This window comes from Felis catus, chromosome A2 (assembly GCF_018350175.1).
Source record: "Felis catus isolate Fca126 chromosome A2, F.catus_Fca126_mat1.0, whole genome shotgun sequence".
In the NCBI taxonomy this organism is placed as follows: domain Eukaryota; kingdom Metazoa; phylum Chordata; class Mammalia; order Carnivora; family Felidae; genus Felis; species Felis catus.
Window position 1 is genome coordinate 110,386,959 of NC_058369.1, and position 72,089 is coordinate 110,459,047.

Sequence of the window (72,089 nt, forward strand, 5' to 3'; positions counted from 1 at the left end):
TAGTTTTCAATATTTGTCTACAATTTTGTCAAACTATTCAAAAATGAAGTACCCAGAGTCTTAATCTGTCCACTCTGCTCTTAAATTGTTTTAAATGTTTATTTATTTTTGAGAGAAAGACAGAGTGCAAGTGGAGAAGGAGCAGAGAGGGAGAGAGACATAGAATGTGAAACAGGCTCCAGGCTCTGAGTTGTCAGGACAGACCCCTACATGGTGCTCAAACTCTCAAAGCGCAAGATCATGACCTGAGCTGAAGTCAGACACTTAACCAACAAAGCTACCCAGGCATCCCTGTCCACTCTGCTCTTAAACCATAAAATACTACAATAAGACTGTAGCATATAATAACTGTTTACCTATTTACCAATATACAAAATATTTACATATTTTACAGAACATAATAGTGTCCTGAAAAATACACAAATATACCATTCTTAAATAGATGCTTATAAAAATCATTACAATCATGTGGATTTTCATGGTGCTCAGAATGGTCAAAGAACTACTTAAAAACTAAAGAGATCGGGGTGCCTGGGTGGCTCAGTGGGTTAAGTGTCTGATTCTTTGTTTCAGCCCAGGTCATAATCTCATGGTTTGTGGGTTCAAGATCCACATCAGGCTCCATGCTGACAGTGTAGAGCCTCCTTTAGATTCTCTCTCCCTCTCTCTCTGCCCCTCCCCCTCTAACTTTCTCTGTCTCTCTCTCAAAAATAAACTTTAAAAAATTTATTTAAAAAAAGCTAAAGAGATACCTTATAAAACAATTGTCTAATAATCCCTGTATTGAGAAAGGTAAGTGTATATTACCTATTTTCTAGGAGTGTAGAAATATTTCTGAACCTAATTTACTACTAAATAGCATAAAAAGAAAAAAAAAGAAGGTAGATTTTTAATTGAAATTTTCTTTTTTTTTTCCCACATTAACCTTCTTTAGAAGGCTAGTGGTACTGAAATGTCATATATTTTCATTTAACTTCCCTATGCAGAGAAGTAGGAAAATGATAGGAGATGAGGAAGCATGAAACCAATTAAAAGATTTCAAATAAAATTTTTAAAAATTGCTGAAAACTAAAAAGCGGAAAGCCACAAACCCAATAACCCCAGTGGCCAAAGACTGACAAAAAAACCAAACCAAAACAAAATGAAACAAAACACCAACAACCTACCTCATATCAAATCCTCATCAAATTGATAAAAAAAAATAGTACTTTTTTAACAGTACTTTAAAATAACCAGAAACATTATATCTTAAGGACCAAAGATAAGAATGATGTGAAATTTTGGCTAGAAATAATATAAGCCAGAAGACAATGCAAAGAATAAAAATAAATATAACCTAGAATTCTACACACAGCAAAATATCTTTTAAAAAAGGAAGGTGAAATAAAGGCTTTTGCAGATATACAAATCAGAGATAACTCATTGATAGCAGGCATGCAGTGCAAAAAATCTCTTAAAAATAATCTTTGGGGAAAAAGGAAAATGATTCCAGAGGGACTTTTCAATACACACATAAAAGTGAGGAACAGTGCCCATTTCTTAACTGGATTATTTGCTTTTTAGGTGTTGAATTTGATAAGTTCTTTATGGATTTTTGATACTAACCCTTTATCACTATGTCACTTGCAAATATCTTATCCCATTTCTAGGCAGCATTTTAGTTTTGTTGATTGTTCTTTTGCTGTGCAGAAGCTCTCTATCTTGATGAAGTCTCAATAGGTCATGTTTGCTTTTGTTTCCCTGACTCTGGCAACACGTCTAGTAAGAAGTTGTTGGGCCCAGGGTCAAAGAGGTTGCTGCTTATATTCTCCTCTAGGATTTTGATGGTTTCCTGTCTCATATTTAGGTCTTTTATCCGATTTGAATTTATTTTTGTGTATGGCATAAGAAAATGGTCCATTTTCATTCTTCTGCATGTCGCTGTTCAGTTTTCCCAACACCATTGATTGAAGAGACTGTCTTTTTTCCACTGGATAGTCTTTCCTACTTTGTCGAAGATTAGTTGACCATACAGTTGTGGGAATACAAGTTTTTCCAATGACATCCAAATGGCTAACAGATGCATGAAAAACTGCTCAACATCACTCATTATCAGAGAAATGTAAATCAAAACCATAATGAGATACCACCTCACACCTATCAGAATGGCTAAAATTAATGACAGGAAACAAGAGATGTTGGCAAGGATGCAGAGAAAGGAGAACACTCCTATTTAAAGTGTTGCTGAGAATGCAAACTGGAGTAGACACTCTGGAAAACAGTAAAGCTTCCTCAAAAAGTTAAAAATAGAACTACCCTATGACCTAGCAATTGCACTACTAGGTATTTACCCAAATAATACTGATTCAAAAGGGTACACGTACCCTGATGTTTACAGAAGTATTGTCAACAATAGCCAAATTATGCAAAGAGCACAAATGTCCATCAAGTGATGAATGGCTATAGAAAATGTGGTGCGTGTGTGTGCGTGCGTGTGTGTGTGTGTGTGTGTGTGTGTGTGTGTGTGTGTGTGATGGAATATATATAATGGAATATTACTCAACCATCAAAAACAATAAAATCTTGCCATTTGCAACAACGTGAAGGAGCTAGAGCATAATATGCTCAGAAAAATAAGTTGGAGAAAGACAAATATATTTTTTTCACTCACATGTGGAATTTAATAAACAAAATGGATGAACACAGGGGAAGGAGGAAAAAAGAGAGGGAAGCAAACCAAAAGACACTCTTAACTATAGAGAACAGAGGGTTGATAGAGAAGACCTTCTCTTCTCTAATGCCCATCAATGGGTGATGGGCATTAAGGAGGGCACTTGTGTTAAGCACCAGGTGTTGTATATAAGTGATGAATCTCTAAATTCTACTCCTGAAACCAATATTGCGCTATATGTTAACTAACTAGAATCTAAGTAAAATTTTGAAAAAAAAAAAGAATGAGAAGCACTGGAAATAATATAGAGACACAGAGGAAAGGAGGAAGGGAGGAGGAAGAAAGAGAGACAGAAAGAAATACAAACTACCAAATCCAAATGAGTGGGGATATAACCTAGAGACATTAAAAGATAATAAGGAAAGATTATAAACAACTCTATGTCAATAATTTTGACAACTTTGGTGAAAGGGTTAAGTTATTTGAAAAACATGATCTACCAAAGCTCACTAAAAAGAAAAGATAACCTAAATAGCCCTATATTACAGAAAACAAATTTATAGTTTAAAAACTTCCTGCAAAAGTCCAGACCCAGACAGATTTACTTATTAATTCTACCAAATATTTAAGAAATAAATGTCATGTATACACAAATTATTCCAGAAAATAAAGTGGGGAGAGGTGGGGGAGATGTAGGCACATCCTCAGTCATTTTATGAGGGCATCCATTACCTTAATACCAAAACCAGATAAAGACATCCCATTAAAAGAAGTAAAGACTAATATATCTCATGAACATAGACACAGAATTCTTTAATAAAATTTTAGCAAATTTAATCCAAATATATATTTAAAAAACATTATGTATTTTGGTTTTGTTCTAGAAACACAAGTTTGCTTTAACATTCAAAAACCATTCAATACAATTTATTAATTCTAGAGCCTACAGAAGGAAGGACCATATAATTATCAATAGGTACAGAAAATGGCCTTGACCAAATTTAACATCCATTCATGATAAAAACTCTCAGAAAGCTAAAAAGAGAGGAAAACTTCTTGAAACTAAGAAAGAACATCTATGAAAAACTTACTGCTAATCACACTAAATACTTAAAGACTGAGTGCATTCCTGCTAAGTTCAAGAACAAGACAAGGATGTCCACTCTCACTATTTCCATTCAACACTGTTGTAGAGATCCTATACAGTACCATAAGGCAAGAGAAATAAATCAGATGTTCATGGATTGGGGGTTTATGCTTCTTTTTATTCCCCCAAAATATAATAGTCTATGTAGACAAACCTGTGGAATCTACTCATGAAGAAATGCTATTAAAATTAGTGACTTTACAAAGATTGCAAGATACAGGGTCAATCTATAAAAATCCATTGTTTTTCCTTACGCTAGCAATAAACAACTGGGAATCAAAATTTAAAACAAAGCATCACCACTTACCATAGCACCATAAAATATTAAATATTTAGGGGTAATCGTAAATATTTTACAAGATCTAAAAATGGCAAAAGAAACATTTCTGAAATTACAGACCTAAAGAAATTAAGAAATATATTGTGTTAATAAAGCAAAAGATTCAGCATTGTATGTCATTTCTTCTCAAGTAGATCTAAAGATTCAACATAATCCCAATAAAACCCCAGAAATATTTCCTTTTTGTGGAAACTATCAAGCTAATTCTCAAGTTTCTACAGAAATGCAAATGATCTAAAATATATAAATATTTTTCGAAGATCAAGTTGTAGAATTCCTACAACTTGATTTCAAGACTTCATTATAAAACTATAATAATCAAGATAGTATGACTTAAATAATACATACAGATGGATGGAAAAGAACAGAAAATATATAAATATGGTTAGGTCATATTTAGCCAATTCATTTATTATAAAGATATCAGGGAAATTCAATAGAGGGGATAATCTTTTCAACAAACAGTATGGAACAATTGATTACCCCTATGTAAAAATAGTAATAAACCTCAGAGTATACATAAAAAAATCAACTTAAAATAACTCATAGCCCTAGATAAAGCCTAAAGTTATAAAACTTTTCGATGAAAACAGAGAAAGAAGTATTATTCCTACAAGTCACAAGGAGTAAGAACTATAATATGAAAAAAAATGAATTAGACTTCATCAAAATTTAAATATTTAAAAGCCACTGTTAAGATATAAATGCGAGCCATAGACAGAGACAAAAAATGTTTGGAAAACATGTATCTATCAAGAGCTCTGAAGGATCTGGGATGGCTGGGTGGCTCAGTCTGTTAAGGGTATGAGTCTTGGTTTTGGTTTAAGTCATGATCTTGTAGTTTCGTGGATTTCAGCCCCATGTTGAACACTGTGCTGGCAGCTCGGAGCCTGGAGCCTGCTTCGGATTCTGTGTCTCCCTCTCTCTTTGCCCCTCCCCGCTAATACTCTGTCTCTCTCTCTGTCAAAAATAAACATTTAAAAAAAAATTTTTTTTAACAAAAAAATTACAAAATTACAATGTGGTGACATTTTTAAGGCAGAATGTTTTTTTGGTTTTTTTTTTTTTTTGTAAATATAGGTAATCTGCTACAACTCCCTGCCCCATGCATAAATAATTTTCTAATTTCTAAGGAAAATGAAAGAAAAACTATGTAAAAACCATATTCTACCTGATATTATTAAAATATATAGGGGCGCCTGGGTGGCGCAGTCGGTTAAGCGTCGGACTTCAGACAGGTCACGATCTCACGGTCCGGGAGTTCGAGCCCCGCGTCGGGCTCTGAGCTGATGGCTCAGAGCCTGGAGCCTGTTTCTGATTCTGTGTCTCCCTCTCTCTCTGCCCCTCCCCCGTTCATGCTCTGTCTTTCTCTGTCCCCAAAAAAATAAATAAATGTTGAAAAAATATATATATATATATAATATATATATACTACATGGGTACTATACTTTGCTAGGCCTATTACAGTGTAGTTCAAAGTAGTTGAACTATTTGCAAAAAATATTTACCACGGTACCTACAATCAAATAATTTTGAAGTATTAGATGTACCAAAGTTATAAAGCAGAAACACCACCATCAATAGAAAAGAAGCCTCTTAGTTACCAAGAAAAAAGTCACTGTTACTTAGCGTTTAAGGTAAAAAGTAAGTTCAAAAAACACAAACTGGTCTTCCTAAATTCTTTCATTTAAAGACCGTGTGTTATGATGCAGTGAACTGTAGCATGCAGCTCCACAGTTTCCACCAGAGAGGTCAATACATGTCATGGAAGGAGCACAGAAAGGGTAACTGTTGTTTCCAACTCAAGCAATCAAGGAGGCTGTGGCAAAGCATGTGAGTTTGTCAGTGAAAGACAGTCTTCTCTCTTCAGTGCTGTGGAGACAAAGGGCATTCCAGGCAGTAAGAGCAGTGAGAACAAAGACATGAGGCCAGATGTCATGAATTTATGGTTAGATTGTGGAGGAAACACTGGGGACTTCTCATGAGCATCCAGTTCTGTAATTTCACGGTGTGTCCAGTATAATAAACTGTTTCTGACTCAAGAACTGATCTTCCTGAAGGGCAAGAAAATCGTTGCTGTTTATCATAATAATTTTTAAATAAATCAAAGTTCTGGTATATGATCATTTATCCCATTGGTGAGGTTTATTGCCCTATTTAGTTTCAAAGCTATTTTTGAGTGTTAATTGTTGTCTTAGTCGGTCTCAACTGCCATGACAAAGTACCATGGACTGGAAGGCTTATAAACAATAAAAATTTATTTCTCTCAGTTCTGGAGGCTGGAAGTTTGAGATTGGGGGCCAGGATCCTCTCTCTGGTGATGTCCTCTTCAGGCTGCAGACTGTGCCCTCCCACAGCAGAAAGAGGACCAAAGAGATCTCTGGGGTCTCTTTACCAGGGCCCTAACTCTGTTCATGAGGTTCCACCTTCACAACCTAATTACCACCAGAAGGCCCCATGTCCTAATATCATCCTTGGGGGGTTAGAATTTCATCATACAAATTTTCAGGGACACAAACATTGAGTCCATTGCAATCACATTAAAAAAAAAAACAAAAAACCTGGGCAAGTGAAAAGCACCAAACCTGGTAGGATCATTGGATTGTGCTGGAAGGAAGCAACTCAGAGACATCTAGCTCTCCATTTGAGAGATTTGGAAAGTGAAATTTCCAATGAGTCGGTCAAATTTAATTATTATTTTTTATTTAATAACTGCTTACATAGGACATTTTATAATATTATTTCATTTAATCCTCATCACGATCTTGATGTACATGCCACTGTGATCCCCATTTTATAGATGAGGAGATTGAGGCACGGAGAAGTTCAGAGACTTCTCTTTTCTCGGTGGCAAAGCCAAAATCAGTTTCCAGACTGGCTCATGTAGACTCCACATGTGAAGTTACTAACCACTGCCTCTCCAAGACAGCGGCAGGGTCAAGCAAGGCCAGACCACAAGATTCCTAACTCTGAACCCCATTTTCTTTCCACTTTAAAATTTCTGTTTCTACACAGCCAAGGCAGGTTTTCCTTGCCCCAGTCACTGAGGCTTTTTGCTATCTCCATATCAAAATGCTTCCTTTTCCCCAGAAACTTTAGAGTTGATTGTGTTTCTCGCTTTCACAGACGGAATTTTTCACTCCTCAGCTATACTCACTCTGCCTCTCACAACAAGCAAACCATGACTAGTTAAGTCACAGCAAAAAAAGCCTCAGCATTGTGCATTCCTTAAACAAACAGAAAAGGAGGGAGAGCAAAATCTAAAAATAAAAAATAACCACAGGCCATGCCTGCTTTTTTTTGTCCTGGAAATGAAGGAATAGAAAGTAAGCTGCCTGCACCCATCCATATAACTCCTTCACAACACAAATACTTGGCACCATTTAATTTTATGGTCACCTCCCTTTTAGGGGCCACAGCTGAGGAAAGCAGCAAGACCCTTTCCCACTTCACTTTCTATGTCATTTCATAGATGCCATTTCATCCTGCACAACAAGATGTTGAGGGGAATTTTTTCCAGAATACTTTGTTAGGTTCCACAACCTAACAAAAGTAGCCACGTTTTAAAAAGAATGTCAACACCTACAGACAGCTGGGACACCTGCAACTCTTGCCAAGTCTTCCTAACTTGTGGCGAAACCAGTTAGGACCCCGCTTCTAATCTATGCACAGCAGTTCTCACCGTTGGCTACACGTTAGACTCACCTGCCAGCTTGCAAATCCAATGCCTCCCAAAGAGATGATTATTTAATGGGGCTGTGGTACCACCCAAGGCAATTGGCCTTTTTTAAAGTTCTCCATGTGGTTCTAATTGCAGGTTGGAATGACTGTTACACCAGAAAAGGAGGTGGGGAAGACATTGGCCTTGAATGCAAAGTGAGAGAGAATCTCTCTCCAAGTGGGAAGTGCTTTTCTTCTCTGAAGAAGAAAAGGTTAGGAAAAACTCCAAGAGGGCTTTCCTACAAGAAGGGATGCTACTTGCAGGTAAGCTTAGCCTCTGCCTATTTGAGCAAGGAAAAAAATGAGAATGGTATTGTGGTAGAAAGTGGACATGGTTGAAGGAAAAAAAGACACTTGATTTTCTAAGGGCCAAATGTACCATGCAGATATTAGCTGTGCTCTAGCTGTCTTTCATGGTAGCTTCCAAGAAAGCTGTTTACCAAGTGCTGGCTGAAGGCAGATTGCGACAGCAGGACACTGTGGCTGTATTGCTCATGGTGGGGACCACGCGGCCTGGAGAATAAGGGATTCCAACATCAGAGAATGAGGTAGTATGGAGACCACACACTTGTGCCCCAGAAGGAGGCCTACACATGGATGCTGTTCCACAGAGGCACCAAAGCCAGTACAGACCCATCAATAAACAACTGGGAGACATCTATAATAGTGCCTCTTCCCCTCTCCCTCCTCCTGTTACAGGACACCAGAAGTCCTCCAGCCTGAGAGACTGAGCAAAATACGTAGAGTGTGGATTCAATGTGAGCCCAAAAGTGGAAAAGTGGGCTGAGCTCCAGTAATCAAAATTGACCAGAAATGTACAGAAGCCACCCAAGATGTTGCCTAAAGTCAGAAGTCTTCCACTGAACACAGGTGAAGGCCAAATTGGAGGGAAAATGTCACAATAACTTCTTAACTGAATTTCAACTCCTAAATAAACCTGTTAGATTTTCAAGAGCATGCCTATTTTTCCAGGGGCAGTTTGTTTCTGTGGAAGTCAGTGTGTACATTCACCACATGACACATCAGATGGTGTTATTAACTAGAGCAGCAGTGGCATTAGTGTGCCATTGTAGCACCCTTCACATAGGATGAAGGAAGTATGGATAGATGCTCTGAATCTGGCTCCTTTACAATGTCTATGTTTTAAGTCACAGTGCGATGGAGTAGTGAGCCAAATGGATGCTGACTTAGATGAGTGAGAGATGAAATGCTCACCAAGCAGTTATGATGATCTCGAGCAAAGTATGAAGTCCCTAATCCTCCATTTTCTCATGTAAAATATCTGAATGACATCCATCCACAATGGCTGGCACGTTACCTACTCAATAAATGTTCACAGAATGTCGATCTTAATAAAACACTCTCCTAGAATAATATTCTGCTCAATAGCTCCCATTTAAGTTGATATAAGTACCAAAAGGACTGGGGTAAAAGACTGTTTTCAAAGAGAAGCATCCATATGGCACAGATGTGGTGAATACTCAGTGCCTACCTCCCTCCAGACTAATGCTTGTGGTTTCCTGAGAAATTGTTAAGCACGGTTCATACTAATAACAGCCATATATCAACTAAATAATCTTGTTTAAAAACAGCTTTGATGATTCTTAAGCATTCAGATTTTAAAATGTGTAGCCTGTTTAAAGAAGACAGTAAAATAAACGGAATGGGGCCCTGAATGAGGGAATTAGTCACATGGATAGGTCCAAAGCTTTCACTTTTCTTTTTAGAAGGCAATTCTGAATCAGAGCGGGGCAGAGAGAGAATGAATCCAAGGGCTCAGTAACCATGCAGCAGGCCATAGGTGAACAGAGCAAGAATAGTGAAGGGTAAATAAGTATTGCAGAGCAACTGGGAGCTTTCCAGAAAAAAATCACACCTTCCCTTTGAATAGAAGTTAGGAATAGCTGGAAAGGCGCCTTGAAGCCATAAAAATCTTCCATACCTGAAAACAAATACTAAAGACCTTCATTTAAGATAAAAGACAAACTCTTAAATACTCACAAATTTTATCAGGTATTACTTGCAAAGTACATCCCATGTTCTATACTTGGGAATGTGCATTTCTCTGACTCTAACTTTGGTATTATAAGGAGACAAAAGAAGTTCATCAGCATGCCTGTAATTTCTTCATAAATAATTATACAGAAATAGCAAAGTCAAGGCTTGTTGCTTTCTATCTTTGGTTCTAGTTATCCTTACCTGAAGAAAACCTAGTCTTGCACCCCAAGACTGCAAATCAATGGCTTCTAACTGAAGACGTACATCAGAATCAGCTGGGAACTTTTCCACAAAAACTCATGTTTGGTTCCCAATTCAAACCATATGAATTAGAAACTTCAAGGGTGGGTAGGACCTAGGAATGTATATTATAATGTTAGAACCCCAGGGGTAATGTCATGCAGCTGCCATTATAGCTACCAGCCATCACCATTCAGCTGGTGGCAGCTACCCAAATTGCAGGCACCATCCACCAAGGAAGAATTAATCCACTAGTTCAACTCCTCTTTGTTGATAAAACCTGAGAGCCTCCCATTGCTTCACTTATTGATTTCTGGCAAATTAGCCCAAACAATTTTAACTCACATCTGTTTAAATTAAGCAATCCAAGTGAATCCTGAATCTTCACAAAAATGAGAAATAGAATTTGCTTAATAATGATTTATCAAAAATTTTTCAAGGAGAGATTCTGGTCTTCAGGTCATTAGCGCTTCTTTACCAACAGTTTACAGCACCTGTACTTTCCGGGAGATCCAGGCACAGCAGACAACAAAATTGGTCTCTTCCTTTTAGGACATTTCTCCTACTGTGGGAATTGTAATGCCCCCGGTTTCGAATCTGAGAGACCACCAAGGAGCGGATACCGATGCAAATGCACGAGGGTTTATTTGCAAGCTCGAGCTTGGGCCCAAGTATACCCGGCACAGAGGAGCAGGGACTTGGACCCCTAGGTTAAGAGGCATAGCAGTTTTATAGGGGGCAGGGGCCAATGAGATTGTAACACACACAGAAAGTTGCATAGTCATGTCAGTCCACACGCAGGTGGCCAATTGAATTACAATTTACCCTATAGTAACTGTTGAACTAGCCTATCACTCTGGTCAGAACTGGCGCGCAAGTTTGGCGGGCAAAAGGCGGGGTTTACATTCTTTGGCGGTTAGGGGTTCCGCATTCCTATATGAGCCAGTTTCCAGTAAGGGTGTGCTCAGCGGCTTGACTAGGGTGGGGGAGTGTCTTAAACAATAAGTAGGTCATGTGGGGGTTACACATGACATGGTGGGTGTAGCACAAAATGGAGTTAGTCTTGCCTGCTTGTCCAGGGGTAGGGGATTTTTGTTAAATTCCTTGGGTCCCACAGGAATGAGTCAGTCAATAACTAGCAATTGAGCACCAGTTCTAACAGGGTAGTTCCCATATGCTTTGCATTCAACCTAGTCTGGGTTTTTAAGGAATTTAGGATTCAATTTGAGGAGCGAACATATTAGAAAATAGGCAAGAGAAACAAAATGCAGGAGATGAGAGTTTGAAGTCAAACTTCAACTTCCAGGAGGGAAGCTATTGGCTGCGTTTATTGAAGAATTTGTGGAGGAGGACTTAGCTGAATCCTAGGAAATAGCAATAACGATGTGTGTAAAGAAAAGTTGAAGACAGCATTCAAACTCAATTCGCAGTTCAAGAAATATTCCTTGTAGGCCTACTACAAGATCAATGCTCAGGTTATGAATAACAAAGATGAAGGGCCCCAGGCCTATCTCTGAAATGCTCACACTAAATCACCCCGACATAGGTCTTCACCATTTACACTAAAAGCTGTCAGGAGAACATGGCAGACTTCATGGAGGCAGTCGTTTTTTGAGATAAGACTTACATAATATACAGGAATTCAGTAGGAAGAACTCGAGTAAAATCTCTTTCCAAAGAAAGGAAGCAGACCCTATATGGGGAAGGGCAAATAATCTAATTTGACAGAGCAAAAAAAAAAAACAAAAACTGAAGCATCTTATCAAATGTCTACAAAAGTTTAAATCCTATTTTAAAGAATTCAGAATGTCAGTTTGATTCATTTCTCTTTAATTCAATAGTCAGTGTGGAATCGTCAAAATTTATGCTCTGTAGAATTACATAATCAAAGTTGTAATTTGGAAGGAAAAGTCTGGCAGCAGCATGTATGCTTATCGGGAACCAGGAAAGGAGGGACAGGAAAATCAGAGGTTCATATAGGTGCCTACGTGAAAAAGAGTGAGACATAACCCAGGCAAAGCCTCCCCTAGCTGTACACACCTTCTCTCTCCACTCTGAAAATTGCCCTGGGTGAAAACACATCATGAGACTCTTCCTAGTTTAATAAGAAAAAAGATGCTCTCTTTTCAACAGAGTAATAAGGATAAAACTAAAGTAGGGTGAATGATTACTATCTTAACAATATCCAGTAAAAATTACATCATCAATGCATTTGTTAGATTGCATTAAATATATTCTATTGAATATATGACACTGAAAAGACAAATATTCCCACTTTTCTGATTCAGACAAATAACGAACAATGCCTCCTAAGCCAACTCCCCACATGCTCCTATCACCCCCTCTCTGCCCCCATGTTCCTCCAAAGAGGGATACGAGCATCAAATGAACAGGATAACTGACTTGCCTGCCTCCATGCCAGGTCTCAAACATAAGCAATTTGAACTCAAAATCTTGTGCTTTTCAAACTGAACCATAAAACTTGGATTAATGGCAACATAGATGAAGGCTCTGGGAAGTGAGAAACATGACCTATGTTAATTTATAACAGTCCTCATCTCCATGTCGGGGAAGGCTGTCAGCCCCATTGAAGGAGAAAGGTTTGATGGACTATAAAAATCATAGTGTTTACTGTCAGTGAACTGTGTCCCATCTTTCAAAAGCTTTTTATAACTTTATATCCTTTTATACTCAGAACAACTCCCTGCTATTCCCATTACACAGAAGGGAAAATCAAGGCAAGGAAAGCTCATCCTCTCACAGCTAGCTGAATTGGAGCCCAGGCTTTAATTTCTCCTTAACTACTTCTTCAGGTAAACTTCACTGGCTCTTGGCTCAATACTTTATGTGATCTCCCACTCCCCTCTTGGAGCCAAATCCACATCTTCACCTTTGCATCTCTGTTTTTGATACTGTGCCTAATGTCTTCTAAGGTCAGAAAGGATCTTTGAGCATATAAAAAAATACTTAGAGGGTTTGAGGGATATGAAATTGCTCTTATAAAATAACATCTTGATATGAGTTCATTGGAAATTAGTGAAAAACACTTGAATTTGAATATATTCAGATAAAACTCATTGGTTCAAGGGGGGAGAAAAAGGAAAATCTGCTCAGCAAAAAGCACTCCGCCAACTCCCAGATTCTTCAGCAATAAAGCATGAGAGTCCAACACATGCTGGACTGGTCTATCCCTGTTCTTTAAAGAAGTCATGTCCATGATGCTAACCAACTAAGTCCCTGAAAACTAGCTAAAGGCTTGGAAACTGTATTCTAGTACTCCATTATTACTCTAAAGAAGTCAGGGAACAACAAAGCTCTCCAAAACAGTTACCTGAGTCACCTGGGAAATGTACTTGTAAAAACAGCAAACTCTGCCATTTATCAGATTAGTCCATTTTCTGGCCTGCAGCAGCTTGAAATAGAAAAACTTTCAGTTTTTCTAAAAGCCCCCATCCTCCCCAAGGGAATTCCTGCAGGCTGAGTTCATAGGAGTCCAAAATTTAAACTTAGATTCAGCTCAGATGTTATCAATAATGGTAATCACCTCGTACTAGACAACATTAAGAATTCTGTCATTCTCAGAGACGAACTCATTACAACCTTGAAAACAGATTAGGGCATTCAATATTTAGCTATTCCTAGGCTATGCCCTAGATCACTCAGTGTTTTGAAAGTCTGGAAGTTCCCAGTAATATCCTTTTTTACTTTAAAATTAAGCCAAAGAAATATAGACTCATTACAGGAGGGGAGAGTGCCATAGAAATTTTTGTGAAAAGAAGTGATATTCAGAAAGTAGCATTTAAAAAGTATTCGTCAGTACCAGTTTGCCAGCTGAAATGACAGGTGAGAGGTAGGAGTTAGGAAGGACACCGGGGTTAGGACCTGTTTTCATTTCAGTGACAAAGACCCAACTCAAACACAAAACTTAAGCAAAAAAGGAAGTTGTTGATGTTTTCCGGGGTGAGCTCGAGACCGAAACAAAACAACACACCAAGGACTCTGTCTCCTGGATTCTCCCTCCATTCATCTCTCCTATCTGCGCATCACTACTTTTCCTGCTATGCTGACTTCACTCTCCCTTTCTGGAAGTGGACCTTTTCCACTGGTAGAAGGTGTGGCTGGTAGCAGCCCTAGCTTCACACGCCCATGGACCACAGGACAGGCTGCTCATTGCCTTCCTCATATCACACGTTCCACTCACCCTGGTGGATGAGGTAGTAGAAGTGACCAAGCTGGCTTACACGCTCTGGTAGCTAAAGACAGCAGGAGAGCGTGCTAGGCAAATACCAACAAGGACAGTAACAATAAAAAAAAAAAAAACACAATGACAGCAACAATGAAAATAATAATAATGACCTCACCAATCTTACAATCTTACGGAGGCCAGATAGACAGTGGAGGCTTTTCGGTACATGCCTAGTCTGGGGGATAGTTGTAGAAATGTTCTTCCTTCCTCATCACCGATCCCAAAAATACCCTTCCTCTAAAGCCAGGTTGATATCTCCCTTTCCCCCACAACAGTCACCCTACCTTTCCTCTTCTCTAACCTTCTCAAAAATTCCTAGTCTGTGTCCAGTAAGTTAGCATTAAGTTGGTTTTCTATCTTAGATTTTGTCTTATTTCTGAAAAAATATAAAACACATAAAACAGATACAAAATTAAAAATCTGGAATTTTGCTTATTCTTATTATGATGGGTGTTATTTTACGTTTTAAATCTACAGTAAATCATTTAACTCTCTTACATTTCTTCCACAATAGAAGCAGCTCATTCAGTGACCGTATTCTGTATTTAAATATGTATTATCAGGGAAATTTCTCCTATTAAGTAATTTCACAATTCCCTTTTATAAAAGTAAATGTGATCCTAAAAAAAATCTGTAGCCCTTAATGTATCTAAATATTTGTGTAGTGAAGAGTACACTAGATAGAGACTTAGGATGACTTAATAGTACCCTAAATTGATTTTTCTCCACAATAATGTTCAATTAATTTGGATTGAACTGATCTTTTTGTTCACAATATTGTTCGAATGATTTGGCTTCTTTGCCTATTTCCTACTGAGTTCCGCCTATCGATCACCCATGCAGTCAACATGTTTTGGTCGTGAAAGTGGCTAAAATTATTGGATTGCCTCTTCTTGGATTTAATTATTGCTTTTATATTAACCCAGCCTATATTAATATAGGGAGCCAGTTTTATTTCCCAGGGTCCCCAGATCCAATATGTAACATAGAAATGATAATATTCTGTGAGTACTTCAAAGTGACTTTGTAACATTAGTGAGCTGATAGCAGCATTTGGTTTATTTATAGTACTCAGAAAAAAAACAAGTTTTATATGACACTATTTCGCGAACAGTTACAGAGTTAATGAATTATGACTACTGTTACTGTCATTGTCATGAAACTCATGTAATGAATCCTCTCTTCATAGCCGTTTATCAAAAGGAAAATAAATATGAGACTGATTCTACTTAGATTGAAATCAGAGTCAATGTACATTAAAACAACTGTTGTTAAAACATAAAAGGGTTGTCAAAGATAAGATGCTTACTATTACAGAAAACTTCTGGTTATTGTATGCTGGATTTCCCAAGCTAAGATGGAAATTTTAAATATTTACCTTGACTCACACTTATCTAAAACATCTGTGCTATTGAAATATTACAACAGGCCCGTTTGCCTCAGTGCAACACACACACATGCACACACACACACACACACACACACACAGACTGCCCACATTATGCTTTAGCCTTCATTTTTAGCTATAATTAAGGAGACTGGATTTCCTTTTCTAATGAAATTCGATGGAGTGAAAAAAGTATTATGTACTAAACCTGAAAGAAAATGAAGCTCCCAAATACACAGCCACAAGATTTTCCCCCCAAATATATAACAAAAGTTAATCCTCTTTCTTAATTAAAACAACTTCAGTTTTTAGTTTGTTACTTGGACCAAATCTTAATTTTAAAAGTTTAGTTATATGCCTTCCTGGAAAGAACGGGAAGTCTTTTTTTTTTATTTTTTATTTTATTTTTGGGACAGAGAGAGACAGAGCATGAATGGGGGAGGGTCAGAGAGAGAGGGAGACACAGAATCGGAAACAGGCTCCAGGCTCCGAGCCATCAGCCCAGAGCCCGACGCGGGGCTCGAACTCACGGACCGCGAGATCGTGACCTGGCTGAAGTCGGACGCTTAACCGACTGCGCCACCCAGGCGCCCCTAATACATTTCTAGAAAATCTGAGTCAATTAAAACCATTCTTTAAAATAAAATATTGCAGCAACTCTCATCTTTTTACCCTCATTTCTAAAGATAAAATATTTACTGCAAAGTTTGCATTTCATTCAGAAATGACTAAAGCGATTGGTTTCAAATTGTGGTCCCCAGACCAGGAGCATCGACATCACCTGGGAACATAGGAGAAAAGCAAATTCAGGATTCCACCCACATGTACTGAATCAGAATCCCATGGGGATGGAAGCATGTGTTCTGTGTTTTAACAAAAGCCCTCTAGGTGATTTGAGGACTCCTGCATGAAGAATCTTAAGAGTGGGGCTGATCCCTGAGAGATGGACATATTCTACTGCCCCCACCCCATCCAGGGCACCCTCTCCAAGCACCCCATCTTTCCTCTAGGAGCCTGGACACTGGAGGCCTGAAGATAGCAGCCTTCCCAGGAAGTGCCTCAGGTCCCAAATCCACCCTCTCTCCCTCCAAATCACCCAAACCTCCCTTTCTCCATAAGATGCTCTGATCCTATCACATTCGGTGGGAAACAAGAATTCCCGAGATGTAAATGATTGTTAACAGCCTACCACATCATGCTCTCAGAAAGATATGCAGTATACACTTAGATCTAATCACTACACGTGTCTGGGTTGTGGGATAACATCCCTGCAGTGATGTCTGAGGCAGGATGTCACTGCCTAAGTTCCCCTTGGCCAATGACAAAGACACTGAGTAGCCATATCATCACCCTACTCTCCATTCCCACAGAGCTTCACATCTACCTCTTTTTGTTCATTTTTTCACTTATGCAGCAAATACTTATTAAACATCTATGCACCTGGCCCTGGGCTAATCTTATGTGCACTTTTTCATCTCTGCAATAAATGTCCATTGCAAGAAAGAACTAGAAAAGGAAGAAGACAGGTAATGAAGATCTCTTTAACTTTCCCCAAACTCCATCTCTTCGCTGTTATACTGAAGCCCTGATATTGCCCCTCCCTCTGTTTTTTACAGCTAGCCCAAATCAGCTGATTTTTGCATTCCCAATGTAAAAAGTTTTATTTTTTGATTACCCCAATCTGAAGAGACCAAGGATTAGAAATAACTAAATGCTACAGTGGAGCCCATAGTTAATTGGCCTACAATTAACGCACATCTAGATATGAGGCCATTGGTTGTACACTCTTATCCTACCATTTGGCTCTCCACAGCTTTTTCATTTGCACAGAAATAGTAAAATTCTTCATGTTATGCACATAATTTTTTTGGAATCTCTGATAGCATTATGATGGGGTTTTACTTACAACTCAAATGAAAGGAGCAGACTGACCTCATTGCTAATAAACAATGAAAGCACATACCTCCTCCCTGGATTGATAGAACACGGCTGCATGGTTTTTGATAGCAGAGGCGACTTCCAGACTTAGAACAATATATGTACTGAGTAAATCTTTTCCCTCTTTTTGCCTTAGGCAAATCACTTCTCTTATCTACAATTCTCTTTCAAGAGAATTGTGTTTTCTCAAAATTGCCAATTGTGCTTTGACAAAAAGTTAGAAATTCTTTAATGAAGCAGTCAGTTCTCAAAGAGTAGGTGATCACTACCGACATCACTCAGAAATGCTGATTGTTGGGCCCCACTCAAGACCTGTTAAAATGTGTTTTAATAAGCAATTCAGGTGATAATAAGCACACTAAAATTTCAAAACCACTCTTACTGTATTTATCACTGAAATCAGCACAATCAAATGAATGCAGAAAATATAAGAAAACTTTCTCTTTCCAAAAAAAGGAGGAAAGACCTGGTTGAGGAACATAAAAGTATCATATTAGTCAAAGAATTCCCAAAATTACCACCTGAACATGAGAATATTTTGTCGATGGGACCCAAGTGTGGGGATGAGGTAAGGAAAGGTCATAAAATAAGGGCCATGCTTAGGTGAATTACGATATTTTCTTACGAATTTAGGAGTATGGCTCATTAACTCCAATTGTGTGCTCCAGAAAGGAGAGAGAAAGAAAAAGAAAGGATGAGGAGAAAAGTAAGGAGAAGAAGGAAGAGCAGGATCGATAAAGTTTGACTATGACTGGGCTGTGGTTGTTTTTGTCTAGTGTATTGCAAAGTAATTCAGAAGTTAGGCAGTAGTAATTATGATACTAGCTAGTATATTTAAGAAGGTAAAGGGGGCACCTGGGTGGCTCAGTTAGTTAAGCGTCTGACTTCAGCTCAGGTCATGATCTCACTGTTCATGAGTTTGAGGCCTGCATCAGACTTGTGCTGACAGTGTAGAGCCTGCTTGGGATTTTCTCTCTCTCCCTCTCTCTCTGCTCCTCTCCAACTTGGACTTACTCTCTCTCTCAAAATAATAAATAAACTTAAAAAAAAAATCAAGGTGAAGATACGATTAATGAGGGCAGAAGCAAGTTAAACTATGACAAAACAAAGAAAATTTAATGGTATAAGGGTCAAGAAAAGATAGAGGGGCACTTGGGTGGCTCAGTCATCTAACTGTCTGACTTTGGCTCAGGTCATGATCTCACAGTTCATGAGTTTGAGCCCCACCTCGGGTTCTGCACTAACAGCTCAGAGCCTGGAGCCTCCTTCAAGTTCTGTGTCTCCCTCTCTTTCTGCCCCTCCCCTGCTCATACTCTGTCTCTCTCTATCAAAAATAAACATTAAAAAAAGGGCAGAATATAAAATTGAATATATCTTCCAATCATTAATATTTTTAAAATAGTAGTATATGAACAAGAATTGGAGGATATTATTATTATTTTTTTAGTTAATTTGAGAGAGACACGGACAGAGTAAATGGTGGAGGGGAAGAGACAGAGGGAGAGATATAGAGAATTTCAAGCAGGGTCCACACTGTCAGTGCAGAACCCAATGTAGGACTCAACTCATGAACCATAAGATCAAGACCTGAGCCAACATCAAGAATTAGAGTCTTAACTGATTGAGCCACCCAGGCACACCAAGAATTGGTGCTATTATAGTAAAATAGCAGTGTGGAGTATAAACTGGTAGGGTTTTTTTTTTCTTTTTAAAAATTGATTCTAATGCTAAAGGATTTCATTTTTAAGTTATGCAGACTGAAGGTTGTATTGCCAGGGGCTGCTGCCTTTCACAGAGTTCCTCCGGATTCATTCCTATAATCACGTCCTATAGGACCTAGCAGTGCCAGAAGGCTGCTCACCTTCTTGCTGCCTGTGTTATATAAATTCACTCACAGATATGTTCTCACCCAGCTGGTTAGGTGGCATATTAGATCAGTGAATCTGACTTATAGGCACACATTCTAAAACCCTCATAGAATTTCTGAGAAAGAGAGGAATTACACATCTATGTTTTTGACAAGTTTTATTCTGCAGGAGATTCAAGACCTCAAATCATTTGAAACTTCAAAGTCACATTTAAATAGTCGGTGGTGTGGTCAGCTTAGATAAGAAATTGGTATTAGGGAAAACATGTAGCAGAGACATGTGGAAAGGACAAATGAGAAGGCTCAAATAGGAAATCCCTTTGCCTTTTCATCATTAGAGTTTCACCGTAAGATTTACTGGGAATGGAACAGCATTAGGAAAAACAAGGAAATATGCAGAATGTGAACAATTAAGAAAATGTCAAGTACAAAGGGCCAATCCTTATAAAGAATAAATAATTGGTGAAGCATTTATTCCTTCAGCACCCAAGGGGAAAATAAATCGAAATGGAAGAAATAGAAAGGAACATGCTCAAAAGCTTCTTGGCAATCTAAAGAACAGCTGGCTTTAATTCAGCTTTCCCAGAAAAAGAGAGGAAAGATTTGGAGCTTACCCAGCTTGTCTGCCCAGATTAATTTAGGCTTCATACATTCATTCACTCATCAAACCTCTACCAAGAGGCCACCCTACATCAGGTAGGCAACGTGCCAGACCCTGGGAAGCAAGTTCCCTCTCCAATAGTGGGCCTCTTCTCTGCCTCTTGCATCCTCTCCTCCTCTTCCTCATTTTGACACAGTAACCCTGAACTGGGAGAAAAGTGTGCAGTCCAATTCCACACCTTTCACTTGTTACAGCACCTAGAATAATCTGTAGAAATAGAATGTCGAAGTCCAATTTTTAATACATCAATTATGTTAATATCACTTTTGGGGCCCAAAATGAGCCACTCCTGCCTGGAAGGCCATATCAGCCAGCCAAAACTTAGATAACTTTTGTGTCCCTGTAAATGTTCTGCTTGGCCAGAAAAAGAAATGCAGAATATCTAGTCAACCAATCCCCAAATGCCAAGCCAACTATGGGCTCTAGAGATACTTACTATTTTGTTCCTTCTCAACCCAAACAAGGTTGACTTGTATGAGCTCAAACAATCAGGTGTTTTCTATTTTTCTCTTCTTTGTCCCTTATTCTTTATTCTACAAAATCCTCTTGCCTTCCATCCTGTTTTGTAGTTCTCCTGATGGAGACTGTTCACTTCATGATGTGTTCGATAGTTTATTCATGTCACCTAAATTGTTGCCCTTAACCATTTTTTAACAAGTGGAACAAAATCCTATTTCTTAGTCAATCAAAGAATGACTTTCAAGAGGTTAGTTACTTTATTTTGGACCTAGTGTTGAAGAGAGTACTAAGATACCAAAGGAATTAAGGAAGCCTCGTCCCTGCCATTGAAATGCTTCCAGTCTACAGTTTAAACAACTAGGGAACAATACAAGATTATTTATAATTATGGGGGAAAAAACACTGATGGCCTAGTAAAAGAATATTAGAAGCAGCCCCATATTCATACATTTTTGCCCATCTTTCCTAGTAAGTTTGACATCATTGGGGCGCCTAGGTAGCTCAGTTGGTTAGGTATCTGACTCTTGGTTTCAACTCAGGTCATGATGTTCTGCCTGGTTCATGAGATTGAACCATATGTTAGCTTCTTTGCTGACAGCATGGAGCCTGCTTGGTATTCTCTTGCTCTCTCTGCCCCTCCCCGACTCTTGCTCGCTCACTCACTCTCTCCCTCTCTCTCTCCCTCTCTCTCTCTCTCTCTCTCTCACAATAAATAAATAAACTTAAAAAAAAGTCTGACACTGTCAAAGACTAAAAGAGAAAGCCCCTGACACATTTTGGTTATCAATGCTGAACACCAAAGCAATTCTTGGCAACGATTACTATTCTAGTATTCATGTTGTATCTACCAGGATATTGGGCACACCTATGCCTGGTATCTTCTTTCTGTGCAATGAGATCAGGATGTGTCTGACTATTTCAAATACAGGATCAGAATGTCTTGTAACACAACACATTGATTAGTGGAGTGTTGGCAACTTTGCAATATTGTGACCCTTCCCAAAGAGTGAGTTTCATTCTGGCAGATTCAGGATATAAAGAGCTGGCCCTAACACCCATGCCTTAGGCTCTAGATAACTTCCTTCCCCCACTCACTCATCCTTTGACTTTGAACATACACCCACATAATCATAAAAGTACAAACAAAGCCTCAAATCTGGTAAGGGGACCCCAGTCTGATTCAAAGCCTTGGCAGCCAGTCAATTCCTGATACTCGAGATTTTTAAAAAAATCCCTTTGGTATATCTCTCTTTTGTGCCAAACTAGATACAAGATGGGAAAAAAAAGCCTCTGATTTCATGCAAAAGTACACCTAACCTAGTTACATATAGATGAAAAAAAATCATACTATGATTTGAAAGAATACATAGTTAGAGCCAAATTTTAAAGCAACAGCTAGAGTTGGCCTCAGAAGGATTAATTTAGAATACAGAGGGAAATGTCTGATTGCCCATATTTCAGGCTAGCCATGACACCTATCCCCATGGTAAAGTCAAAATGATCCACCTACTCTCAAATGAGGCCATCACACTGTAAGTAGAGAAATTCCAAATGCAGCGTTCTGAAGATCATAAAAGCATGAATACTAAAAGTTGGAAGGACATTTGAGTTTCTCTCTTCCAAACCTCTACTTAATGTATCAATTCTCTCCAAGACATTCTAGAAAAAATGGTCATCAGCATTGTTTGAACATGTAAATGATTATCCCACAATGCAATGTTTTAAGTAACAATGATATTACTGGGTTCCTCAAATGATATATATCCCATTGAATTTTTTTCTCATGCAAGTGGTAAATAATAATCTTTGTTTATATTTGTAGACTCTATATCCCTAAATGCCAAGAATTTAGAAGCTTTCTTACCCTGCCTTTTATGACATGATATGAGCCAGTAAACCCTTTGTTTGCTCAGCCCATCCATTCATACCAAGTAGGGAGAACATTGATAGGAAAAAGAATATCACAAGTATTAAGTTAATATCCACTTTCCACTTCAAAAATAAATAAAGAGTCCATCTATGTTAAGTTGGAACCATTCATATTGATTGTATGCTGCCTTGAATATAGATTATTCTCCTTTATCACTATCTCCATTGAGAAGAATCATAAACTGCATGATTGAAAAACTAGATGATTCCTTGGAAACCATCTACTCTAGCTTCTCCAGAAGTGGATATGGAGACCTAAAGACAAAAATGGAAAATGTATCAGAAGAAAGAAATGTAGGGACGCCTGGGTGGCTCAGTTGGTTAAGTGTCCGACTTCGGCTCAGGTCATGATCTCACCATCCGTGAGTTTGAGCCCCACATCGGTCTCTGTGCTGACAGCTCAGAGCCTGGAGCCTGTTTCAGATTCTGTGTCTCCCTCTCTCTCTGACCCTTCTCTGTTCATGCTCTGTTGCTCTCTGTCTCAAAAATAAATAAACATTAAAAAAAATTTAAAAGAAGAAAGAAATGTAAAGAAAATATGGCAGTGTCAGACAAATGTTGGCTTACTCTAGAAATGTGAGCCCAGAAAACTGGTAAGTTCTATATTTGCAAATCAGCCACCATAAACTGAAGAATACAAATAACACCAAAAGAGCTAACAATAATTTGCCAAGCAGCAGTCTCAGTATTTCACAGGTATTGATTCATTTAATCCTCAAAAAATCCTACAAGTTAGGCTCAAAATCTACCTTATTTTATTTTATTTTATTTTATTATTTTATTTTTGAGAGAGCGTGTGCATGAGTGAGGGAGAGGGGCAGAGGGAGGGAGAGAGAGGCTCAGTCCCACAACACTGCGATCATGACCTGAGCTGAAATCAAGAGTTGGATGCCCAAATGACTGAGCCTCCTACACACCCCACTACCTAATTTTAGGGATGAGAAAACTAGGGCTTAGAGAAATATAATTTCAGAATTTATGCTTTTAAACTCTATCCCATGACCATCTATACATACTGTGGTGTAGTACTGAATTTAGTTCTGAGATCCTGATATCCAGTGCAAAAAAAAACAGTGTTTGCTTTAGCATTTTAATTATCCAACAAATTAAATAAGCTATCTCTTTAAAAGTGAAAAACTTCCAACATCAAAATTCAGAACAAGTAAATCTTTCAGGCTTTAGGGAAGAAATAATGGACATGATAATGGTCAGTAAATGGTGTACATTTTTTCATAATGCATTTCTTGTATAAGCCTTCAATCAAAGCTGAGGACAGTGTTGATCTGGAAGCCAGTAAGATATTCCACAGTGAAAAAGGCACAAATAATGAAGAAACAGCACAGGGGTCCCTCTGCTTCTTAAAGGGATTTTTCCTGTCTTGTCCAGCTTGGTTTAACTTAAAAAGGAAGCCAAATAGAACAGAGATCATACAACTGAATTAAACATTCCTTGTGCTGTTTCCTATTCAGTAAAATGAGAATACATGGTGCAATACAACATGTGGAGGTAGCAACACACGAATTAAACCAAACATCCTTCCTTGAATAGGGTTCAGTTTCATCTGTGATTATTCCCCTCAACCTTGCTTCCTTACCCTGTTGCAGGATCCACAGTTATCCCACTGTGCCCACACACTTCTTTTCTGAGTTCTATATGTGTTGCTGGGTCTCCAGTACATGGGATCTCCAACACTAATGGAAAAGTCAGCCTTTGACAGCTAGTTGTATCCAGTGAGATTTTCTCCTCTTTTCTTTTTGTTACAATGGACAAAGTTCTCCGGCCAAAGCCCAATTTCCCAAATTGTGTTCTGATTCCTTCCCCTCTCATCTTTCAGAAATCTGTTTCATGCACCAGCCCATCTCTATCATGATCTTCCAGGTTTTCTCTATAGGATCCGTCCCTGAAACATGCAAAGATCACTTTAAAGTCCTCTCTTCTCCCCATCTTCTTGTAGTTACCCATGCAAGTCTCATCTCCCTGTCATATCCAAGTTTCTTAAAGAGGTATCTACATACTTTCCTTTCTTACTTACCCAATTTTGAACTCCAATCTAAATTACTCTTGCTATCATCATTAATCATGGTTGTTATTTTCCAAGGATAGCTCCCAAACAACTCTGCCAGATCTTATGCAAGTATGCTGCTCCTCCAGTCTACCTCCAGTAGAAAGGTAGAGTTTAGTACCCCTTCTTTTGACTCTGATCTTGGCCTTTAACTGCTTTGATTAATATAATACAGTGGAAGGGATGCCTGACACGTTGACTGTGCAGCTTCTGCTTCTGCTTCTGCTTCTGCTTTTTAATCTTGAGCTCTCTCTCAGAACATTATCTCAGAAGCGAGCCACCATGCTATGAGAACCCCAAGCCACATAGAGAAGACACCTGTAGGTACTCACCTGCCTCAGGGCCTACACTTCATCTGTTCACTCTTCTTAGAGGGCTTATCTACCTCCCTGGTCCATCTCTGGCCTACTCCACTTATCCTTGAAATATAAAACTAAAAATTATTTCCTCAGAGATGCCTTCATTTGAAGTATGCCAACTCAAATCAGGTACCAATATTATAACTTGTCATCAAACATTGTATTTCTAATTCATAGTTTTCAATTTATTTAATAGCTATTTTATTCAACAATTTTTAATTGTTATTTTATTCTAGAATTATTTTTAGTGCTTGTCTTCCCCAATAAACATGTAATCCTCAAATTTGTATTATTCACCATAATGGTAAGCAGCTTCTAATATGGCCTCCAATGATGACTAACCCCCAGTAGTCACACTTTTGTCTAATAGCTTCCCCTTGAGTGTGAGCTGGGCATAGTAACTCATTTCTAATCAATATATATGGCAAAAGAGATGGAATAATTAGGTTGTAAAAGACTATGACTTGTGTCTTCTTTGCCAATTCTAATATATTGGCTTCTCAAGTTACACACATTGATGAAGCAAGTTGCCATGTTGGTAAGACCCAAATGGCAAGGAACTGAGGACAGCCACTGGTCAACAACTGTTGAGGAACAAAATCCTGCCAAGAATTCTTTGTGTGAGCTTGGAAGCAAATCTTTCCGCAGTTGAGCCTTCAGATGACTACAGCCCAGGGAATACCTTGATAGAAACCTATGAAATAGAATACCCATCTAAGACTTGCTCAGATTCCTGACCCACAGAAACTATGAGATAATAAACATGTGTTGTTTTAAGTCACTAAATTTTAGGGTATTTTGGTATGCAGCAATATAATCACTGTGTCTCCTACACTAAAATAATAAATATTAGTATTTATAATGTTTGAGGCAATGTACTAAGCATGCCTTATGTATTCACTCATTTAATAATCACAATAACTAAGGAAGTATTATTATTTTCTCAATTTTTCACATGATAAAACTGAGGCAGAAAGACTGAGTAACTACCAAAGATCACTCAGTTAAGAAAGGATTAGAGGTAGTGCTTGCTACCTCTAATATCTGTTAAATAAATGAGTAAATAAATTGGTGTCTCTTTTATTCTACAAACTACAAAAATTAATATTTTGGGGGATACTAAAATGTTTTCAGCACTTTATAAAACTCTATGAAACTGATGAATGAGTATGTAATGGTTTCTCACTGTGTACTAGCACTTTTAGGTGCTGTGGTTGACAGACAATAGGTACCACTTAATCCAATATACATGGTAGATATTATAAGTACTTGATACTATTTACAGTCTAGTTAAGGAAATCAGGCAGAAGAGGCTGGTCAATGTCCATGATTTATGGCATGAGATTTATGGCCAAGATATGTGAATCTGACAATTTTATTGATCTAAATTACCAACTTCAGCTACAAGCAAGCCACTTTTCCACCTTAAATAGCTAATGGGCATTTTATAGGGTACCTCCTGGTTCCCCTTATATGTTGTACTGTGTAATGCCAGCTCCTTCCAGTTCCACACCTGCAAGCTGGGTCTTGTGCTTCATGTCAAATGATTTCCTTGCTATGACTTAGGTGTGGTTTCCAAAGAAAACAGTTCCAAAATAGGGCTTGACTCCAAAGACTAAGACATGCCTGTTTACACATCTTTACTCCTATGTGAAGCAAAATTGAATTCCCAACAGTGATCATTTCAAAAGTTATATTTGAATAAAATAGAAATGGGTGGGACTAAATTCTTAAATATTAATCTTATCTTACCTCCTGAAGTTCTGTGGGTGTTCAGGCAGTAATGTAATAACAAATATGCTGATATGCGTCTAAAAGGAATGTTACATGACCATGAGTCATTATGCCCATCACTTTAAGGTGGTTTGAGTAGCTTACAGGAAGTAATGTGTGTCTCCAGAGCATAAAATTGGTCTCAGAGTAGGTGGGGCCTATGAAAATACTGATGTAATATAAATATTATATTTCTAAACTATTTACAAGTTTGCCCCCCACCCTACATTAGAGGTCAAATCTACCTCTGAGAGGTTCAACATGGATTTCTAGAATATTCTTTGACTTTTAGCACTTTTGCCATTCAATTAATATCTGAAATGTGTGGGAACAGCAGCATAAGGTCATCAAAAGAGTACTTAGCTTGGAGTTCATCTGTGGGATTTTCATTCAAGTCAGTTCACTGGGCTTTAGTTTGTTCTGAAATGGGAATAATCTTAGATCTGTTTTCTTTTAGGCTTAGCCTCCTTGCTATAGTTTGAATGAATTCCCAGTGGTAAAGAAACTAGTTCTTTCCAGTATGTCTTTGGGGCAATATCACTCTAAGAGACAACATCAGAACTATCACCCCCACGCACACTCCAGCTTGCTCAGAGATTTTTCATTATCCACACCTCCCTTTACAGTTACATACTGGTAACTTCTAACTTTCTGGGAAATAAAATATAACTTCTCTGTTCCAAAAGTTGAAGGACCACTTCCCTTAACAACAAAGCCTACAAGGAAGGAATGTCGATACCTAAGTATAAATCAGCCCTATCCCTCATTTCTCATGCTACTTCTAAAAAAAAACAGGTTTATTCTAACTTTTAGTGAGGATGGTTTAAACTAAGAATTGCCTACAATGGCAATTAATATTTATTAAACAATACTTTTATCTTCACAATAAACCTAGAAGTACCCCATTTACTATATGGGTATTCTCAGACACAGAGAAGTTAAGTCATTTTTCTAAGGTCATATAACTCGTGTTAACAGAGTTAAGATTTGAGCCCAGTTTCCTTAGAGCAGAGACTTAACCATACTTGATTCTAACTCATAGAAATATCTTCTACTCTTCAGTCTGCTATTCCAGGCCAGGGCTGACTCTGGCCTAGATGTAAATCAGGTCTTCAAATTTTTTTTCAGCACCTTTTCCCCACCTCAGGCATCCATTTCTTTCCCACCCTCCAGTAAGTGTTTTTTTCTAGAATAAAATCAGTCAAGAAATGTAAGTCACTACCTTGCCTTAGGGCATGTTTGCCTTAGGAACACCTTGCTCTTGATAATGAGGATGGCTTCAGAAGGTGAGTAGTACTTATCTCCAAACATAACAAGTTGGAGACATTAAACATCTACAGCTTTATATATGTCAATCATATCCCAATAAAGCAGTTTTAAAAATACCTTGCTTTATTTTGCAGCCTAACACTTGCTCAAATAGCTGCCATTAGACATCTGTGAGCAAATGTAGAAGGGAGAATGAGATAGAAACGTGTAGGCCAAGCCGAGGATTTTTCTTAAAGCCTCAGAAAGCACACCATACAGAATTTCTGACTCCGCTCATGTTCTCTTGCCCAAAGGTAGCTGTTTTTTTTTCCTTAATAAAGAATGGAAATTGCATCCAGGCCTGTTTAATTCAGCTTCATTATTAACGTAGGACTCTAAAGTATACCCAGAAGCAGATAAATAAAAGATGATTGACCTCCTTGAGCACACATATCACTACCTCACTGGAGAGATGGAGCACACATACTAAGAGAGGAAACAACCAAGTAAAATGCTGTTTAAAGAATTAAAAGCAATACTCAGTTATATAATGTGCCAAAGTGACTAATTAAGGCAATAACTGCTATCAGAGATTTAGGCACCCGGGGCACCTGGGTGGTTCAGTCAGTTGAGTGTCCGACTTCAGCTCAGGTCATGATCTCACAGTTTGTGGGTTCAAGCCCCACGTTGGGCTCTGTGCTGACAGCTCAGAGCCTGGAGCCTACTTAGGATTCTGTGTCCCCCTCTCTCTCTGACCCTCCCCCACTCTCTCTCTCTCTCTCTCTCAAAAATAAACATTTTTTTAAAAGAAAAAAGATTTAGACGTTGGAAAAATAGGTTTATTCTATAGAATTTGGAAAGATTTCCAGAAAGAGGGATGACTTGATATAAGCATTAAAGGATATAAAGAGAAAATAGAAACATTAAAATTGGAGAAATAAAAACAATAGTGCAGAAGTTAGTACAAAAACCTCATCAGGTTGAAACAAAGCATCTATAGTTCTTCCTCTCCCCTCTCTGCCTGTTCAGTTACTCCATGAACATTCACTGAGCTTCTATTTTGTGCTATTTGACACCACTGTATGAAGGCCCTTCATTCTGAGAGTTTATATTCTAGTGGGAAGATAGACACATAAGCAAATGGAGGAATACAAATTCGGATCGTGATAAATGCTGTGGGGAAAAAAATGGCACAATGGGATAGAGAGTTACCAAGGAAAACTCTTATGAATTGAATTGTGTCCCTGAAGAATTTATATATAGAAGTCCTAGCCCCTAGTATGACAGAATGTGATTGTATTTAGAGATAGGCTATTTAAAGAGGTGGTTAAAAATGAGGTCACCAGGGCAGGCCCTAATCCACTATGACTGGTGTCCTTATAAGAAGAGGAAATCTGGACACAGACACACAGAGAGAAGATCATGTGAACACAAAGGGAGAAGACACCCACCTATAAGCCAAAGAGGGAGGCCTCAGAAGAAACCAACTTTGCCAGCACCTTGATCTCAGACTGCTAGCCTCCATGAGTTTGAGAAAATAAATTTCTGTTGTTTAAGCTACGCAGTCTGTGGCTTTTCATTACCGCAGTCCTAGAAAACAGAAGCCTACTTCAGTTTCTACAGTCAAGGAGGACTTCTCTCAGCAGGTAACAGGTACTATCTGGGCTGAAACCCAAAGAACATTGTCCCCAACAGAGAAAAGGACATGTATAAGGCACATGAAACAGAAATATCAAATGACAGAAAGAAAGCCAATATAACTGTGGCACAGTGAATGTGAGTGTGTGTGATAAATACTGTCTACTGGAGAGCACAGACATATTCTCTCCTGTTTCACAGGGATGGTATACAAGTACAAATAATAGGACCAGGAGTGGGAAGTGTGGTCCTTAGAGAAGGACTGAGGACAATTCTCCCATCTTACAAGGAGGGAAGGTAAAATATGTGTGAGCAGATACATATCAGTTTTACCGATTATTATTATTATTTTTTTATGGAATGCTTCACGAATTTGCATGTCATCCTTGCGCAAGGGCCATGCTAATCTTCTCTGTATACCGATTATTTTTAAATCTTTTTTTTTAAACGTTTATTTATTTTTTTTGGGACAGAGAGAGACAGAGCATGAACGGGGGAGGGGCAGAGAGAGAGGGAGACACAGAATCGGAAACAGGCTCCAGGCTCTGAGCCATCAGCCCAGAGCCCGACGCGGGGCTCGAACTCACGGACCGCGAGATCGTGACCTGGCTGAAGTCGGACGCTTAACCGACTGCGCCACCCAGGCGCCCCTACCGATTATTTTTAAAATCAAATGTGAAGCAAGGTCATCAGCTGAGGTAGTTAGAAGAGAAACAATGCCACCTCAGTCAGTGAGAAAGTTAAGCTGTGAGAAGTTGGCAGGACTGACAGTCTGTGCTGGGTGCCCATTCAAGAAAGGTGGTTACAATTTTAAAGGGAGAAAGTCATCATATTAGCTTGATTTTCTCCAACAATGCTCAGCTGTGATCAGGTTCAGGGTAAGCAGAGTTGAGTTTAACCAGGCTTGTTATGTTGCTCATGAGTATGACTGGGGACAAGAGAGTAAAGGGGGTTTTCAAGAGTGTGTTGATAATACCAGGCCAAGGAATCTACAAGTTCCCCTTTTTTCTTCCTATGTGGGTTTGACCTGCTAAGAGTTCCAGTAGCTCTTAGGATAGGATCGGGCCCAATTATAATAAGTCTTAAATACCCAGAATGGAAAGTAGACTTGATCCTGGAAAAAATGGGTAATCATTCGTGATATTTTGAATAAAGAAATGAAAAAAATTTTTTAAAAATCTAACATGATTCATAGAAAAAGGAAACTAGGAAAAGATATCTCCTCTCTTGAGATTTCAGCATTTGTAGCAGTCTATTTACATGTGAGTATGCACAATAGGAAAGCAATGTTATCATTAAAGAGCATCTTAGTAAATCAATTTTATCTTATCCACTGTGCAAGGTTTAGTAAATAAAAATTAGTGAAATGTGACTCCCATATTCTAGGGACTATTCTTATAAACATGATGACCAAAAATCATGAATTTTCCCAGAAAGTTTCAAATTCAAGTATTCTTCCATTTTCCCGAATGATACCCTGTACTTGTTAAACCACATGCCTTCATTGTTGTCTCAGAAAAATATTACTACCATAACAACTAGACCAAACACACTGACATTAACAGAACAAAGACAGAATCCAGATTAAAACCTTATGTAAGAGTTCCCAGAATATGATCACAGGCAGTTTACTTGTTAAAAATTCCACCATTTCAGAATTCTGAGGTCCCTTCAAGAGAAGGACAATTGGCTTGATATGTTCAGACCAACAAATGCCCCAAGACTGATTCCGTCTAAAAGGTTAAAGGAAAAGTACTTCTGGGAAAGACTCAAGGTACAGAAACTCAACTTGGAGATACTGGTTGGCTGATGAAAAGGAAATATAAATCCTATTGTGTCCATGAGATCACTATCTGGGCCAATAGATCTTTTAGGATATGAGCCAAGATGCCATAGCAAAGAGTCCCCAATACCAAGCAGCTCAAACAAAATATGTATTCTTTCCTATACCACTCTGGAAGGAGACAGATGTGTTTCAAGAGCTCACCCAGTGATCCAGGTTGAGTCCATCATGTAGCTCATGGATTTTCAAATGTTTTTGTTTCAGAATCCTTTTACACTGAAAAATCATTGAGGACCCCAGAGAGATTTGTCTATAAGGGTAATATATATTAATAATTACTATATTCAAAATTACAACTGAAATGTTATTAAAATATTTATTTATTAATTCCTTTCTAAAACCTATTATATGCTAACATAGCTAATTTATTTTATTAAAAAATAACTATCTTCCAAAAAAGTAGTAAAAACAGCAGCATCATTTGAAATTTTTGAAACTCTTTTTAATGACTGGCTTGATAATAACAGAAAAAAAAAGAAAGAGGAGGAGAAGGAGAAGATGAAGAAGACAAAGAAGACAAAGAAAGAGGAAGTGGAAGAGCAAGAAGAGGAGGAGGAGGAAGAGGAGGAGGAGGGAGAGGAGGAGGAGGGAGAGGAGAAGAACAGGACAACGACGACAATGGACAATGATGATGAGGAGGAGGAGGAGAAGGAAGAGGAGAAGGGGTGGAAGGAAGGAAGGAAGGAAGGAAGGAAGGAAGGAAGGAAGGAAGGAAGGAAAGGAAAGGAAAGGAAAGGAAAGGAAAGGAAAGGAAAGGAAAGGAAAGGAAAGGAAAGGAAAGGAAAGGAAAGGAAAGGAAAGGAAAGGAAAGGAAAGGAAAGGAAAGGAAAGGAAAGGAAAGGAAAGGAAAGGAAAGGAAAGGAAAGGAAAGGAAAGGAAAGGAAAGGAAAGGAAAGGAAAGGAAAGGAAAGGAAAGGAAAGGAAAGGAAAGGAAAGGAAAGGAAAGGAAAGGAAAGGAAAGGAAAGGAAAGGAAAGGAAAGGAAAGGAAAGGAGTGGGGGGGAAGAGGAGGAGAAGGAGGGGAGGAGATAGAGGAGATGGAGAGGGAGATGGGGGAGGAGGAGAAAGAGAAGGGGAAGAGGAGGGGGGAAGAAGAAGAAGCAGAAGCTGCTACTGCTTCTGCATTCAATCTAGTGCAGCAAGTTGTTTTATTTAAAGTATGTGAAGAGAGGTAGGCACCTGGGTGACTCAGTCAGTTGAATGTCCAACTTCAGCTCAGGTCATGATCTCATGGTTCATGAGTTCGAGCCCAAATTGGGCTCTCTGTTGTCAGTGCAGAATCCACTTCAGATCCTCTGTCCCCCTCTCTCTACCCTCCCTCACTTTCACTCTCTCTCAAAAATAAAACATTTTTAAAAATTAAAAAAAATAAATTACGTGAAGAGAATCAAGACTCACACAACTATATAGCTGAGAAAGGGAGGAGTATTTTACAGCCTTTTCAGATAATTATGACTATTGTTCTTTGGTACTACACCAAAGCTCAAGTAGTAGTTTCTTCAGAGTTGGAATACAAAAACTGAAACATATCCATAATCTTTTCATACTCTGTTACATTAAAATCCACTGGTGTTGTGGTGACCATATAACTGAATACAATTGCCAAAAGTTATCAAGCAAACAAGCAAGTTTCTTGTTTAACATACCCAATCAATCTTTTACCCATGCATGCTTTTGTAACATTACGCATTGGTCCTTAAGAAATTACTGGTTCACTGAGCTATGCAGAACTTTCAAATATTGACAGATTTTATTGCACAATGTTAAAAAATCATATTCACTGGTATCACCACCGATATCATCACAAAAGTTTTTAAATATTGAGATGCTGGTAAATTCATGATGGCAGTTACATATTTTCCAAAATTGAAATTCTCATTTGAAAACTCAAACTTTGTCATTGGTAATACTGTTTGGTTTTTTTCCATGAAGTGACAAGCTGATTTTCAAGAAAATTTATGCCAAATGTCTGAATAAACACAGTTTGTCAATCATTCTTTCAGGTAAAAATGCTGTTTAGTTCAACTTGAAACTCAAACAATCACACACATGCTTTCCCTTGGGACAACATATTTCCACATGTATCTGAAGTATTTATGCACACTTCCTATTTCATTACACAGAATATTAAAAAGACATGTACTCAACAGAGGTGATTAAAGTCATTATTTGTAATGCTTCTTCAAGGATATTCTTAACTGAAACTGGCAATTTTTGTTTTGTTTTGTTGCAAGTACAAGTCTGTGAAGAATGTGATGACTCTTGGGACAGTTGGGTGTTAGTGACTTGATTCATGCTTGGGACCAGTACCTTCACACAGCATCGCATTGGCACCATCAATGCAAATGCAAAACATGAAAGAGGCAAATAACATCCTAATATTATGAAAATAGTTTTGACTTCCCAGACTCCCTGAAAGGGCCTCAGGAACCTCCAGGTGTCTGTGGAACACACTTTGAGAATTATTGCACTAGAGTTCTGTCCTCACCACTGACATTTCCCAGGGGAAAGGAGGAAAACTAACGTACAAGGCAAACGCTTTCATTTTACGTAACTAAATATTTGAATTCTTACATCCCATTAGTGAGAGCTTAGTTCCATGGCCTTACCTAGCTGCAGAGTAGACCGGGAAAAAATAGCCTCTGACTAGGCAGCCATATTATATGGAAGAGTGGGAGAACAGATTTGGGTGTGTAATAGCCACTACCCTTGCCCCGTGAATCAGTGAGCAGGTCAAGTAAAGTGACAGTTATGCTAGAGGGTCTGTATTCAATTGAGGACAAAGGTACTTCTTCTGTGGAAAACTGGTCAGGGGTGCCTGCAGGCCATGGGACAGGAGCAGAGCAGTGGCTACAACCACAGCTCTAGTGCTATGGCCACGTGGACGGAACACCAGGAAAATTGTCCTCAAAAGGACTCACAAACATTACAGTCAGGAGAGGATCCCTGGAGAAATACAGAAAAGGAAGCAGCAGAGAGGATCTCTGTGGCAAAAGAGGGGAAGATCATCCTTGGGGTTTGGTGAGCATATGGTGGGGAACTCAGCACTCCCTGCAACTAGGGAGAACGCTGGGTCACAGCAATATCACTAATTGGGCTGGGCCAGAAGTTGGCTTCTCTGTGACTCTTACCGTGCCCCCACTTTGTCACCAGGCTGCAGAGGTAGGGGAATCTGAGTAGTTTTATGCTGTTTTTATTGTTCTACTTGATAAAAACATATTCCTGTTTGAGAGCTGAGTCCAAATATTTTGTTTCCTTCTTAATAGCAACAAGAACAGCAGAGAAGAGCCAATTCTGCAGAAAGTATGCTGTGCTGCAGAAAATTGACATGAATTTAGGGCATAAACATAAAGAAAATAGAGGTAAATGTAGCTTTGGTCCCTGAGAACAAAATCCTAATCACAGCAATGCACTGGAAGCCAAGACTAAACTGACCTTGCAAATCTAGATAAATGAGAAATATGGAACCAAGAAGCTTTTAACTGCTGTGCCCTATCTAATATCCTGGCAAATGTACACAAAGACAAAAGGAAAGGACTGGAAGGTATTCATTTTGAGATGAGATCCAGGTCAACCAAAGATCACAGGTCCTTGAACTTCACTCCATCAGCAGCAAACAGAAAGTCTATCAATACTTGGTAGAAAGGGTTTGTGACAAAACAATTGCCCAGAAGTCATCCTCATTCATGTTTTTCTCCATTATCTACCTCAGTGCTCTATTTTTTCCCTCATAGTGTCACTCTCTGCCCTACAAAGGAAAGCAGTTTTGAAATGTACTATTTTGGTATATTAGCTCAAGTTAAAGGACATAGAGATAATAAAATAATAGAAATGAAAGACATATCAGAACCAAGGAAATAAGAAGGAAATATTTGCCAATTTCAAGGGTTTATATATTCCTTGTGACTGGACATGAATTTTGACTCCAAGACTTTCGGCAGCCTGTGCAAAAAGACAAACGTGATTATTTATGTTGTTCTCATTGCAAGAAAATAGGAAGCACAAATTTTGTTGGCTCTAAATTCTCAAATTTCTTTGATGAGTCCATTAATGAGAGTCATTGAGTTACATAATGGACATTCTCCTCAATAACAGTTTTGAGGTCAATGCAGATCTATGCTCTTTTAAACATAAGCTTTTGATTTATGTTACTGATCCATGGGCAGATTCTCCAAGAACCTGTGAAAGCATAAAAAAATTTCACATAAAATGAGCGATCTTTGGCTTTTAAATTATTCCAGGTGACCTAAAGCAAGTCTGACCTGGGAACACCTGGCAATGCTAGAAGGATCCTTGCTCCCTTGGTCAGGAGATGCTACCTCCACAGAAACCAAAAGGTGCAGTTTCATTACGAAGGTTTTGGGTACCACAACCAGCCCCTGTAACAAGTACAGGAAAACCTTGGTTTGCAAGCATAATTTGTTCCGGGAACATGTTTGTAATCCAAAGCACTTGTACATCAAAGCGAATTTCAAGAACCATTGGCTCAGTTGTGATTATGTGACATTCAGCATCACGTACAACTTGTATTGCAAGACATCGCTCATTTATTAAGTTAAAATTTATTAGAAATGTTTGCTTGTCTTTGGATGCCTGGGTGGCTCAGTCGATGAAGCATCCAACTTTTGCTCGAGTCATGGTCTCGTGGTTTGTGAGTTTGAACCCTACTTTGGGCTCTGTGCCTACACCACAAATCCTGCTTCAGATCCTCTGCCTCCCTCTCTTTATCCCTCTCTGCCCCTACCCCACTCACATGCACCCATTCTCTCTCTCTCTCTCTCTCTCTCTCTCTCTCTCTCTCTCTCTCTCTCTCTCTTTCTCTCTCAAAAATAAACACTGAGAAAATATTTTAGAAATGTTTGCTTGCCTTGTGGAACATTCACAGAACAAGTTACTTGCAATCCAAGGTTTTACTTATACTTTATTTTACACTATGGGCCTTACCATAAAGTTCTGACTCTGCCAACAGTAACTGTGCTATTTGGAGCATGTCCCTTAACATGCTTGGTGCTGCAATGCCCTCATTTTTAAATGAGTAATCAGATAGCTACCATTTTCTGAGGTTCTACTCTGTACCTGTCACTATTCAATATCTGTTTTCCCAGCGGGATTATAAGTTCCATGAGGGCAAAGAGAGTATTTCTTTTGCTCACTACTATATTTCCATCATCTAACACAGGTCTGGCACATAATAGATGCTTAATAAAAAAATTAACTGGTTAAATTCCCAATTTCATAACAATCTTGCAAGCAAGCATAGTTCCTATTTTATAATTGAGGAAATCAAGGCTCAGAAAGTTTAAGTGACTTTCAGAAAATCACAGAGCTGGCTAAAGAGAGTAGCCTGTACGGCCCCAGAGCTCGGTCTATTTCCATAAGGCTGCAGCAGTGGAGACAGACCACAGCATGTTCCAAGTATCCTCCAGCTCTGAAATGCAACGGTTCCCCACAACTGCTGGGCAGCTACAACCCGACAACACAGGGTGTCTGTTGCTGAAGGTGTTCTTGCCTAATGAAATCCCTCAACAATTTTCACCACTTTGAGCCCTGTGGACATGGCAGTGAAGTTGAGATGGGAGAGGGAGAAGAAGGGTCTTACTCCTCAATCCATGCCATGAGTCTCCTCATTCTCCCACCACTCCCTCTCCTATTGGCCACCCAATACATACATGCAGCTCACACTGTGAAACCGAGGTCTGCAGTGGCCTCAGCTATTCTCCACAGGCACAAGGCATTGGATCCAACACTGGACAGAAGGGGAAGAAAAGAAAGAGTAGTAGAGAGGGGGAAAAGCAGTAAATATACAGGCAAAGGCAGCAGAAGGGTGGGGGAGAGAGAGACAGACAGACAGAAATGAGGTAGGAAAAGTCAGACCACGTCAGCGCCAAGACTTGTCTGTTCACAGTAGCAGTAACAACATTAATATTGATTGAACATTTACTACCTGCTACTACTTTGCCAAATGCATTGCATGTGTTAGCATTCATTTACTCATTCACAAATATTTGAGAGGCAGGATCTCCACCTTCCTGGAGCTGACAAGATGATTAATTAGTGAAATATCTACTATGTTAGGAGACAGGAGCCAAGGATGAAAATGGAACATGGGAAAAGAATAGTGCTTGTGGAGTTAGAGAAAGGAGAATTTGCTTTAGCTCAGTGTCCAGAAGAGGCCTTACTGAGAAGGGGACATTTGAGAAAGTCATCAAAAACAGCAGCATCAGCTTTGCTTGCTCTCAGGGATTTCTGCAACATTTGGAGGCCCCCAAATATTTATTTTGTTTTTGAGCCAGTTATGTCTTTGTTTTCTGCTCTCTTACCATATTGTACCTAGCATTCCCATGTGTTTGAGGCAGAAGGGATTATCAAAGTGTGAGGTGTCTACGTGATTCTGACTGGTGTGGTTATTTCCCCGTACCACATATAAAAGGACTAAAAGATTATCCAAGAAGAGCAAACCTATCTTCAGTTTGGAAATTTTGTCCTGAGAAGGAAAGACCAGTGGGTGGTAGTGTTCTTCTATGTTTCATCTTGCTGATGTTATACAATTCAATATAGGGAGCTTCAGAATATGACAGGAAAAACAGAAGACATTTCATCAGAAAGCTAATCCCATTGCGTTGTGTCATTAAAAGATTATTTGAATCACCTTACTTGCACCTGGAATCCTGTCCAAATGTTTGGAAGGCCTTGCATAAAATTGTGGGCTGGTATCAAATCAGCACAGTTTTTTCCCTCTTGCAAAAAACCATATATACTGCAGCACGTCCTCACCACAGGAACTGTTTGCACTAGGGAAATTGGTGAGGACAGAGTGGAAAAGAGAGCTGAAACTAATGGACTCATGCTTCAATTGATTTTATTACTGAGTTCATTACTCTGGAGGCTGAAGGGAGCAAATTGGACAGAAAAGGCCAGAGACCCTTGGAAACACTAAGAAAACATGGTAGTCCATCACTAAAAATGAAAGCCTGAAACAGAAAAAAAATATCAACTTACATAAATAAATGTAAGTATTATATCATAAATTTACATATGTATATAGACACATACATTCATATACAAACAACCCCTAAAACAAAATCCTTCACTTATAAGTGCATTTGTTTTGTTTTGTGATTAATGTTTTATTTATTTCTGAAAGAGAGAGAGACACACAGTGGGGGTTGGGGGCAGAGAATGAGGGGGACAGAGGATGAAAGCAGGCTCTGTGCTCACAGCAGAGAGCCTGATGCCAGGATCAGACTCACGAACTGAACTGTGATATCATGACCTGAGCCTATGTTGGATGATTAACCCAGTGAGCCAATCAATGCATTTGAACTAGTAAATAAAAGAGTTGGTAAAGCACTAACTGGAAAACTCAGCAAGGAAGTACTACAAGAGGAAGATTTTCATTGCCTTCACACTGACCGACATCATCAGAAGTGAGCCCACACAATTGTACTATTGTATTCAAGGACAGAGGGGTGAAGTTGGCTCAGACCAGCTCCTGAGAACTGACTGTATACATCTCTTCCCAACCCCACATTCAGTGATGTCAGCATGGTAGCTTCACATAGGCCATGAGGGAAGTATTTACACCATGGAAATCACCAAATGCTATCAATCAGAGTCAGGGCATTGGTTTTTTTTCCACTGAGAACCTGTTGTTAAGCCTTTATCAGCACAGCACCGTGGAAGCAAGAGGCTGTTCTGGATAAACTAGGAGCTCTGTGTTATCTCTCAGAGGCAAGAAGGAAAGAACTCACTCCTTACTGCATGAAAATGTACAAAAAGTGTGAAATAAATATGCTGATGATAAAGGTGCTCCATGGAATGGAGTGCCAAATAATTTAATGCAGGAACATCCCATTGGTAAAGGAGATTCAAAAAATCTGTTAAACCCAGGACTATCTTGACATCATTAAATAGAATGAGGACCAAGAGACCCAGCTCCAGAAGCCTCCCAAAACAAATGGTTGGCTTACTCCAAGACTTACATCATAAAGCCAAGGTCAATTTTCCATTTTAAACTTATTTCTAAAATACCCTTTAATTCCTGGAGGTAGGGAAGGTAAAAAAAAAATGTATATGTGTATAGGAAATCAGGTTCATCCATCTAACAGTTTAGCCATATACATACATATCACTGTCTAAATCACCAATAAAAACCACAAACATTCCCTAATTATCCTAATTATTCTCTCTAATTAAAGATCAAAGCTTTCACCAAAACTGAGACTGAAAGCGAACAGGGAGGAGAAACAGTACAAGGAACCCCAAGAAAACAAATGTCTATTATCAAGTCTCCATGTTCCTAGCTCAGAAATTTGCAAGCTGACAGAGCTCTTGCAAGTCCTGAGGATATATTAAATCTGACATCACTCACTGCTGAAATTGTAAACTTTCTAATAAATAACTTGGACCAGGAGGAGACATTTTGTTTATTTGCCCTCATTTATGCAGAACCCAAAAGTCACTGCCTGTGTTTTTCCAGGCTCCTTCAACAAAACTTCTCTCCCAAATTCCTGTAACAGGAATAGGAACAAACTCATACCAAGCAGGGGGAAATGACAGTTTTTCACCCAGGTGGAGATTTCTTTTGTGATATCTGCGTTCATTCTTTCTGCAGGCATAGATTTCCTTGAGATGTTCAATAGTCAAAATCCATTATTATAACACAGAACCACAGTTAAAAAGAAAGTTTTCAGAGACAGCCAGATCTAGGTTTTCTCTTGCTCTGCTACTTGCTAGCAATGTGACTTTGGACAAGCTACTTAGCAGAGATCTTTTTTTTTTTTCCTTTGTGTCAACGGGGGTAATAATACCTAAACTTCATAGCTGCAATAAAGATGAGAAGAGAGACTGTAAGTGAAGCGATTAACTCAGCGCTTGGCCCACAACAAACCTTCCGTAAATGTTAGTTATGACAACTCTCTTGGTGACTCTCCTCTTAATCATATCGCCAGATTAACTGCTGTGTGCTGATGCCCGTGGAGGCTGAGCACGCACAGCGACTATACTTACCTCTGCTACCCATGCACATTTCTCCTCTCTACTGTTGTGTACTCACTTATTTGTGTTCTCAAAACTGCAAGTTCCAATCATACTTGTTATTTCAATTGAGTACAATCAATTAAATTTTATGTTAACCCATGAAATATGAATGGAAAAAGACAGTCATGTATCATGGTAGCTTTCAAAATATTCAAAAGTGTAAGTCACTAGAAAAGGTACTGCTAATATACGAGATACAGATGAGTTGAGTACAAATACTGTGTGTGTGTGCATGTGTGAACACATGTTGAGTGAATGAATAAAGTAGAAAAATTTGATCAATGTTTAGAGGAGGGGGAGTGATGAGCAAAGGGATGAGACGTGTTGTAACTCTCTTCCACGCTCTAGTTAAAGGGCTTTAGGCAAGCTACATAGCCCAAAATGGGGGTACAGAAACAAACTCAAAAGGCATGTATTTGAATCTAAATCTTTTAGGGCCCTTTCTAACTCAATGACTCTTGATATCACAAATTTTCATATGAATTAAGGATACATGCAAAAAAGAGAAGCTTGGTGTCCTCTGCAGATGAAACTACTGATCAAGGAATGGGTGCTCACAAGAGGCTCCTTGACCTGCTGATAGGAGTGCGACAAACAGCCAAAGGATGCTGGCTCCCTGAGCAGGCACAAATGGGACAAAGCCAGAGCACTGATCTAAGCCTGCTATTGGGCCATAACAGGCCCAAGCCGCCATACTTGTCTTGCTATTCCCATGCCATTATGGTGAATTTAAGCAGTTCATAACAATCTAGAACTTTGATTCTGATCTAATTTACTTAAATGTAGGTATATATAACCGGCGTTCAGCAAAAGCATTTATAATCTCAGTGTGAGCCAAACAATCTCAGATGCCGTAGCAAAACTTGGCAGGTTTCTTCTTTGTACGGTCAAAAAATTAAAATTTTATGAAAATCACTCTAAGAGCCCACCTCTTTCTATCTATCCTCACTACAATCAACAAAAAGGAAAGACGATTTTTCAAATGTTAGGTTACTGCCGTTTGGTAGAGATTATCATCTGGGCCCATTAACCAAAGCCTTAAGGCACTAGGCAACCTGCCAAAAGAATGAGATGCGATGCATTAAGATCAATTTGTTAATTTTTAATGAGGCTTCAAAATGCCCTAGTAAATTGCTTAATCATTTTAAGAATGTGGTGCTGCTTCTTCACTATTCCTACCTCCTGTGCATGAAAAAGCTAACTTACTTTTAATCATTTCCATTCTTCCTTTCATCCTCTTGAAGGCTACAATAATTCTCTGCTATTACCATCACTAACCAAAGCAGCCCATAAAACTGAAGATCAAATATAATGAAAGAGCATTAAATAGAATGGCAGGATTTTCAAAGCAACTAGATTCTTTGACTCTATTTACAAAAAAGGTCAATTCAGTTTCAACACAGGGAGTAAATATATTGTGTGTCTTCTTCTTTGCAAGTAATGCTTTAAATTGTGCAGAATGTTGCATACTATTACAGTTCCAGTGAATTTGATTATATCACAGAACTATCACAGATCCTTTTCTTAATCAACCAGATTTTACACTGAAGCTTAACAAAATTAGGGGGAAAGAGTTTTAAAGTGGACTGTTGAAAAAGTGATTTGAACCCATGAGGATACCAGTCCTTGGGTGTTTTGTTCACTGGGTAGCCCCATAGCTTTGCCCTGTGCCAGGCACATTAAGAGGTGCTCAATAGATACATCTCTTTAATGAATGCTTCAAAGGAGTTTTATTTCTTCCCCAAAGTCAAGAAGCCATTCAGGAAGTATAATGCAAGTATAAACAGCACAGTTGAAAGCAATACCAAACCTATAACTACTAGACATGAAACCAGGGCTTTTCTGGAACAAAAGGCAAAGCTTGCACATCTGGTTAAAGTAGACATGACCCACTTAATGAGAGTCTGTCTTGCTCCAGTTCATAGCAGCACCATCTTTCAAGTAGAGAAATATGCATTCCTAGTAGAGACAGGTCTGTACCTTATTCTTTAATGTTGATTTATTTTTGAGAGAGACAAAGTACAAGCAGGGGAGGTACAGAGACAAGGGGGGGACAGAGGTTCCAAAGTGGGCTCTGAGCTGACAGCAGAGAGCCTGATGCAGGGCTCGAACTCACAAACCATGAGATCATGGCCTGAGCTGAAGTTGGACACTCAACTGACTGAGCACCAAAAGGTCGTAACTTAAAAGTGAGATGTAGCATCTTGATTGGCTGTCAAAAACTAAATATCTGAAGAGTAGAAGCTATTTTTCTAAAAATTAAAAAAAGGAAAGAAAAAACAAAAACCAGGCTGATTTCCATGGTAGTAAATTAAAGATTTACAAAAGTATTTTCACCAAAAAAGCCGTTTTAAGAAACAATGTGGGGTATATGAAAAGAGTCCTCAAAATCCCCCCCTCCTAGGATGAGCTCACAAGGGCAGGGTCAGCACTTCTCTGTTTGCTTATTTCCTTAGCACCTAGAGTGATAGAATAAGCAATGGAATGAAATCAGTAGAAGTGGATTCAAATCCCACCTCTACCTCTCACGAAGGGTCAAATGAAAGTCAGAGCCTCAGTTTCCTCCTCAATAAAAAGAAAATAACCCTTCATTCATGGGGTGTTGTGATGAATGATTCTCACTCAAATTGTCTTCATAGATAATATTCTGAGAAATACTGCCTATATACCAAATTTCCCATCCAAATGAGGAAACTGAGCCCCAAGTAGGAAGAAATGACTTACACAAGCCACTCAATTACTTTGAGGAAGCCTTGGGAGTGGGGGTGGGATTACAGAGAGTAGAAGGAGGAGCGCCAATGGCAGAGCAGGCTGAAGGGTTCTCTTCCTTCCTTTAGATACTAAAGCCATAGAATTAACTAATTCATAGAATTAACATACCACTTCACTTACTAATCCATACATACGATTATTTTTAAGCAAATTCTAGCACTGGAATCGCAAGATCACCAAATGTGCATTTTTCAAGGCTTTTTATACAGGTTTAACCAAATTGTCTTCTACTAGGCTTCTGCCAATATGTACTCCCACCAGCAGAGTAAGAGAGGAGGGGGATCCACTTCAACATTCTACCAAATAATGTCTCCAGAGATAACACTGTGCTACCTGAAACTCCAGCTAGACCTACAGGGTTCTGCAGAGTCTCCCATGGAATGCTTAGGAACAGCATTTTGTTTGTGACACAGACCTACAGTTGCATCTTGGCTCTACCATATATTTTTTGTTAGTTGGTCACATCCTTAATCATCGCTCCTAATTTGGGACGAAACCAGATTATTTCATATGAGAACTGTGGTTTAACAAAAAATGAAACCACCAAGTCTTGTTTCTGGAAGAAGCAAATTAAAATGTTGATTTGGATGGTGAGCCTTAGTCAGTTTCACCACGTGAACCAGCAAAAAGGCCAAACAACGTGAAAGGCAATGGAAATGGAAAAATAACCAATTCCAAAGGCTAAAATGAATGAGCCAAATATCAGGAGTTTAACCATTTTACATATTCATACCCATTGCTTGCCAGAGAGGTAAAGTGTGTTTATTCAGTCTACTTGTGGTTTTTTGCCACTATCCACACTGCAATTCAGGATGTTCTGCAATTTCTATGTATGACTTTACATAGAACCATCTATGTCAGTGCTACTCCAGCTGTGGTATGTATACAATCACCTAGTGATCTGGTTAAAATGCAAATACTGATTCGGTACGTCTAGGGTGGGGCCTGACATTGTGCAGTTCCAACAAACTTCCTGGTCATACTAATGCTGCTGATTCCTGGATCATAACATGAGTAGCAAGAATCAACACTAAATGTACTGAGGAATTATGAGGGACATCATCTATCTATCCCTTAGGCCAATGGTTGTCAACTACAGTACCACAGTGCATTAGTATGACTATCTCCATGAGAAGGAAAGTAATAGCATTAGAACAAGCACCCGGACTTCAAACCATGCATGTTACCCACAACCAATATTATCAACAACCTAATAATTAGTTACTGATGAGGTTGTGTTGCCTATAAGAACTTGTGAATGGATATGTGGGGAGCAATAAAAAAAGTGAGAACCAACGCTTTAACTATTTGCTACAATATAAGAAGTATACTCATCTCTGCAGCCCTCAAGTCTATTCCAGAAGGGGAGCCCATCAGGTTGGTATAAATAGACATCAGCCAAGTCAATCATCATTTATGCAGGACGGAGCATAAAAAGAGATTGTGGACATTTTAATTATACTCTACTATATATTAACATTTATGTACAATATAGACGGTCCCTGGCTTTTTATGCACTGTAGGGGTATATGGTCAGAAAGAAGAACTTTTCTGGGACTCCTGGGTGACTCAGTCAATTAAGCATCCAACTCCTGATTTTGGCTCAGGTCATGATCTCACGGTTTGTGAGATGGAGCCCTGCATCAGGGTCTGTGCTGACAGCACAGGATTGGGATTCTCTGTCTCCCGCTCTCTCTGCCCCTCCCCCATTCATGCATATACTCACGCACTCTCTCTCTAAAAACAAATAAACATTAAAAAAGGAAAGAAGAAATTTTCTAGTCAATATAATTGGTAACTTAAACATCCAAAGTTAATTTAGACACTTAGAGAACTATTTTCATGATCCAAGGAGTAACATCATATTCCCAAAACAAAACTAATTTTTAAAATAGATGTATTTAAGTCAGGTTTTAGAAGAAAAGAGGATATCATAAAAACTGCCACAAGAAATGACTACTTTGAAAAGCCATTATTTTAGGTATAGTTACTCAGTAACTTCTCAGAAGCACTGAAAATTAAATCAGATTATGGATACAAACACACCAAGTGACCTTGACTAAGACGTGAACTATTTCTACATAGGTTCACTGAAGGACTAGATTTATAAAAGTGATGTGTACCTACACAAGTGACAAAGTTCTATTTCCAATAATCAAAAAAAATTTTTAAATAGTAATTTTTACTAGATAACTTACAATAATCACATTTAGTGTATTCTCAAAGTAATATTTTTTAAAGTTATTTCTTACCTTATACACTGAACTAGGAATACTGCATTAAAGTAATAACCACAGACAGCATGTGTTGCTATCATATGTTTGTATTTGAGAACAGTTTCTTATCTTAAGGTTTAACCTCAGAGAGAACCCCTTCTAAAATGCCCCTTTAGGGTTTCTTTCTGAGCCTACTGCATATTTTTTTGATTTCTTTAATGGAATGGAATCCTTTGAGAATGGTTGGCAATTTTGAAAATAGCCAACAGGCATTTGAAACCAAAGATAATGAACAAGGCAAGACAACAAATACTGTTTGGGGAAAACAAAAGTAACTGGGACTGATTTTTTTTCTGTGGCCAGTAAATGGGTTCTGAGGACATTCTGAAGCTGGAGATCCAGAAATGTTTGGAGCCACAGAAATGTTATTCAAATAGCATCACATTGTGATGACTTGGAAAGCTAACACATATTTAAAGGTTATTCTGTTGAAAATTGGCTTATTGTTCTTACGTGGTGTCAACACATCCACAGGGGTCAGGTCCATAGATGGGTTTCAGTGGGTCATGAAATTCCTGCAATTGCATATAAAATGTGGTGCATATGTGCCTTTGTGCTTTTTTTTTTTATCAGAGGAAAGAACTTTCTGCTCTCATCAGCTCTCCAAAGATTTTCGTAACTGGCAAAAAAGGCACGATGGGAGGTCAGACAGATATGTGAGCTTGGGCTGTTCACTGACCTTGAGCAAGTTACTTACACTGAGCCTCAGTTTTCTCCACTGTAAAATGGTGATAATTCCTACCACAAAGATTGTGACAAGAACTAAAGTGAACATAATACAAGGCACATAGTAATAACTTAATAAAGGGTAATCTTACTGATATGTAATTATATATGAATAATGTGCCAGTCTCTCAAATATCCTGATCTTACAAAATGACTATGACTTTCCTTGTGCCATTTTATCCTTCCCTCAAGGCTCAGAGGAAGATGTTTTGATTTTCCACACTAAGCCCCCAGTCTCTCCATTTTTTTCCTTCATTTTTCTTCCTGCATTTGACTCCCTTTTGCTTCCTCCAGCATCTTCCATCTATCTCTCTCCACTGCTGCCTTCTCTCCATTCTAGTTTACCATTTTCATAAAATCTTGTTCTTCTAACTATAATTTTACACGTCTTTTTCCTTTTCCTTTCTCTTTTTGACATGGGGTCTGCTCCAATGCTACCAGTTCTTATCACTCAAATAGCTGAATATTGTTTCTGCACACAAACAAAAACGATCTCATAAAGGTCATAAACTACATTCCCAGAAGTTGACTTCTGTGGCAAGAGCTGGTTGTGAAAAGAGCTGGAATAAGGTTCAGTGGATATTGTCCTGGATACAGAGACAGAGATCTACTACAGATCTGCCTGATAAAGTATTCTCAACTCCCAGTTTTATTTGTGGAATCAAAAGCAGTTCTATCTTAACTAGACTGTGTGATGTCCTTTGCCAACTGTAGAGCATGACATGCACCCTGGAGATGAACAGATATCTAGAAAGAGATTACTTCAAACAGCTATAAATGACTTCAAACAACCTTTTCTCAGTCCTCCGCCTCTGTGATCTCTCATGGAATTTGGTGGTATCAGCCATATTTTTACCTCTATAACATTATTATCTCCTCTGCCCTCTGGACAAATCTACTTGAATATAGTATCAACAAGGACTCACATTTTCAACATCTAACTTTTGATTCCCCCAAAATTGGTTCTTCCACCCTACCCTCTGGAGTTTCCATTTTGTGTCAGTCTTATCACAAGTTCCCTACTACAAAAAACAATCTGACCCTAGGAAGGGGTTGTACATCACAGAAGAGAGATTCCAATAACAAGTGACCAGCAGCACATTCCTGCCCCCAAAGGACCAGTTGTCCCAAAGCACTCCATTTGTTCTCTTCAGTTTAATCCAAAATTGGCCCACAGAGTGACATTCCTACTGAAAGGAAGTGGAATCTCCTTTCTTGGGGACTGGGTCTTGCCCTAAAGACCCAAGTTTCTTGAAGCCAAGAGTAACTAAACTTAGAAAATCTCCAACTATGGTGAGGGAAAAAATCCAACATAATTAAATCAGAGTTTTAATAGTGATATATATAGGTATTCTAATAATGCTATCCATGTTCACAAGCAAATTAGAGCTTCAAAAGGCCATTTTATCTCATCGTATATCATGTATCTACCTATTATATATATTCATAAACATTATATATATACATATATATATGTGTTTCCATATATGTGTGTGTATGTGTATACCTATATGCAGTTATTTATTATTCAAAGATTTACTGAGCAAACATTATATATATATATATACATATATATATACATAACATATATAGCATAAACATTATATATATATACATATATATATGTGTTTCCATATATGTGTGTGTATGTGTATACCTATATGCAGTTATTTATTATTCAAAGATTTACTGAGCAACTTCTACACTCAAGTTATGTTTCTAGGCAAATGGAATTCCATAGATGACTAAGACACAATTTCTGTCCTGGGGAAGTTCATTACTAAAGGAGACAAATATATAAACAAATACTTATGACAATGTCAGTTGTACTGGCTAATCCCTGTGTACTTCCTGCTTGCTAGACATGGTGCTAAGTGCTTTGTGTGTATGTTTTTACTTAGTCACTCATGATAATACTGTAGTGACTACACTATTATTATAGATGAACAAACAGATGCTCTAGAGACACAGAGTGCCTTGTCCAAGCCTATAAACTGCCAAAGTGTTCAAAACCAAGTCTGTTTAACCTGGAGTGTAAACTCTGAACTAGCACATTTTCTTGCATCCAAAATGCTGTAGGAGCAAAGAAATAAAGAGAATGCCATGGTACAAAAAGGAAGTGAGATGTTCTTACTCCACAGCTAGGCATGGGTTTATAGAGAAAAGGGAAGTTGAATGAGTCCAAAGAGCCTATGGGATAAAAGGAAGCAGGGAATTCCAGTTATAAAATAAATAAGTTATAGGGATGAAAAGTACAGCAAAGGGAATATATTCAATAATACTGTAATAACTATTGTCAAATCACTATGTTTTACACCTGAAAATAATATAATATTTTATGTCAACTGTACTTCAATTTAAAAAAAAGAAAAGAAACAGTAAGCAGGGAGCAGGGATCCTGCCAAAGTCAGAGTCATGGTTCTGGGAACTTCTCTTGTCAATCATCCATCACAAGCAGCTCAGATACAAGACACAGTAGACCCATGGTGACTCTCCTGCCACTCTGTGTAGTTCTCAGTTAGATTCACCAATAGCTTAGACATTTTTGATCTGGGTTGTCATTTCCATTTCTCACTACAATATGAGTCATTGTTTCCCCATACTGCTCTGTTCAAAAGGCAATGAGTCCCACACCCATTTCACACTGGTCGGCAGTGTTGAAAGTGAGGAACAATAAATGATAGTTATGCAACCAAAATCTCTACTCCCTGATATCTGACTTATAAAACTGTCCTTAGAGAAAATATAATTATCAGGTATTCTGAGTTCCTTCAAAAGGGCATGATGAATACCTAGTAACCTTTGAATACTTCTTATAAACACTTATGCCAAATGACATCTTATGAAAGATTCTCCCAGCTCTTTTTCCATTGAGTCTTTCAAAAGATGTTTCCTGAGGGCCTACTCTGTGCCTGGTGCTGCTCTAGGCACTGGGAATATAGTTATGAATATATACACTCACACAAACTAAATATGTGACCTCAGTAACTTACATACTTGCAAATATAGTTGGATAAAACATAAAAGCTTAGCTTGGTAAAGAACTAATCCTAGCAACAAAGTACATGGGGGTGGTAAAGAGGAAAAAAACATCATTTTGTCTACAAATAGAACTTCAAAAAGAGTTGTTGAATGGGTGAGATTATTTTTAAGTTATGACTTTGCTTTTTATAAAAATAATAGACTTCTTACTTAAAGTCAAGTAATATAGAAAACCACACAGAAAGAAAGCGATAAATCACCCCTATCCCTCTTCCCAGATTAGCACATGCTACCTTTAGTGAACACAATTCCAGACACCTCTGGGAAGCTTTAGGGGTAGAAAAAATGCGATAGGATTAGGATCACAGTATATGTATGATTTAACAATATGTAATTCTTGAATTAAAAGAAGAAATAAAAATTAGAGTAAAAGCTAATGGAACTATAGAATTTCTGGTAACTGTTTTTTTTTTAATTTTTAATGGTTATTTATTTACTTTTTGAGAAAGAGAGATAGACAGAGAGAGAGAGAGAGAGGACAAGTAGGAGAGGCACAGAGAGAGAGAGACAGACAGACAGAATCCGAAGCAGGCTCCAGGCTATGAGCTGTCAGTGCAGAGCCCAATGCTGGACTCGGGGCTCCAACTCACAAACCCTAGGTCATGACCTGAGCCAAAGGTGGAGGCTTAACTCACTGACCCACTCAGGCACTCCTCCACTAAATGTTATTAATAGGTAGTAACACTAAAACATTCATCAAAGGGAAGGCTGGAAAGCTCGAATTCACACAAGCTAACAGGAGGACTGGGAAAAGCTGAAGGGAAAGTGAGAACACAAGTCCATTCTCAGAGGGCAGATGATCCTCAGGGCCTGAAGAGGCTTGAATTAGAGTCCAGTATTTTCAGATCTTATACTTACTCAGGAAGACCCAGAAGGGTGCCTGGCTGGCTCAGCTGGAAGAGTGTGCAACTCTTGGTTTCGGGGTCATGAGTTTGATCCCCACATTTGGTGTAGAAATTACTTAAAAATAAATACGTTTTTTTAAAAAAGAAGAAGATCCAGAAACAGCTATTTGTGTAAAACTTGATTTTTTTAAAGTCCATTATGTGACTTTTAAAAAGGTCATATTAAAAGGGCTCTCAGGTGGCTCAGTCAGTTGAGTGTCTGACTCCTGATGTTGGCTCAGGTCATGATCTTACAGTTGGGGACGTTGAGCCTCTCTTTGGGGTCTGCACTGACAGCTCAGAGCCTGCTTGGGATTCTCTCTGTCTCCCTCTCTCTACTCCTCCCCCACTTACTCATGCATGCACTCTCACTCTCTCTGAAAATAAACATTAAAAAAATTTTAAGTCATATTAAAAAATTAATATCTACTCCCTCACACTTCTGATTCTAGCCTCAAGGCCAAAACTAAGCACTTTTAATGCCTTCTGTTTTTCCATATAGTTTATCTCCACATTTCTAAACATTACATGCCTGCTGGTATTTCTTGATTTATCAATTTTAAGTATAATCTATTCAATTCTTTTTATAAAAGATTACTATTAGTGTCCTTGCCTGCCCCCCACCTTGTTTTTGTTTAAATTATCATGTTTAAACTGTTCCCTGCTAAACCAAGTGGTGAGCTGTAATTATTTCCTTCATGTACCACTTTTATTTCTCCAGAAATTAACACTTACAAAAATTTTTTTCCCTTAGTTTTGTATGTAACTATGTCTAATTCTCTCACTCTCAAACAGCCTCTCAAAACAATCTTCCACATGGTCAAATGTTTACTGAGTTTACTGAGCCCATGTTTCCCAACTGGAAATTTCCATTCTGAAGCACTCTATCTTCTTGCTATACTGTATTCTGTTTTTTCTAAAAAGATTTCTTTCAAGCCTCAACAATGCCTTAATAAGCCTCTTGTGATATAAAGAAAAGGAAAATCATACTTTCTTAAGAATTTATTAAGAATTATTATTTCAATGAATATTTTAAATATTGGCTGTCTTTGTTCCACTAGAATTAGGTGAGGTGTTCTTTGTTGTTATTTTTGGGTTCTTTATTTGTTAGTTTTTGCTGAAATAGTTCTAACTGACCTTTTATCACTCTTGACCATATTCATAGGCAGCCCAAACAAAATCCCATTCAGGTGCAGTAAGAAATAACCCTTTGGGTACAACATTTTTCTGGGAGGTGGCTCATTTTAGGGGTTCATTTTTTTAAGAGAGAGGAACAACTCCTTGGTATTTTGCATCATTTTATTTTCCAGTATTTTTGCATCCTTTATGTGTGTGAGTATTTTTGTTGTCTGTGGCTTTTTACAGTAGGGTTTAGTTCCCTGAGTTTCCATTCAAACATTTTGCAAAGGTTGCTGTATGTGTGTGTGCATCTTCTGAGGGGCAGGTCCACAGATTTCATCAGATTCTTAGAGCATTTCCTAATGCCAAGAGGTTAAAACCCTTGCTCTGTAGAATAGACGTGCTTGTGATTTGGAGAATCAAAATAATAAATTTAGAAGGGACTAGAAGAAACCATCTGGCAGTTAAGCAATTAAACCATCCAAAAGATAGAGTGAATTATCGTTTTCTGGAAGTGGCTCATCCATGACTAAAGGGCACAGCTTTTCACCTGTCAAAACCAGTAGGCTTCAAGTCTGCTCCCAGACTACAGAGCACAGTTAGGCTCTCTGGTGGAGAAGACTCTATTGTTCCTTATCACACTGCTTAAGAGGCCTCCTTACAGCTTAAGACTGTTGAAAGTGATTACAGAGAAACTGAACAGGGCCTAAAAAATGTGCCTGGTACAATTTAGCAAGGATAATCTGAGCAAATGAAATCCGCCAAATAAGTTCTGTCAGTCAACATGGTGAGTATCCCCCATCATGCAGGTCACACAAGTTACAATACGCACAGACAGGCATCTCTTACTGCACACAAAGCTGGGTTTCTGGAACAGTGTGGGATTGTGAAAAATGCAATAAACAGGAGGTAGGATATTTGGATTCAGTCTCGTCCTGCTTTAAACTCACCATGTCCTTCATGTGTGACATAAGGGAATTTAATAGTAAGGAACAAGCAAATTTTTTGAGCACTCATAATGAGTCAGGAGATTAGATATAGACACAGGTATATAAATAGAGATATGTTCATTTAATCTTCTCAATATTGGTATGGAAACTATTATTATCTTAATTTTACAGAATAAACACAAAAGACTCAGAGAGATAAAGAACTTATTCAAGATCACACAAATATCAAGAGCTGAAATTCTTACTAACCCCTTATTGTTTACTTTAATAAATGGTATTTTTAAAGAAGTTTCAGGTTCGCAGCAAAACTGAGTGGAAAGTGTAGAGAGTTCCCATCTATGCCCAGTCCCCAATATCATCATCTACTCAATAAAATTTGTAGTCGAGGGAAAGAGAATTTAATAGAATGTCTGGCCCTAAAATCAAATAGTCCTATTAAAAAAAAAAAAGAACAGAAGAAATTAACAGATATTTTTCCAAAGAAGACATACAGAAGGCCAACAAGCACATGATAAGATGCTCAACATCATTCACCATCAGGAAAATGCAAATCAAAACCACAATGAGTTATCACCTCACACCTGTCAGAATGGCTAAAATCAAAAAAGAAATAAGTGTTGGAGATAATGTGCAGAAAAATGAACCCCCCTGCACTGTTGGTAGGAATACAAACTGATGTATTTTCTACTGTGGAAAATAGAATGAAGTTTTCTCAAAAAGTTAAAAATAGAACTGCCCTACGATTCAATAATTGCACTACTGAGTATTTACTCAAAAAACACAAAAACACTAATTCAACGGGATACATGCACCCCTATGTTTATTGCAGTTTTATATAGAATAGACAAACTATGGAAGCAGCCCAAATGTACATCAGTAGATGAAAAGATAAAGAAGATGTGGTGTATACACACACACACACACACACACACACACACACACACACAGGAACAATATTCAGCCATAAAAAGGAATGAAATCTTGCCATTTGCAACAACATGGATACGTCTAGAGAATATTATGCTAAGCAAAATAAGTCAGTTTGAGAAGGACAAGTACTATATGGTCTCACTCATCTGGAATTTAATAAACAAACAAGCAAAGGAAAAAAGAGAGAGAGAGACAAACCAAGTAACAGACTGTCAACTATAGAGAACAAACTGATGGTTACCACAAAGGAGGTGGGAGGCGGGATGGGTGAAATAGGTAATGAGAATTACAGAGTATACTTACCATGAAGAAGGAGAAGGAGAAGGAGAAGGAGAAGGAGAAGGAGAAGGAGAAGGAGAAGAAGGAGAAGGAGAAGGAGAAGAAGGAGAAGGAGAAGGAGAAGAAGGAGAAGGAGAAGGAGAAGGAGAAGGAGAAGGAGAAGGAGAAGGAGAAGGCGGCAAGGGGGAGGAGGAAAAGGAGGAGGAGAAGGAGAGGAAGAGGAGGAAGAATGTTTAGTAAAACATAGACTTAAAACTCCAAAAAGATAAAATGATTGATAATTTTAGAAGATTTTGAACAAGGTAGTCAATCTCCCAGCCTCAGTTTCCTCATCTGTAAAGTGTGGATAATCATAAGACCTCCTGACAGGGAGCCTGTGAGAGCCACAGATGAGGTGTGCAGACCGCTGACTTTGGTGAGCTGGTACCCACAGGTGTGTAGGTGGGTTAGAGACTATCATGGCTATTGTGTCTGCAGCTGCAGAAGTCATACTTTTTCCCTTTTATAACTGGAGGTGACAGGAGTTGTATTAGTGGAAGGTGGTATCAAAGTGCCTCTAACCCTTCAGGTTAAAAAAAAAAAAAAAGAAACACGTGGATTCACCTTGACCTCCATTACATTTTGCCCTGAGACTCTACTGTTTGTTCCTTGGAGCAACAGTATTTTAAGCTAAAAAGAAAATCTATGTGAGGCTTCTTTGGGAAGTAGAGTGGCCTGGTCAACCACAGCCTTGTATCTGGAACCTATGCTTCATTTATGAGAGACCCATCATTCATTCATTCATTCATTTTGAGAGAGAGAGAGAGACAGAGAATCAGAAGCAGGTTTCATGTCCAGCACAGAGCCTGACGAGGGGCTAAATCTCATGACTGTGAGATCATGACCTGAGCCGAAATCAAGAGTCCGATGCTTAATCAATTGAGCTACGCACAGGCTCCCCCATCTTTTTCAACACATTAAAATCACACGGCAAAAATTCTATCCAATCTAAACAGGGAATCCCTTAGGAAGAGATTTAAAAATAACAGAACCAAAACTTAGACTACTTGGGGCTCTGGTAACACCTCAAGTCCTGACTCTGGTCTAGAAATTTAGCCCATCTTTGCCCCCACTTTCTTCATCAACAAAGTGGATTACAAGTGTACATATAAGAATCAGAGTATCCAAAATACAACACATAGATGGATTTTAGATGTCACAAACTTCGGCTTTTTTACCCCCAAAACAAGCTGCAAAAACCCTGGAAGGAATTCCTGAGAAATAAAATGCAACTAAGGTTTACTTTTTCTCCACAGCATTTAAAAAATTCTGTCCACATTCTTAAGCCTGGAAGAAAGAGGCCTTAAATTGAAGTGTTGGGCCAAGTTCACCCAATGAGGCAGAACTAGGTCGAGAACCAAAATCTCCTAACACCCGCCTCAGCACCCTTTCCAGCACCTCAAGCTGCCTGACTTGTGAAGTAGTTTTGAGAAGCTAGCACTCATTTTCTCCACCCCAGACTGACTAGGGTCATTATGTGTGAGGTTGAAACAAAGTCCAGGAACACCAACAATCCAGCTCCAGCCACTAACCCAGAAGCAGAAAATGAGGGGCTCTCTGCCAAGATTATGTAAGATCTCACCCCAAAGCAGTGTCCCACTGACAGAGAAAGGCAACAGTCAGAATCTTGGCATGTGGCCGGGAAGCTCAAAGATTAATCCCATTTTCAGATGCGCCTAAAGTTGCTCAGGGAATTCTCCCCAGATGCTTAAATTCAGCAATGGAAAAAGTCTTTAAGTTACATGGAAGTAATTATTCTTACCCTCTTAGAAAATGTTGCCTTCTTTGAAATATGAATAACATATACCTACTATAATTAAATTTCTTTGATGGACAATGAATGGCAGTTGGAATTTGGTTTTCCACTTGCTCTGTTTATCACAGGATACACTTAGCCTGACAAGTACCCCTTCAGATTATCATTCCTGAGCTGATTACACCATTTTCCTTTATGAGATCAAATGCTTTTGGGGAGTGAGGGGTGGGAGGTTTTAATTAAAAATAGATAGGAAGGATTTGTAGATATAGACTTTAAATCATCAGCACTTATTATTATTCTATTTAATTTAACTAGTTATGCAAAATGAGCAAAGTCTTCACAGTAGGGTGCAAAAGAAATCAAAGACCCATGAACTATATTCCAAGAAGTGTTATTTGAATTTCTAAGCAGATTCTTTGCTTTCCTTCCCTTTGTCTTCCCCTTTCCATCTTCTTTTCTTCATTTCCATTACCATCTCAACCTCCAACACTTCAAAACCTCAAAAGGAATTAACTCCTTTGAATGGTAGCTCTATCCCACCTTAGGACTGTTTTACACATGAACAACTCAGGAATTAATTTGATGGAAGCAAACCAAGAAAAGTTTCTTTGGTCATCACGATCATCACTAATTGTCATAATTTTACTAATATGTAAGGTTGGAATTATGCATGTACCTATTTTTAATATTTGCATTGATTTGAGAAGCTAAATTAAATTCTGTAATATACCTTTAAAAACCACCCTTCCCCAGGTCCAGAAAATGCCATGAATCAATATATTGTGTTTTAAATAAGAAGACTAGACATATACAAAACATTCCATCCAACAGCATCAGAATATATGTTCTTCTGAAGTGCACGTGGAACATTCTCCAGGATAGTTTATATATTAGGTCACAAAACAAGTCTTAACAAATCAAAGGTTGAAATCTTATCAAGTATCTTTTCTTACCACAGTGGTATAAAACTAAACATCAATAACAGAAGGAAAGCTGAAAAATTCACAAATACATTGAAATTAAACAACACCTACCTGAACACCAATGAGTCAAAGAAGAAATCAAAAGAAATATTAAAAAATCTTGAAACAAATGAAAATAAAAACATGACATACCAAGATTTATGGAATGCAGCGAAAGCATTTCTGAAAATAGTCTGTAGCGATTAACAGTTATGTTAAGAAAAAAGAAAGGTCTCAGATAAACAACCTAACTTTATACTTCAATGAACTAGAAAGAGAAGGATAAACTAAGTTCAAAATTAGCAGAAGGAAGGAAATAACAAAGAGCAGAGCAGAAATAAGTGAAATAAAGACCAGAAAAACAACAGAGAAGATCTAGGAAACTAAGAGCTGCCTTTTTTGAAAACAAAAACCAAAATTAACAAACCTTTCACTAGACCAAGGAAAAAGGAGAGAAGAAGCAAATACATAAAGAAATGAAAGAGGAGACATTACAACTGATGACACAGAAACACAAAACATTCTTAACAGGGTCCTATGAAAAATTATATGCCAATCAATTGGACAACCTAAAACAAATGTATATGTTTCTAGAAAAGAAAAGCTATGGAATGGAAATATATATTTGTAAATCATCTACTGATAAAAGATTAATATCAAAATATATAAAGAACTTATACAACTCAAAAGCAAAAAAAACAACAACCAGATTTAAAAAACGGGCAAAGCACACCTCCCTAAAGACACACAAATGGCCAAGTTTGTGAAAAGAAGTTCAAGGTCACTAATTATTAAGGAAATGCAAATCAAAACCACAATAAGATATCACCTCATACTTGTTAGGATGGTTATTATCAAAAAACAAGAGAAAACAAATACTGGTGAGAATATGGAGAAAGAGGAACCCTTGTACACTCTTGAAGAAATCTGCACTCCTATGTTCATTGCAGCATTATTTACAATAGCCAAGACATAGAAACAATTTAAGTGTCTAATAATGGATAAATGGATAAAGAAAATGTAGTGCGTTTGTGTATATAAATATAGATACACACATATACAATGGAATATTTTTCAATCATAAAAAAGATGGAAATCCTGCCATTTGTAGCAACATGGATAAACCTGCAAGGCATTAAGGTAAGTGACGTAAGCCAGAAGCCAGACACAGAAAGACAAATCCTGTATGGTATCACTTATATGTATTTATATATATTATTTATATCTTAAAAAAAAGAAGTTGAATTCAGAAACAAAGAATATAATGGTATGCCAGGGGCTGGGGGTGGGAAGAATGGGAGATGTTGATCAAGGGATACAAACTTTCAGTTATAAGTTGAATGAGTTCTGGGGATTTAATGTACAGCATGGTAACTACAGTTAATATTGTACTGTATACTCAAAATTTGCTGACAGTAAATAAGCATTCTCACTATAAAAAACAACAGGGGTCGAGATGCTTGGGTGGCTCAGTTGGTTGAGCGTCCAATTTCAGCTCAGGTCATGATCTCATGGCTCATGAGTTTAAGACCTGCATTGGGGTAAGTGCTGACAGCTCAGAGCCTGGAGCCTGCTTCGGATTCTGTGTCTCCTTCTTGCTCTACCCCTCCCCCGCTCCCGCTCTCTCTCTCTCTCTCTCTCTCTCTCTCTCTTCTTCAAAAATAAATAAACATTAAAAAAAAAAAAAACAAGGGAGCCTGGATGGCTCACTTGGTTGTGTGTTCAACTTCAGCTCAGGTCATGATCTCATGATTCCTGAGTTCGAGCCCTGCATCAGGCTCTGTGCTGACAGCTCAGAGCCTGGAGCCCATTTCAGATTTTGTCTCCCTCCCTCTCTGCTCCTGCCCCAGTCATACTCTGTCTCTCTCTCAAAAATAAATAAACATTTTTTTTTAAAATGTAAAAAAAAAAGTAATTACGTAAGGTCACAGATGTGTTAATAACTTAATTATAATAAACATTCACAATGTATATGCATATTAAATCATCATGTACACTTTAAGTACATTAAATTTTATTTGTCAATTACACCTCTATAAAGCTGGAAAAATTATTACTATATTTCTAAGGTACAAACTAATGAAAATTTAGATGGACATTTGTTTACATTTATAGCAAATAAGTCACTGTGGCCTGGCCTTCCTTGTGAGAACTGTCTTTTCCACCTTCATTTGATACTCATGAAACATGTCAGCCGTTCCAAAATAACTCTGAGCTTTTTTTTTTTTTCAAAAAGAAACAGTCTTGTGCTCTCTTTTAGCCCACTTGTGTTTTCCCATTGAGGATCCAGAATAATTGAGTCTGCTTCATTTTAAATCCCAACTCCCCTGATTACTATCTATGTGCCCCCAGCAACTGTCCCCTCTCCTGATGTCCTGTGCCACAAAGAACACAGAACACTTGTCCTGAGCTGGGTAGCCCAGGAAAGGCTTGGGTGCAATGCTGTGGCTCTTTGTTCTCTAATTTATGCCTAAGGAAGACAATTCTCCCACATTATATAAAGGCAGGTAAGAATCCCAGGAGTCTCTTTACATTTTTATAATAATCCCCACCCTGGTGGGACTGGAATGAATTCAATCCAGTATCCAATGCACACATCACTGCTACACGCAATGATTCTACTTGTTCTTTTTTAAAAGTGGTGCTAAACAAATCTGACTTACAATGACATCTGCTGGGAGTTCTTGGCACTGGAAGAAAAAAAAAGGCCAAATATCAGATATTAACAGCACTCCCAGGGAGAAAGGAAATTTAACAATGTCAAAAGTCAATGTCTTAAATGATCTTTCAAACTGGGAACTGTATTGTGAAAAATAATAATAAAATAAAATAAACCTCAGGTGAACCCATAATAAAGACCAGATGTTACACTATGAAACTAAACCCAAAACGTGAATTAACATTCTAATACAGTGTTATCCAGCTTTTAAACATCCTTCTAGAAAGAAAAGAATGAGCTATATGACATTCTTCCTAGATGTGCTTATGCTTTGGAGAGTTTCTCAGTGAAGAAACTTGAACTTCTCAATGCTGAAACTTCATTTTACTTGAAAAATATCAAAATATTAATTTAGCTTGATTATTCTTTATACTTAAGGAAAAGCTGCTACAAGTTTAGGTCAGACATCCTCAAAGGCTGGTGAAGATCATCGTTCTCCTAACCTCAGGCTTGAATTCCAGTTAAGGGTGTGGCCATGGTATAGAGTAGGACAGCCGTGGCAATGAATCTCCCAACAAGCCACAGACATGTCCAGTGGATTTATTTTCAAGGAGAGTCAATGATGCATAAGTGAAGACACAACTAGTGTTTCCCTGCCAAAGCAACCTAAGCTTTAAAACAGCATATTGTTGGGATGGAGTCTTCTACCATTTTTTTCCCCGTGGAGGAAAAGACACCTGAATGAAGGAGGAATTGTAGGAGTTCATAGATGAATCAGGAAGGTAAAAGGTATTACTATGGGACAAGTTCTAATTCTATTTAACTGCCCCCAGTAAGGCACATTAATATTAGATTCAATTAACCTAAGTATTAGTGTAAAGTCCAATCTCTAGCAGCGACTCAGTCAAAAAAGTCAGAACCAGAGCAAAGCTTTCATTGTTCAGATTGGTATTGGTATTATTGTATCTGAAATTATGTTTGAAGTTTTTCCCTGCTTTACTCATAGTATAACTAAGGCTGTTCTTTAACATTTTGACTGAAATTATTGCAGTGAGATTTAAACTAAGTGATTGGAGAGAGATTTAAAATAAGAAATATCTGAACTTAGTTAACATTGCACTCTTGGGATTTCCGAAGAGAATTTTAAAAATTACAAGAAATTGGACAATTATTCTGAGAAAAAGCCCCTGAGCCATAAGAAAATCCCATCCCATCATCTTTTATTCAGCTTTAAAAGCTGGCACTTGTATCTGTGATGTTCAGATACGTCTACTTTTCAATTTCATTTTCATACTTAAAGACATGAAGAAACACAGTATTGATCTAATAAAATCTGAAGGCTTTGCTCTAGCAAGACTCAAGTTATTCCCACAGGATTGGTGTAGGGTCAAAAATGTAATGAGTTGGTATATAATCTAAACTCCCTTTTTTTTTTTCATAAATTGAGCTAATTTTGAGGCAAGTCTACATAAGAACAAAGACTGTGTCCAGCTTTATTCAGTGCTATATTTCCAATGCCTGTCTATAAATGTTTCTGGAACCACACAGGAAGACTATTTGTAAGAAGTAGGTACTTTGATACTTTCCAGTCATCCTGTAAACTTGGGACCTGATAAGTCTGCATCTGAAAGCAAATTTTCCAAGACTTTTCTGACTCTCATTGCTTCCCCATTCTGCTCCAATATCTACAGATTCCAGGATTTCACCGCAGCTGATCTGAGTCTCCCTTACATTGTTCTGGTAGCAGAAGGAGCCCTCTTTTTTACATAGGCCATCTGCTGCCTTGAGCCAGAGATCTAGCCGACCAAGTCCTTAGGCAACAGGACTCTAGGATGAGGTAAGAGAAGTGAGGAGCAAATGGAGCCATCGAATTCAAGGGAAGGCTTACAAAGGAGCACTCAAAAGAAAGAGTCACCCGTGAGGTAATTTTTTGAAATGGCTCTTTAAAGATAGGTAGGGGCATGATGGGGAGGAAGCTAGGAAATTCTAAGATCTTTGTCTTTTGAATCTGTGTCAAATATTACTCTGTGTGTATAGAATCATTAACAATTTGCAAACATTTTGCATAATAGGAAAAAAGTCAAAGAGCTTTACAGTTGATTATACTTGTTTTTCTCATCTGCTTATTCACAGTACTCAAATATCTGAATGTCCTCTTGCTATACAAACAACAAACCAGTGTGACTACACACTCTTTAAGCTAAAAAAGTTTTGCCCATGGACATAATCAAAAATCTCATTAATGCTCTATTTGGATGTTTTTGCTGATGATTTAAATAAGAAGCCAATTTGATCAAAGTTATTTTGCAATGATGGAAATATTTTATGCCTTCTTGTGCATGATATGGCCATTCTTTAACAGAAAACGTTCAAATAATCTGCAAAGGAAATAGCTTTCTTTCGGCTACTTCTATACATATTTATCACATCTATCCTCCTGTTCCCCAGCTGCCACCCTAGACCAAGCATCTTCTCAATCTGCATCATGCCATAGCTTTGCCTCCCAAACTTCAGAACACTCTACCAAAATAAAATATTATCATTTTACTCCTGTATAAACATAAAAATGTTGCAATAATTCCTAGATTTTTTCATCTTCAAGCTACTTCCCAAACCCCAATCTATTCTATATAATTTTACATTCCACTATTTTCCATCATATATGCTTTGCCTGATTCCTACTAGTATGGAATTCTACTCCCTATCTTAATCACTTCACTCATTCATTGAATTCACCTGGAATTCTCTGCGCCCCACTCCACAACCTGTTCAGATTCTACTCCTATGTCAAGATTCTCCTTAGGCTGTATCTGAAAGCTTTGACATACTTCAAATGCTCAAGATCTCTCCTACTCTTCTCACTAGGATTCAGGACAGTTACAAATATCTATTGATCAAATGCAGAAGCTAATCGTAAAACAGTGAGATGAATCATTTTAATCATATTAATCAAATTAATATGATTTCTACATAGGCAATTCAGCTTTAATTAGTACCCAAAACCCAGCAATCAGCACTTCTCCCTGTTAGTATAACTCAGATTATCAAAATTAACTGCTTTTCAAAATCGACTGAAAGACCTACAAAAGAATGGAGGTCTGGACCTCTCCCTAAGATTATGATTCAGCAGGTCTGGAGAAAAGATATTTTCAAGTAGCTCCACAGGTGTTTCTGATAGCCACCCACGTTCAGGACATTGTTTTTCCGAAGAAGATTCCAGCTGATCACTTATCAGTTGACACACAAATGACCCCCACAAGGAATCAAAGAAGCCACACAAACAACAGGAGATTTGGGAGTGATCTATAGATTAAACAAAAAAAAAAAAAAAAAAAGCTTTGCCTTTGCATGCCAAATTCAGCAGACCCTGCATAGGTAATCCAATAATTCAGAATAATTTCTTTGCTGCCACAGTTACACAAATTGGCAATCGGGACCAGAAGTTCCTTATCAAGACTGTGCCTAGAAAAATCAGGAAACAAATATAGGTACATATTGACCCACTGTACAAGGAACTCTGGGAATAGGACCTGGGGATCTAGATTCTCTTAAATTTCCAGGTGATTCTTTTGAGCAAAAGGTTTCAGGAATCTCTTAGGCCATTCCCAATTAACATCTATACTTCCTTTAAGCAAGTCAGATCTTGCCTCAAAAGAACTGCCTGGTGAGTAAGCCTCATCCCAATTCCACTAGAACTTCCGGATATGAGCTATTCCCAACAGCATTCCAAAAATCCATATTTGGAGCATTAGCAACATGAGAAAGTAATAAAGGATTGCTGTGGAAAAAGACAAAAATTTGGTTTTGGTTAGCTGATATTCTTTCATCTTTACATTGGCCATTACAATGATTGCTTAACTAAGCCATTGTTATGGCATGAGTATTTGTATGTTGTTTAAAATCTTTCCATTGGCCATGACTCTGGTGTATATACCATTTCTCTGGCCTAGAGATAACCTGTTTTTGCTGTACAGAAAACCAGCGTGCACACACACACACACACACACACACACAGCTGAAAGGTTAACTTTAAGTGCTTCACTGAGTAAATATCTTAACTGAATACTCAAATCATGAGCTATCCTCTCTTTAAATACACTTGGACACAGTTTTCTTTCGATTACAAAAATCACCATTATGAAACTTCCCTTTTTATTGTAACACAGTAGATATTTTGATGTACATCAAGTAAAAAAGAGTGTGTGTGCCAGCTGGTATTTTGCCCTCATTATATAAAATTGGAAAAGGAAACTGTGGCCTTGATGAAAACATTGAAATTCCAGTAAGTAGAATTAGTCATACTTCTTGTGTACCAGGGTTGGATTTCAAACAGCAAGTAAAAGTTCCCTGAGCTACTAGTAGAAGCAAACATTCTCAAATTTAAAAAGAAGGACTACACATGCCTGCAAGAGCCAGAGCAAGGATGAGTAACATTTGACATTTGAAAGGCTGGAATCTGAGCAAACGGCTTTCTCCCAGAGGAGGAACTTCTTACCCAATAGTTGGCCCGCTGTGGCATCTCGCTTTCTTTGAAACGTCAAGCCTCAAATCTTCAGGAAAAAGGCAAATTAATGAAACCATGTTGGCTTAACTCCTCACGGCCTGGAAACTGTTGTAGTCAAGTCAAGAAGCGCTAACCAACTGCATTTTAAATTATACCACGGTCAGAGTAAGGGGAAGGGCATCAATTATAACAACTTGCTGACAGGCCTGGGTCCCCTCCAGCTGCCTTATTCACTTGCTCACTTCAGTGTCTTGGGACTTTTTACTTTCATTCTTAAGATCTCATTGTTTGGGAGGTAATAGTTGGATCTCCTTTTTTGTTTTGTACACTGGGACAGTAACCATTTTAACTGTAGCAAAAATTTTTCATTACAAACAAAAGAGCAAATAAGTAAAAGGATGAGTCAGGAATCAAAAAATCCACACTGTCACCCACATAATTCAGAGAGAGAGACAAAGAGGCCGAGAGAAAACTAAGGTAGAGCATTAGAAGTCATAAATATTTAACTAAAATAAGGTTTATAAATGTTCCATACATTCCATAATGCTTCAGAGCAGTGGAATATAAAATAATCCTGTTGCAATATGATAGTGTCTTAAATGCCAACGGCAAAATTTAGAATATTTATGTGTTTTTCTTTCAAACCACCTATGCACTCCAAATAATCTCTTTGGAAGCCATCAAATCACCTCACAACTTGCCAGAAAATGCAAGTCTTACTCTACTTCTTCCAAATCCCTCACAATCAGACCAACACAAAATAATCAGCTCTTAGTAAACTTATGGCTAGGTTCTACTGCTTTGCCCTGCTCAGTCTAGGTGGCATTTGTATCCATCCGGAAACTGGACAAACAAGAACTGATAACCCACTGGATCTCACCATCTAACAGTGTCCAAGGAGTTTTATGGTGGCCCACTGCTCCTTGCATGCTTCTTCCTCCCAACAGTCAGTCTATAACACAGCATTCTGCACAGACTCTTACATTACTTTGTTAGGGCTGTCATAACTAATTACCAAACAGAGGGTGGCTTAAACAGAAATGTATCGATTTTTTTTCATATGAAAACGTTATTGAAGTAGAATTCACATGCCATAGAATTAATCCATTTTAAAGAGTATGATTCACAGAGCTGTATCACTAACAGTACAATCAATTTTAGAACATTTTAGAATTTTGTGGAACATTTAGAACATCACTAAAGCCCATGCACATTAGCAGTCAATTCAGTTAAGTTCACTTGATTCATTATGTATTTGAAACCAAAAAGAAACCCTGTACCCATTGGTAGTCACCCCCCCCTGCCCCGTGACTTTTCATCCCCCCTCCTTCCAAACCCCTGGCAGCCACTAATCTCCTTTCCATCTCTATGAATTTGCTTATTCTTGCCATTTAATAAGAATGGAATCACTTGCTGTGACTGGCTTCTTTCACTTAGCATAATGTTAAGGTCCACTTATGCTGTAGCATGTATCAGTACCCTGTTCCTTTTTTTGCCAAGTAATATGCCATTGTATGGATACATCATATGTTATTTATCCCCTCATCAGCTGATGGATGCTAGCCCTGATTCTTAATGATGGTTCTGGTGTCACCTGCTCCAGGAGGGCTTTCCTGGCACACTTTCTCTTTTTATCACTCAAACATCACACTGTGTGGGCAGGAACACACCTTTCATTTCTACATCCCTGCAACTTGGCTACTGACCCAGCATGGTGTTACCCCTCCCCTACCCCCAACCTTAGCTGTCCCTTCTTAGTGAGTTTTACACATTGACATACCATGTATGTTATTGTTTATGGTGAAAGATTTGTAAAGTAAAGGAACAGGCAAGAGTATTTAGTAAACATCCATGTTGCTTCCAATCCAGATTGCTAACAGTGTCAGATTTCCTTCAAGTAACTGCCTCTCTCTCTTTAAAAAAGAAATTTAAAAATTTAAATAATTTATGTTCCCTTTGAATATCAATCTTAGTCACATGCCTTTCTCTTTCTTCTTTATCATCCATGGGAAACACTATTGTCTAGTCCATTCTGTATACCTTTATGAATGCATATATGTAGTCATGAGAAGCATTAGTAGTAGTATTTGAGGTATAGTTTAAGTTTTCCATAAATGATGCCACAAAACATATATTTCTCTGCAATATTCTTTTCATTCAGTATATGTCTTAACTATCTATCCATGTATACAGTGTATACAATGTGTTCTTGGCTTCGGAAGTAGATTCCCATGATTCATCGCTTACATACAATACCCAGTGCTCATCCCAACAAGTGCCCTCCTCAATGCCCATCACCCATTTTCCCCTCCTACCCACAACCCTCACCAACCTTCAGTTTGTTCTTTGTATTTGAGAGTCTCTTATGGTTTGCCTCCCCCTCTATTTGAAACTACTTTCCCCTTTCCCTTCCCCCATGGTCTTCAGTTAAGTTTCTCAAATTCCACATATGAGTGAGAACATATATCCATCTTTTTCTGACTCACTTATTTCACTTAGCATAATACCCTCCAGTTCCATCCATGTTGCTGCAAATGTCAGGATTTCATTCTTTCTCATTGCCAAGTAGTATTCCATTGTATATATAACCACATCTTCTTTATCCATTCATCAGCTGATGGACATTTGTGCTTTTTCCATAATCTGGTTATTGTTGAAAGTGCTGCTATAAACATTGGGGTACATGTGCCCCTATACATCAGCACTCCTGTATCCTTTGGATAAATTCCTAGTAATGCTCTTGCTGGGTTGTAGGGTAACTCTATTTTTAATTGTTTGTGGAACCTCCACACTGTTTTCCAGAGTGGCTGCACCAGTTTGCATTCCCACCAACAGTGCAAGATGGTTCCCATTTCTCCACATCTTCACCAATGTGTTATTTCCTGAGTTGTTACTTTTAGCCACTCTGACTGGTGTGAGGTGGTTTTGATTTGTATTTCCCTGATGATGAGTGACGTTGAGCATCTTTTCATGTGTCTGTTGGCCATCTGGATGTCTTCTTTGGAAAAGTGTCTATTCATGTCTTCTGCCCATTTCTTCACAGCATTATTTGTATTTTGGGTGTTGAGTTTGGTAAGTTCTTTATAGATTTTGGATAGCAACCCTTTATCCAGTATGTCATTTGCAAATGTCTTCTCCCATTCAGTTGGTTGCCTTTTAGTTTTATTGATCATGCAGAAGCTTTTTATATTGATGAGGTCCTGGTAGTTCATTGTTGCTTTTATTTCCCTTGCCTTTGGAGACATGTTGAGTAAGAAGTTGCTGCAGTTGAGCTCAAAGAGGTTGTTGCCTGTTTTCTCCTCTAGGGTTTTGACGGTTTCATCTCACACTTATTTCTTTCATTCATTTTGAATTTATTTTTATGTATGAACAATAGAAATTTGTTGTCTCACAGTTCTGGAGGCTATAAATATGAGCTCAAAGAGTTGTTAGGGTTGGTTCCTTCTGAGTGCTGCAACAGAAGGATCCTCCATGCCTCTCTCTTTGCTGTGTAAATGGTCCTCTTCTCCTTATATCTCCTCACATTATCTTCCCTTTATGTGTACCTCTTTGTCTAAATTTTCTTTTTATGAGGACACCAGTCATGCTGAACTAGGGCCAACCCCAACGACTTCACTTTAACTTTATTACCTCTGTAAAGAAGTTATCTCCAAATAAGGTCACATGTTGGGGTACTGTGGAGTAGAACTCCAACACATAAATTTGGGGACTCAAATCCAACCCATAATAATCCTCTATCCAACCTTACATGGTAAACACTAATGTCAACATTTAGGAGTGAATTGCACTCTGAGGAGTAAGGAAGACAAACCCACTGGGCCATGTATTATCTCAATCATACCTTTTGAGGAAAGCTCACAAAATAAGCCTTATGAGTAAATATCCTATAATGCTAAATAAAACCCATTATAATCTGGTCACCCACAAAACACTTATAAATACTGTAAAGTGTTCTATATTATATGAAATTATGAAATAGTAAAACTAAAACCACATCAGGTAATTATCAGTAAATAGAATACCTTGGGTTTTCTTCAGTCTTCTGTGGAGGTAATTACCAAACTTAATTCTCTATTTTGAGCATTTAACAGCGAGACCACAATATACTCCTGTCACCTTTATCACAGCTCTCCAAACCCTCCATCCCTTCCAGCAGTTTACAACCACAAGTTCAACAATCAACAACATTCTTATGTCCTTAGTGAGGCCATATTTTTCTCACAAAGGATGCAACTACATTTCTGCTAAAAGCTCCCCACCCCAGGTTAAAGAGACTGGGTCACTGTATTTGATTATGCTGCAGAAAACAAGACTGAAGTCTCCTTTTATAAACATCTTGCCTTGGAACAGACCTCAGTTGAGGGCATGAGGAAGAAGGATATACTCCTTGAATAAACAATAAACCCAATCAGAGAAAGAGTCTTCCCCTCAAAACAAAAACAAACAAAACAAAAAACACAGCTGACCCTAAAAACCCAAAACTCGCAAAGGTAGACCTAGAATGTTCTGTTTGAAGAATTAAGTCAACAGAAGTGTCCTAAGATTTTCAGACGCACAGTCCCAGACATCGTTTACAACACAAAGAATTTATTTTTGGCTAAGATCTCACACTGAAAACGTAAACACCTGTACATGAGTCCTGAGTCTGCTCTCCTTAGCTAATCCAATGAGCAATGTATAAAGTTACGGGCACCTGGGTGGCTCAGTCAGTTGAGCATTTGATTCTTGATTTTGGCTCAGGTCATGATCCCAGGGTCATGGGATTCAGCCCCATCTTGGGCTCCATGCTTAGTGTACAGCTTGCTTAAGATTCTCTCTCTCTCCCCGTCTGCCCCTCCCCCACTAGTGTGTGTGTGTGTGTGTGTGTGTGTGTGTGTGTGTGTGTGTGCCCTCTCTCTCTAAAATAAAAAAGTATAAATTTAAACCATATAAATCAGATAGGTTTAAAGTAGTCCAAATATCATCAATTTTATGTGGTTCAACCTAATTCTTGGCTTGATTAATTCAACACTTTCAAACATCCTTTTTTAGTGGCTTTCATTGCCAGGTCCCTATAATTAAAGTATATAAATGCTACAAGAGGAGAATTTTTAATACAGTTAGGGATAAACTACTTCTTGTTATAAGGAAGTAACAGGGCCTGGAATTATCCTTCCCCTGTAAACAACTGGAAAGCAGAACAAAATATGAGGGAAAACTATTTTCAGACACTGGACAACAGGCAACAGAGAAAAGAAAAAGAATAAATGAAGTGAGTCCTATGTTTGTCTAGACTTTCTCCCTAACAGAAATTTCTAAAGTGCTGAGCGGGGAGGAGAAATCCAAACTACAATCTCACTGACTGGAGGAGACAGATCAGAGTTCAAGAGGCCACAGTGGCTAATATATGCATACTAGAATACGTACAAAAAAGGGAGCTATACAGAGAAAGAGTCCTAGAAATCCAAATAGAATCTATGATGGAATATCAATATACAATTATATATCATAAGACAGGACAAATAATAACATCTAAGAAAAGGAAACGTATTGATGAGTTATAAATTAAACAATTTCTGAAGTTCACATGGATCCAGAAATAATTCGACTTCCCACCAGTAAGACTACAGAGACTTCATGGGCTACATGGGGCATATGCAATAGAGACCATATGGACCACAGCTTAGGAGTGAGTTTAAATTAGTTATGGTATAAAGACTACTCTAGATCTGCTCTTAAAAACTTTTTTAAAAAAGACTTGAACCGATAAGCCTGGTCTACAATCTGAGCCAAACAAAAATTATTAGACATGAAAAAGCAGGAAAATATGAATGATAACCAAGAAAAAAAAATTAGTAGAAACAGATGAAAAATATATGAAACAAAAATGTTATTAGATGGAATAAACAACAGTTTAGATACTGCTAAAGAAAAGATCAGTTAATTTTAAGGTACCAATAGAAACTATCTAATAAAAAGCATAGAGAAAAATATACTGAAAAAATTAATAGTCTCAGTGATCTATGGGACAATAACAAGATATTTAACAAAAATGTAATTGGTATTCCAAAAGAAAAAGAAAGGTGAATGTAATGAATATTTGAAGAAGTAATGATTGAAAATATTCCAAAATTGATAAAAAGCTGTAAACTCACAAATTTTAGAGGTTCAACAAACCCCAAGAAAAAAATATATATAAAGAAAATCACACTAAAGGACAACATTATCAAATTTCTTAAAGCTATTAATAAAGAGAAAAATCTTTAAAAACAGCCTGAGGAGAAATTAATTATATTAAATATGAGGAACACAGATAATAATACCACACTTTTCATCAGAAACTATACAAGCTATAAGATAATGAAAAAGCATCTTAGAGTGCAGAAAGAATAAACAAATGTCCATAAGAAACAAAAGCAAAAATAGAGAAATAGGACTACATCAACTTAAGAACTTTTGTTCATCAAAAGACAGAACGAATGGAGTGAAGAGGTAACCTACAAAATGAAAGAAAATATTTGCTAATTGCATATCTGGTAAAGAACTAATATCCATAGTATACAAAGAAGTACAACCCAGCAGTGATAAAAATCAAATAATTAAAAAATAAGAAAAGCCTTGAATAAACATTTCTCCAAGATGACATACAAATGACCAAAAAAACATGTGAAAAGATGCTCAAAATCACTACTTGTCATAGAAATGCAAATCTGAGTCACAATGATATCACCTCAAACCCATTAGGATAGCTGCTATTAAACAAAACAAAACAAAACAAAAAAGAAAAAAAGTAACAAGTGTAGCTGGGTATGTGGGAAAGTTGGACCCCTTCTGTGCTGTTGATAAGATTGTAAAATTTTGTGATTACTATGAAAAACAATAGTATGGTTCCTGAATAAAATAAAAATAAAAATAAAAAAGAACTACCATATGATCCAGCAATACTATTTCTGGGTATAGATCTGAAAGAACTGAAATCAGGATCTCAAAGAGCAATTTGCATTTGCACAACTAAGTTCATAGCACCATTATTTATAATAACCATGAGGTGGAAGCAACTCAAATGTCCATGGAAAATTAGATGGATAAACCAAATGTGGTATACACATACAGTGGGATAGTATGCTGCCTTAAAAAGGAAGGACATTCTGCAATATGGTACAACATGGACAAACCTTGAAGACTTTATGCTAAGTGAAATCAGCCAGTCACAAAAGGACAAATACTGTATGATTCACGTTATATAAGATATACAATGTAGTCAAATTCATAAAAAAGGAAAGCAAAATAGGTTTGGGGTTGGGAGAGGAAGAAAGTAGGAAAGAGAAAACTGTTATTTAGTGGGTATAGAGTTTAAGATTTGCAAGATGACAAAGTTCTGGAGATCTGTTTCACAAAAATGTAATATACTTAACACTACTGAACTATACACTTAAAAATGGTTAAGATAATAAATTTTACAATATGTATTTTTACCAATTAAAACAGAGTAAACAAATGTTAACCTAGAATTCTGTACCCTGTGAAAATTCCTTTAAAACTTAAGGCAATATAAAGGCTTTTTTTTTGAAAAACAGAAGCTGAGAGAATCACCACCTGACCTATACTATAAGAAACATTAAAAAATGTTTTTCAGGCAGAAAGAAAAGAACACCAGACAGAAATTGGGATCCACACAAAGGAATGAAGAGTGGCAGAAATAGTAAATATATGGGTAAATAAAAAGCTCTTGTTTCTCAATTGTTAATGTCTTTACAAGATAGTTGACTATTTAAAGCAAAAACAGTAACGGTGTACTTTAGGGCCTTTAACACATGTAGAAATAAAGTTTATCACAACAATAGCATCAAGGATGGGAAAGGGAAGTAATAGTATACTATTATAAGAGTCATACATTATATGTGAAGAGATATATTATTTTAAATTCAACTGTGATAAGTTAAAAATGCATGTTAAAAGTCGTAGAATAATTTCTAAAAATATAAATGTGGTATAGATAGTAAGATAATAGTACAGATGAAATTAAATTCGAAAACATGCTCAATCCAAAAGAAGGAAGAAAAGAATGGAGAGGAACAGATGGTACAATTAAAAAAGGAATAGAAAAATGATAAATTTAAAATCAGTCATATTGCCATTGACATTAAATGTAAGTGATCTAAACACTCTAATTAAAAGGCAGAGATTGTCAGGCTAGATTTAAAAAAAAAACACTCAACTATATAGTACTAAGAAATTCCCTTAAAATACAAAGATACAGATGGTATAAAATAAAGGGAGATATCAAAGCTATAATGCAAAACTACTCATGAGCTGGAATTTTTATATTCATATTAGAATGACTTTCACTGGCTCCATTAGCCAAGTGTCATGAAGGCTATTGCCTCAATCATTTTATTAGTGCGACTTGGCATACTCCCCTGCCCCTATCCATACTGCAACTAGTCAGCCAGGCCTAGCCCCTAAACTTCTACAATGAATTTCCTATCCCCAGGTGGATTTCACTTTGAATCAGAACACATGCCACTGCTGGGTCATGTAAGGCCATTCTGCCTTGTCAGGGTCACACGCCTTCTTGGTTAAAAACAGAACCAAACCCACATTAAGTCAAACCCTTCATCTGTTCCCAAACCATTCTTTCTTCACTAACCCCAGTTATTGAGCTC

General features: G+C 37.9%; 1 pseudogene; it reads right to left on the minus strand.

The window, feature by feature from the left end:
* Window positions 1-30,011: 30,011 nt before the first annotated feature.
* LOC111559611 lies at window positions 30,012-30,112 on the minus strand (annotated as a pseudogene).
* Window positions 30,113-72,089: the final 41,977 nt, after the last annotated feature.